This window comes from Quercus suber, unplaced genomic scaffold (genome assembly GCF_002906115.3).
Source record: "Quercus suber isolate HL8 unplaced genomic scaffold, Cork oak 2.0 scaffold_24, whole genome shotgun sequence".
NCBI classification, from domain to species: domain Eukaryota; kingdom Viridiplantae; phylum Streptophyta; class Magnoliopsida; order Fagales; family Fagaceae; genus Quercus; species Quercus suber.
The window spans coordinates 271597-332651 of NW_027069489.1; the positions used below are offsets into that span (position 1 = coordinate 271597).

Below are 61055 nucleotides of genomic sequence, written 5' to 3' on the forward strand. Positions count from 1 at the left end.
ACATATTCTGGAAAATTATGTGAAATTCATTTAAATGTTTGCAAACAATGTAGAGATACTAATGATAGTGTATTTTTTAAATGGTCATCAACGAAGAGATATAACTTTTAAAACTCTGTTAGAACAGTTACGGGCTGTTGGCAATTATCAATAACTATTTTGCCTGGTTTTTCTGCATAATTCTACAGAATTCAATTAATCTATTCCCAAGCAAATTGCGTTTTTAATGAACCAAACAGATAGTAACAGCTAGTAACAGAATTCAATTAATCTTAGATTACGGTAATATTAGAAAAAACTTAATGAACCAAACACCTTAATGTAACATTAAGATAATGTACATCACATCATGATGAACCAAACACGCCCTAAAATTTGCTTCCAATAATTTAGATTTTAGAAATACACTGGCACAACTGGAGTCACATTCAAGGACTAAGATTCCAAAATAATGCTTAATGACATTTCAAGAAATTATTGTTATTATTATCGTAATTGTTTTACTTTGCACAATATTATCATTATTTATTATTTTACTTTCCACAATAATATAACACTCAGATACGTTCTCCATTATCTCCAAGCTTGAGAGCATCCATCTCTTCTCTGAACTTGGCCATGGCAGCTCTGGGAAATGAAACAAATATCCTAACACCACCTTTCATTGAAGGATCCACATTGCAAGAAGGCAAGAACAAACAAATATCCACATATCCAAACATGTTCATTGGCAGGGGTATGATGTTAATTGGGTCCTTCCATCCAAAGTCTATTTCTTCCAACAGACCTAGTTGCCTCCAATCTGTTAAAACCATTGATGCACCACTAGCTTCATAATTTATATTTTGTTGTCCGAGTCTCTCCCAAACTCTTAGTGAGTGCAGGATGTAATCAGGGTTGGAAGCAAATTTTTTGCTGTCTTTTATAAGTTTCGCCACCTTTGAGAGTGGCACCTGATTAAGCTCCCCTCCCATTAACACTACATATGCAGACGAAATGGCATTCCCATAATACCCAATTGGCAAAGGTGGATTCAATAGATTCCTTATCCCCATAGTCAAAGAGAAGAGGGTTTTCCCATCTGAGTTCAATTTTAGAGCTCTAAACCTTGATCTCCAAACATAGGCGCCAAGAACCTCAATAGTGGTGAAACCTTCATTCAAATTTTCACTCCCACAGTCCTCAATCAAACTCAGTTTCAGTCTTTTTATTCTATCAGCACTTACGTAAAAGCATTCATGCAAGATGTCTGTAGTTGGCATATATGGTGAAGTTGCCAAAGAAGACTGATCCACAAGGGGCTGCAAAGGCTCCTCAGTAGGTGTTGCCACCAGTCTTTCCCTCTCCCACACAGGTTTCACCGAGGGCTCGCTCTTTCCGCTTGCAAGCTCAGCCAGGGCTCGAAAGAACTGTGCTGCACCGAACCCATCACATACGGAGTGTGACAAGCCCATCCCAATTGTGAAACCCCCACATGAAAATTTGGTCACCATCAAGACAAGAGGGTGGTAACCTGAGTCACCTTCAGATGGAAAGTCAAAGACAAACTGCTTGGCTACTTCAACATCAACCCCGTCTAAATAATGAAGAGAAGGGAGCTTGCAATTCGCAGTTGCCACTAAGAATGGTACTCCATCTGCGGTGCAATTGATTTGAAGTTTTCCATCACTGTTTTTCTTTAGCTTGCCAGCCAGAGGATAGTAATAAACCAAAGCCTTGGAGAGGGCTTCACTAATCACACAAGCTGGATCTGCTTTCCCCCTAATACTCGATGCGAAGTCATGATTATTATCATAAGAGGAATCAACATTTGATCGGTACACATAGACTGTTTGGCATAGAAGCGCAAGGCCAGGACCATTGTCAATGCTAGAAAGAGAAAGAACACCCAAAGACGTGGGTTTTGAGGGTTTAACAAGCACAACATCTTTTTTATCTAGTAAGAAGGTTGTACTATGGTGTTTTGTCATGGAAAAGGTTAATGCAGACCTTGGGCTTTAAGAAGAGGATAAATTGATAGTTGGAATCTTGGATGAGACTAAAATATGGTAATGTGTCTCATTTATATAGCATAGCATTGAAAGGCCATAACCATCGAATATGAAAACGTATTTGTCACAAATTCCCTATAGCTAGCCAAGCAATACAAGTTACCATCATTACAAGGTCCGTAGACTCCGTACCAACCGTGGCTAAATTTCAACAAAGTAATGAAAAAAAGATCAAGCAAAAGATTTGCCAGGATTTACATTTTTATTTTTCAAGGAAAGATTTCTTTACGACCCCAACTATTACATAAAGAAGCCCATTCGGTAAGATGATGGAGAAGCCATTTTGTTGGGTCACAATGTAGTCTTATAAGAATTAAAAAATTCAACCATATTTTAATCAATTCTTAAAAATATTATAACCAAAACTAGCTACCAAACCAAAAAGAAAATAGATCAATCACACACAACAACAACAGAATTTACTTAGAAACTTTGTTCCCTAAAAGGGAAAAATTACAAGATTAATTATAAATAAATTGACTATTATAAAACCAATTTCAATATCTTTTTTCTACGAATTTTATAAACACACAAGAGGTTGTAACTTTGGATATCACAGTTCTTTACAATTCTCCCTGTAGTTGCAATATCAAATAAAACTTTATTAGAGAAATCCCAAAAAAAAAAAAAAACAGCTCTCTTTATATTCTTTTCTCTCTCACATGCACATAGGATTCTTTTCTTTTCTCACTCTTTGCTATGTTAATCCAAGTCTTACAAATTCTTCTTGGTTTAAATGGTTTATGAAAAACCAAAACCTCTCTCTCAGTTTTATGCTCAATTCTATTATGTCTCCTTTTCATATGAGAGGACAGAGGACCCTTAGATTATAGTCATCAAATTCTTTACAACATCATCCATATATAGAGTTCCAATTTCTAATTATTAATGACCAAAAAATTACCAACTACTAATTTAATAAGAAAAATAATTTTCATCCATACCAAAAAATCTAAAAATAACTAAGTTAATTTTCCCTCTAAAAAACGAAAATAGCTCATTAAATCATAATATAGGAGTTCGGGGTAATTTGCCATGATTTACATGGGAGTTGTTGGCTAGATTTTAGAGTAAATAAAAACTTGTAACTTTTTAATCGGTACACTAGAAGCAACTTATGTATTTACATCGGAGTTGTTGGTTTTGTTCAAGTAATAATAAAATATTGTTGGTGGAAATTTTAAGATAAACATCAACTCTCTCTTGATGACTGGGAACCAGATAATATAGAATAATTACTAGATGCTCTGAGAATATGATGACATGGTGTTCATTTTTCTCATATTTATGATAGATTTTACTAATTAAATTCATGATGAAATTTATCATATATAAATGTGAAAAAAAAAAACATTATGTCACTATGTTCTGGAAACCCTTAATAATTTTTGAATAAAATATACTAGTAACTTAAACCTATTTTTGTGATTCAATCGCTATTGACAATAATAAAAGTACACAATTTTTAAGTGGCACTAAATATTGGATTACATTGCTCATGCATAAGACCACTATAAGTATTTGGTAGAAGATAGAATTATTGTGCATCAATCACAAATTGACACTTAAGGATATAGAAGTGAAATTGAGTGTGAATTAAACGTGTCCCTAGAGTTTTCATATGAAGACACATTGCTTGCATTGCACTCACAATAGCGTGTGATGAAGTTGCTTCAAAAGGTTTAAAGACATCTAATCTTACCTGGTGAATATGATAGCATCACAAAAATTTGTGTAATCATGTTGTTGATGACCTTTTTTTGTGTTAATGGCCTTGTGACGGCTACTCATTTATTCTATAATTTCTACTTGAATGCCATATCATTAATTACAATGTAAGGAATTAGTCTACAACATTTTCAATACCTAAGTTAAAGAACTCCAACTTCATAACGTATGTTTCTCTATATGAAATGGGCTTCTAACGAAGTCCAAATTACTTCACTTCTTTGATTATGTCGAATTAATTACTTCACTTCACATATTACTCTCGACTAACTTTCCTTCACAAAATAAAATTTCAAACCTATGGACTAAAGCTTATAGATCAGGCTTCATTACCCATGCTATGGCCTTTATGGCCCATCGAATTTCACCACACAGAATGGGCTCATAGAACATGCTCGTTTCATCTAACCATGGCCCAATATTCTATCTCTCCAAATTGGTTATTCTCATGGCCCAATTTCTCTCTCTGTCTCTCTCTCGGATTGGGTCCTACAATCAAGCACGGTTTTTAAACCCGTGAGGTTGAATCGCAGTTCGCACGGTTCACTGAGTTTTTCATATATGCCGGTTTTTGAAGTTAAAAGAACTATTTTGATGGACGGTTTCCGGTTATCCCGGTCGGACCGTACGGTCCGGTCCGAGTTTCAAAACCTTGCAATCAAGTGCCCTTATTCACACAAAATAGGCTATTAGTGGAAAATACCCAGCCCACATTATTTGCAAGATATATATATATATATATATAAAAATAAAAAAAATAAAAAAAAAAAGTTAATGGCCTATCTCTCAAGGCATGGCTTGTCCCCACATTATTCTCTTGTGTCTAACAAAAAAGCACTTAACCTTATCCTTACTCCAAAAAGAGTTGAGATATTTGGTCAAGGCTTTGGAATGTCATCATTGAGACTCTTTTACAATCTTAAAAAATGATGAGAAAGAAAAATCCTATGAAAACAGCAACAATTAGGGTTGGTATATTTACGGGGTTTTTTTTTTCCCCCTTTATTTTCCTTTCTCTTTTTTAATCTTTGGCATACAATTAGAATTGGCAATTAGGATACGACTAACTATATTTTTCCAAGAAATTGTAATTTGTGTGATCTTTTTGCTTTTTGGCTCCACACTAAGACCAGTTTCCGATAATTTAGATTTAAATATGCACAACCATAATTGAAGTTATGGAAAGTGTTAAAGCTACAAAAAATTTTATTTTATAAATTTAATGTGTAAATGAATGCAATTAGTGAATTTCAACTATTTAATAAATGAATGCTTGAATTGGTTTATTTTTAATTGGTGACACATAAATTTATAAATTCTATATAATAAAATTTGTATTATTTCTAGTATTACCTTTGAAGTTATAAGCTGAAAAATATTGCATAATTATTGTCGATTACACAACCAATAATTTATTTTTCACAAAATACAATACTTAAGTAGCAAAACCTTCAAAATTTAGTGGGTTCAAACTAATGAAAACCATCTATCCCACTTATTGTAACAAAAAGAAAAGAAAAAACAAAACAAAACTTAAGCACAAGCACTATCACCTCCAATCTTAAGAGCACACATCTCTTCTTTGAACTTGTCCGTGGCAGCCCTGGGAAGAGAAACAAATACCCTAACCCCATCTTTCATTGAAGGATCCACATTGCTAGGAGGCAAGAACATGCACAAGTCCACACACCCAAACATGTTCATTGGCACGGGTATAATGTTAATTGAACCCTTCCATCCAAAATCTACTTCTTCCAACAAACCCAGTTGCCTCCAATCTGTTAAAACCATTGATGCCCCTCCACCATTAAACTTTATATTGACTTCTCTGCATCTTTCCAAAACGCCTAGTGAGTGCATGATATAATCACTTTTGGAAGCAACTTTTTTTCTATCTTTTATGAGTTTCACCACCTTTGAGAGTGGTACTTCATTAAATTCCCCTCCCATTAACTCTACATTTGCCTCTGTAAAAGCATTCCCATAATACCCATCTGGCAAAGGTGGATTCAATAGCTTCCTTATCCCCACAATCAACCAGAACAGAATTTCCCATCTGAGTTCAACTTTAGAGCTCTAAACCTTGATCGCCAAACATATGCGCTAAGAGCCTCAATAGTGGTGAAACTATCATTCTTACGTAAAAGCATTCATGCAAGAGGTCTGTAGTTGGCAGATATGGTGAAGTTGCTAAAGAAGTCCTATCCACATGGAGTTGGAAAGGCTCCTCAGTAGGTGTTCCCACCAGTCTTTCTCTTTCCCACACAGGTTTCACCGTGGGCTCACTCTTTCCACAAGCAAGCTCAGCCAGGGCTCGGAAGAACTGTGCTGCACCAAACCCATCACATACGGAGTGTGACAAGCCCATCCAAATTGTGAAACCCCCACATGAAAATTTGGTCACTTGAAAAACAAGAGGGTGGTAACCAGAGTCACCTTCAGATGGAGTATCATAGACAAACTGTTTGGTTACTTCAGCATCAACCCCATCTAGATAGTGAAGAGAAGAGAGGTTGCAATTGGAAGTTGCCACTAAGAATGGCACTCCATCTGTGAAAATTTGATGAAGATTGTATTGTATTAACCAAATGAAAAACTGTACAAGCAAAGATATTTATACAAGCTTGAAGTGTAACTAACTTCCTAACTAACCCCCAAATTATACGTATCCATTCCCTCCAAAACTAACAATATGAAATACACCTATCTGTTACTTACACGTGTCTATAAATATCACTCTATTTACAACCAACACTAGACTACTAGTACCATAAGGAATAAAAGAACAGAACTACGAGTTGCTTATACAGGACCAATAACTAGTTCTTTGTGCTTGTCCTGCTCAAGTTGCAGCTTGCAGCTTGAAGCTTGAAGCTGATCCTTCTCAAGTAGTGGAAGAGTAGCATAAGCAACCAAACACTCTCAAATGGTCATATGAAGGTTTAATATGAAAAAGAAGTTCAAAAGAAGATTTGTTTTGGAGAATGGGAGAGGATAATCTGTTAATAATATGAGCTGCAGTGAGAATACAATCTCCCCAATAGTATAAAGGGACATTTGACTGAATTCTAAGTGCTCTAGCAATTGAGAAAAGATGCTGATGCTTTCTTTCCACAACAGAATTTTGTTGAGGAGTGTAAACACAGCTCTTTTGGTGTATTATGCCATGAGCAGAGTAAAAATCAATAAGGAAAACTCTTGTCCATTATCATATCTAATAGATTTAATGTTGGTACCAAATTGGGTTTGAATCAATTTATAAAAAGAAATAAGGTACCCTCTAGCCTCAAATTTAGCTTTTAAAAGATAAATCCAAGTACATCTAGTAGCATCATCAACAATGGACAAAAAGTATTTAAATCCTTCATGAGAAGGAATAGAGTAAGGTCCCCATATATCAACATGAACAAGATCAAATGCAGAAGCAGAAAAGTTATTATTAAAAGGAAATGGAAACCTTTTCTATTTTGCCTTAGGACAGATGTTACAAACATCATTACAAGATTCAAAGGAAACAAAAAAGCTATCTTGCAAAGATAGCAGCTTATTCATGGAAGAGTGACCTAACCTAAAATGCCACACTCTAGACATGCTATTTACAGAATTAACAGGAGAAAATGAATGACCAGACTTGTGCTTGAGAAGATGATCTACCAAGGAAAATGAACTGATGCAATCTAATCTTTGCAACAAGTAGAGGCCATTATGCACTTCACCTATTCCAATCGTTTTCCAAGATGAAAGGTCCTGGATAAAGCAAAATTGAGAAAGAAAAACAAGACAATATGACAATTTTTGAGTCAGTTTGCTAACAGACAACAAATTGAAAGAAAAGGGACACATTGAACATGATCAAGAATTAAGGTTGCAGAAAGCTTGATTATGCCAATGTGAGTCACTTGAGCACTTTCACCATTAGGCAACTCACCAACAACACATTGGGTTAAGTTGGTGATTGAGGTTAATAGGCTAATTAAACATATTATATGATCAGTGGCACTTGTTTCTAAGACCCAAGTATTGCAACTAAAAGCATTTCTATTCACTACCTTGGCAGTAAAAACAAAATGCTTTAAGTTGAAGGAAGTACCTACAGGTGGAGTAGGGGCTGTGACACTGTTGGCCATTGCAGTGGGAACAACTTTAGGTGCTGCCATATTACCTTGGCTACTGCTTGAACCCCTAATCATAGCCAAAATCCTTTGACACTGTTCTGCAATAAATGGGAAAGCTTGAGAAGGAAAGGATTGTTGCACAGGAACAAAATTTGACTCCATAACACCAAAGTTTGCTCCAAAATCAGATCTTGTAACTTGATTAGCATTTGCATTCTTGCATGTGGGTTTGTAACCAAGAGGATAGCCATGGAGTTTGTAACATTTCTCTATGGTGTAACCTGTGACCTCATCGTGGCTACACACTGGCCTCTCCTTTCCTTTGTTCTTGTTGCCTTTAGTACTTGAATTATTTCCATAAGTGTTTCCAAAACCAACAATTCTAGCAAATGACTTGGTTGCCAAAGTAGTGGATTCAATGTAGGTACCAGTGAAATGACCAACTGACCTTTGGCTCTCATCTTGAATCAGTAAAGAATACACCCTATTGATTGAAGGAAGAGGATCCATCAGCAAAATTTGCCCTCAGACTTGACTGTATGTCTCATTGAGTCCCATAAGAAACTGCATTACTAAATCTTGTAATTGATATTGTGTCAATTTCTCATTGATTAAACAAGTGCAAGAACCACAAGTACAGCATGGTAAAGCTCTGTAATTTTCAATTTCATCCCACAGAGCATTCAATTGAGTGAAATGATTTGTGACAAAAAGATCTCCTTGAGTAATCATTGCAAGCTCCTTTTGAAGTTGAAAGAGCTTTGGTCCATTCTTTTGAGATTAGTCCAAACCTCTAAAGCAATGTTCTTGTAAACAACACTTGCAAGAATCTTTGGAGAAACACAATTCAATATCCAAGATACAACCATGTTGTTGCACTTGGTCCAAGCTCAAACAAGTAATGGATTTTTTGCCATGGAAGGAGTAAGTGAAAGACTTCCATCAATAAACCCTAATTTGCTCTTAGCTCCCAAAGCTCTCTGCATTGATTTAGCCCAACTAGCATAGTTATCATTGACTAGAGGCTGAGCAACAAGAATTGCACCTGGATTCTCTCCATAGTGTAAAAAGAAAGGATGTGATTCATCAATTATGGCAACAGAAGCAGAATTTGCAGTGGTCGCCATTGAAGAAATTCAAGCTTGGAAGGAAAATCTGATGTAACTCTGAAGGAAAATCAAGATTAAAAGAGAAAATCTGAGGTGAATCTGCTTCAGAATGAAACCAAGATGAATTTGAAGCAAAATTCTAGAAGATCTCAGAAGAAAAGCTTGTGAGAAAATTCAAGCGTGAAAGAAAATTTGGAATGAGACTAAGAAGAATCTAAAAAAGCTCAGAGTGCTCTGATACCATGTGAAAATTTGATGAAGATTGTATTGTATTAACCAAATGAAAAACTATACAAGCAAAGAAATTTATCCAAGCTTGAAGTGTAACTGACTTCCTAACTAACCCCAAATTATACGGATCCATTCCCTCCAAAACTAACAATAAGAAATACACCCATCAGCTACTTACATGTGTCTATAAATATCACTACTATTTACAACCAACACTAGACTACCAATAGCATAAGGAATTAAAGAACAGAACTACAAGTCATATGTATAGGACCAATAACTGGTTCTTTGTGGTCGTCTTGCTCAGGTTGCAGCTTGTAGCTTGAAGCTTGAAGTTGATCCTTCTGATACCATCTTTAGTGCAATTGATTTGAAGTTTTCCAGCACTGTTTTTCTTAAGCTTGCCAGCCAAAGGATAGTAATAAACCAAAGCCTTAGAGAGAGCTTCTCTAATCACACTAGCTGGAACTGCTTGCCTGCAACAACTTGATGTGAAGTCATGATTATTATCATTAGAGGAATCAACATTTGATCGGTACACATAAATGGTGTGGGAAAGAAGTTGAAGGTTGGGATTTTTGTCAATGCTAGAAAGAGAAAAAACACATGAAGATGTGGGTTTTGCGGGTTTTACAAGCACAAAATCTTTCCTATCAAGTGAGAAGATTGTATTATGGTGGTTTGCCATGGAAAAGGTTAAGGCAAATATGGCTATTTAAGACTAAGGGTGTGTTTGGACATCGCTTATTGCTGAAAACTAAAAACACTATAACAAAATAATTTTTAAATGTGTAAATAGTACCGTGGGACTCATTTTTAATTTTTTTTTTTTCTTGAATAAAGTACTTGCAGGTCCCCTAAACAGTGCACGGGACCCACTGATAAAGCATAATTTTGCTGAAAACACTTTTCTCTTAGCCACATCTGAAAACGTGAAACGCAGGCTTACATATATTCATCGCAATCCAAACGGATACTAAGCTACAATATAATAGTGGCAACTACCAATTATTAGCTCTCTTCCCTTAATTATCTAGATGGGGTTGATGTTGAAGTATCCAAACAGATTGTCCTTGATTTTCCTTCTAAAGGTGACTTAGTTTACCACCCTCTTGTCTTGTAGGTGGCCAAATTTTCATGTGGGGGTTGCACAATTGGGATGGGCTTGTCACACTCCGTATGTGATGGATTTGGTGCAGCACAATTCTTTTGAGCTTCGGTTGAGCTTGCAAGCCTAAAGAGTGAGCTCTCAGTGAAACTTGTGTGGGAGAGGGAAAGACTAGTGGCAACACCTACTAATGAGCCTTTCCAATTAATGTTTCCGGATGGGCCTTCTTTAGCGAATTCACCATATATGCCAACAACAGACCTCTTGCACAAATGCTTTCATGTAAGTAGTGAAAGTATAAAAAGAATCAAAATGAGTTTGACAGAGGAATTCGGAACAGAAAATTTGTATAAAAGTTTCACCACTATTGAGGTCCTGGGTGCCTATATTTGGAGATCAAGGTTTAGAGCTTTAAAATTGAACTCAGATGGGAAAACAAATTTTAGGTTGGTTATGGGGATAAGGAACATGATAGGGTATGTAGATATGTGTGTGCTCTTGCCTCCCACCTCCCAGGTGGATGCTTCAATGAAAGGTGGGGTTAGGTTATTTCTTTCCTTTCCCAGCGCTACCATGGCCAAATTTAAAGAAGAAATGGACGCTCTCAAGCTCTTGTAAATGATGTTGTCTGCTCCCCAAAAAAATTTGGACGCTACTGTGCACACAATGAAGACATAAATATTTGAAGTGGCAGCGAAAACAATGCCAACAGACTTCGTGGTTGGACCTATGAAGCACAAGTGCGTTTCTGGGTGCGGGTGTGGGTGTGGGTGTAGGTGTAGGTGTAGGTGTGGGACTCAGCAATTTTTGAAAAGGTTGGGTTCGGGTATGGCGAAGTGTGGTGATTAAAAAATTTCTAAAAATATTTTTATTCATATTTTTAATATATTGCTAAGCATACTTTTTCACATTATATAAACATATACCAAATTTAAGAGCAATAGTAGATAATAATTAAAACATGATGTTCATAAATTAAATACAACCCATAAGTTTTTGAAACTAAAACATTCCATGATGTTCGGAAATTAGAATACAATTCACAAGTTTGAAACTAAAACAAAATAAAAGATAATCAACAAGACAATCAAATACAACCATCATCATCTTCAAGATTAATAGCTTCGCTTTAAACTTCACTTTCACTAGTACTAACACTAGTGCTAACATTCCCAATAACCATGGCCTCCAACTCTGGCTCATTAAGTGTAAGGGTAGCATTCTCAAGAATTCCAGCTCCTCCATGTATGTCGCTCTCATTCCAAGAATCTCCTACAATATCGCACATCTTTGTTGCTGTATTTACGTACTCGTCATTGCGCCTTGACAAGAGTCAAAGATTAGAATGCACATATACCAAATCCTCAGCGCGTGCAGGAGCTATTTTGTTTCTTTTTAAAGAATGAATGAATTTGTATGTGTTCCAATTCCTCTTAGCACATGAGGATGAACAAGGTTGTCCAAGAAGTTTAAGGGCAAGGGTTTGAAGAGTTGGAAATGAGGAGCCATGTTATTGCCACCAAACCAAAGGTTGTAAGGCCCACCTATCTGTCAAGGCATCTGGTGAAGGAAAGCTCCCTCTTGAAAATGCAGCAAACTCAACTTTCACCACCCTTAAGTTATTCTTATCTTCAAAGTATCGATCCAAACACTTGCTCCTTTCCATAGAAATTTCATGATCTCGATGTGGAGAGATGCATTTTGGATTCTCCGAAAGCCATTCATTGGAGTAATACCTAGTTAAAAATTAAAAAACAAATATAGATGAAACGTGTGTTTTACTAGAAGGGGGAACTAAGGAAAATAGAAAATAAATGTACTTACTTAGGATTTAAAGAATGAGCTAAGCAATGTAGTGGTGTACAATTTTTAGTCCATCGATCAATGAATATATCATACACCACACCCCAAAATGAGCTATACTCATCATCTTCCAAGCCTTCGTGCCGATATATTGCTGTCTTCACCTTCTCTATTATTGAATCCCACATCTCATACATAAGATGAAGACAAGACTTATCTGTGTCGGCTACTCATAGCATATCATAAATAGGTGCTATGAATTCAAGGATATAATCAATAGTATCCCACCAAAGATCACTTAGAATCATATCTTTCACCTTTTGAGCTTTTCAACATCATCCTCCCTATAAGAAGCCCATTGGTCACTAATAGCCATGGCTTGAAGGCAGCTTTTTATCAACTTCAACCTTTTCAGCATTACAACAACTGAAGCAAATCTAGTATTAGCAACTTGGAGCAATTTTAATGGACAAAATTCATTAAATATTGCCAACCTCATTGAATGGTTCATGATAAAAACACGTATGAAGGATGCATCATTAGCAATACGTGTAATCCAACTACATTCCTCATATGTAACTTCATTCTTTTCAATTTTTTTTTTTGCTGCACAAATATTCTTCGAATCTAAATTGAGAGTGTGGACAACACAGGGTGTCCAAAATATTTTAGGATACTCACCTTCAATAAGAGCTCCAGCAGATTTCATCACACTAGCATTATCAGTGATGACTTGGACAACTTTTTCATGTCCAATCTCTTTTATAGCATCCTTCAACACCCCAGCAATATAATGTTTGACTTTAAACTCACCTGACCCATCAATTGCCTTTATAAACACTGGATCCCCATCTGATGCAGCCATAATATTAATAAGAGGCCTCCTTGATGGATCTGACCATCCATCAGAAACTATACTTACACCATTTTCAAGCCAAAAGTCCTTAATTGGTTTCAAAGTCTTTCAACATGAGCTCTTTCTTTTTTGCAAAAGTGTTGTTCTCAAGGCATTGTATCTAGGAGGAACATAACCCTGAATGCTATGGGTAGCAGCATATGAATAGGAACTACAATAATATGGGTTCCTTGTAAAGTTAAACGGAAACCCACCGGTGTAAAACATCTTAGCAATTCTACTATCCAATTCATGTCTAGCATTATTCTGGAATGCTCTCTCAAAAGGAGAATTCACAGTCACCTTCCTCCCCTTACCATCAACCGGATTTGTACTATCACTCCCTTCCTGTCTCCGAAATGAGGGAATAGGTATAGGCCCACGCCTGGGGGAGGTGGGGGTAAAGGAATTTGACTTCTCCATTCTCCCTCTAATTTATCATTCTCAACTTGATCATGCATTTGCTGCATTTCTAGCCTATGGCTCAGTGTCACCTTAGGGCCTATTTTAATACCTTTATTAGGAATTTTTAATAAATGAGCCTTAACCCTAGAATAGGATCCCAAAAAAACTACACCACAATAGTTGCACTTAAAGTGTGTGTTTCCACCTGATTTAACAGTAGAACCAGGTGGTTTTTCTACTTTATTCACATACTGCCAAAGAGGAGCTTCATCATTTGGCACTTCTTGATTAGATGAAGGTGAAGTTTCTGTGCTAGTAACTTCATCCATTGCAAATTCAATAGATTCAATTTAACCTAAAAATAATAACTATTAACTATTAACTAAATAATAAATCAAACCCAGTCATAACATTACAGCCTATATAAAAAATAATAAAATAATAAAAAATCAGATCACAGATTCACAATGAGTAATAGTCAGAGGCTCAGAGCATGTGAGAGTATAATAAGCTTGAGATTGAAAGTTTTAATTAGTTTGATACCTGAGTTGAGAGTGGGTCAGTGAGGTGAGGTGAGCTTAAGACTTGAGACTTGAGGTGAGCTTGAGTGCGTCTGTGACTAAGTGTGTCTGTGAAAGAGGGGAGACGGAGAGCAAAGAGCCGAAAGGGGAGACGAAGCACAAACAGTGAGAGAGAGCTGAAGATTGAAGTGAAGAATGGACTGAATGGTGCGTTTTGAGAACTGAGATAGTTTAGGGTTTGTTATTAAGTTCAAACAGTGCATTTTGCACCTTTTTTTTTAATTTCAGCCTGAATCGGCCGGTTCAGCATCGATATCGGTGTATTTCAGCAGTTTTGCTTGATAATACGAACCAATTCGGAGCAAATTGGCCCAATTCTGCGTGAATCGGCCCAAGTCGAAAAAAAAATGGACGCAGCACCGACGTATAGGCAGCGTCGCCGCGTTGGACGCAGGTGTGGCAGCCGTTTTGCTGCGTCCATGCATCCTAGGGTTAGACATCATGAATTAGATTTGTGCTTAAGTATTGTATTGTTGTGAAAATTAATGTAATGCTTGAATGTCTATATGAAGTTTTTTTTTTTTTTTTATCCCACAATAAGTTGAAGAAAATGGTTCAAACTTCACTAGAAGTATCTTTTAGCAAGAGGTTCTTCATTTTTTTTTTTTTTTTGAGAACAAGGTTCTTCATACTTGAATAACCAAGTGTATGATGTTTAGTTTTTCAATTTTTTTTATTTTTGAGAAAGTTTCAACATATGGTGTTCGCTCCTTATGATAGCTATTTATTATCAGACCAAAACACTAATTAATTTTTGGTGTATGTGAGGATTGAACCCCAGATCTCTTATAAAACTATCAGAGACTTTACCAATTAAGCTAATTAGAACCTACTTTTTATTCAATTTTTGGTGCTTGAATATCTTCCAAATCAAATGTATGAAGAATCCTTGTGCAAAATGAATATACTTATATGGAAGGTCAATAATAAATTATTAAGCTAATTCACTACTATTCAATAAATATTTAGTACTAATTACACCACCATTTCTTGAGGTTTTACAAATTAATACTCCTCTACATACATTTCATGAAATGACACTCTTCCCTTTTTAAGGTTTGTAACTTCATATAAATGCAACATTTAAGGTGGAGTGTTATTTAAAAAAGGAATATTTCATTATTGGAACTTTTTCTAATTGAATTTTAGTTGAAGTAGAATTTTAAATTTCTTAAAACTTAGGTAGATTTTAACGTAAATTCTATTATTGGTAATAATTTTTAATGGCAAAAAGAAAGTAGTTACATAGCACAATCATGACTTCTGAGATACAAATTTTATTATACAGTATATGATATGATTTGAAAAAAATAAAATGAACATTAAATAAATTCTTTGTATTGCAATAACAAAATTGTGTTAAGAATTAAAATCTAATTATATAAATAGGTCAACAAATTACATTTCTTTTTTGTCTTGCTATCCATGATAAGCAATTTGCAAATTTGAAATGTTTCAATCAGATTGGCTGTAATCATTCACTTATAATATTATTTGCAAATATCTAATACGATTTAATTTCTAAAGATGATAAAAAAAAAATTAATCATTATTAGTAGTGGACAATTATATATTTATATTCACGTAAAGTGTACAAAATTGTACACATTTGTTTAGTCTACAATATAAAAGGTAAAAACCAATTCTTATCCCAATTGAGCCCACTTCATTATGCCAAAGATTGGCCAAAAAAAATTTTACTAACCCTTGGTAGTTTTTTTTTTTTTTTTTTTTTTTTTTTTTTTAGCCAAAAAAAATTTTACTAACCCTTTTTTTTTTTTTTTTTTTTTTTTTTTTTTGAGGAAAGACCCTTGATAAGTTGGTAGTACTTTCAGGATTTTTGTTTCTCATCAATCATCATTTTGTTAGATTAGAGATTGTTTGGGATGGACTGAAATTTTCAATTTATTTGTAATTTTATCTTTTTTTTGCTACTATTTATGAGTTTCACTACATTTTTTGATACTATTTATGGGTCTCATTGTACTACTTAGATTATTTTTTAACTTTTTTCTATACTTTCAACAAAAAAATTTCAGTTTTAACTATAAATGAATTTATTAGTAGCACAACTATTAATGACCACGCTTATCAATTTACAAAACTAAAAATTTAGGTCCCTCCTCAAACCACATTTCAATGCAAGATTTCAATTTGGGCCCTTTGGGCTAAAGCCCAAGCCATCATGTCATACGAGAATGGTATAAGAAAAACTAATAACATGCCTAAATCCTTTGGCTAAAAAATCTTTATATAATTGTATCATTCGATTCAAGCACAAGCCAAACTCTCCTTCTATTTCGACCATGAGATTGCTTCAAATCAATTTGTTTTTCTCTCTCTTTTACTATTTTGCCAATGAGATTGCCACAATTCAATTTTTTATCTCTCCTCTCTCTTCCTATTTCGGCAATGAGATTATCACAATTCAACTTTTTCCTCTCTCCTCTCCTCCTATTTTGGCACTTTAATTGCCACAATACAATTTTTTCTCTCTCTTTCCTCCTCCTATTTCGGCAATGAGATTGCCACAATTTAACTTTTTTTTCTCACTCCTCTCTCCTTATATTTTGGTTAGTGTTAGTCAACTGGGCAATCGAGCACAGGCCAAAACTTGGGCAGCAAATATTTTTGGGCAATGATATTGTCAAAATTACTTTTCTCTCTCCTCTCTTCAGTCACATCATTTTTCTTTCCTCTCTTGCTCTTTCTCACAATTTCGGTAACGCTATTGCCAAAATTCACCTCTCTCTTTACTCAGCTAAATAACTTTGAACAATACATAAATTACAAATAAACTCACATTTAGACAATATTTAGCCAAAAGACTCTGAACAAAGTTTCTCTCTAGAAACTTTTCACACTTCTCATATATCTCTTTTTTTGTATGAATTTTAAAAATCTAACAATTGAATTTCATATTCTTAACATGTATATCAAATTTCATTCAAATTGGATGTTATTTATTATTCAATTAATGAACTTATTTTTTATATACAATTTTAGATCATAAAAACTTGAAATTTTGACATTTATTTGATAACACAGTAATTGACTTTGATCTTCTTAAAATTTTGCAAGCATATAACATTTCAACAGTTAGATTTTTAATATTCACACTCAGAGTGTGTTTAGTATCAACTTTTAGTTTTTATGTACAACTTTTTAAAATCTCACTTTTTCCCCATTTTTTTTTACTTTTTCAAAAAATTTCAAGGTACAAGTATACTTTAACACAATTTTAGCAAAATATTTTCAACAAAAAACTAAATAAGTTACTCCTAAGACACTTTATATAAAAATATAAGAGGAATTTGAGAGAAACTTTGTTCAAAGTTTCCATTCTCCCCTCCTTTTCTCATCGTAATACAAATTTCATAGCCATCGTTACTTATGCAGAAACTGAGAAACGTGGATTAGTGGGAGATATGCTCTAGAAAAATTTATCATATTCTAAAATGATCAATTCTTTTATAACACAAGGAAAATTCATTAGGCCTTATTTACATTCCATCAATTTCAAAGAGTTGGGTTTAAAATCATAGAGATTCTTGTGTCAGCAATTGTAATGGGCTGTGGGTGTAAGAAAACAGAGAGTTAGGTAAGCTAGAGAGAAGACCAAGATTGAAGAAATTTTCTGTTAATTGCATTAATTAAGAATTGTGAATACAAGAGGTATTTATATACTTGAACAACCACCAGACTAGATAACCTACAACTAACTAATCCCACATTATACGGATCTACTTACGTACAACTAATCAGTACATTACACGTGTCTATATGTACATTACATTGTAAACTACAAGTTGTATTAGTCATGATTGTCGTATATCAAGTCCAAATGCTAATCTTCCATTATTCTAATGCTCTGCCTCTCTGCCTGATGCTCTACCTCTCTGCCTGAGCCAACTTCTCCAACTACACTTCATCTTCATTAGCTTAAGCCACGAATCTTCTTTCTTCTTCTTTTTGTGATCTTTGCAATCAACATTATTTCGATATTCCCCCTCAAGATGAGAAGCAGAACTATGGATGTCCACAACATTCATCTTGCCCAATAAGTATTTCAATTGTTGACTGTTGAGAGCTTTTGTAAGCAAATCTGCCAATTGTGAGACAGCCTTTTTATGTACTGCAGCACCTTATAAGCAACATCCAGATGAGGCTTCCTAGGTTTTGACATGAATTGGCTTAACTTGTGAACTAGATATGCAATGTCTGGCCTAGTGATAGTTAAATACAATAGTCTACCCACCAACATTCTGTACATGCCTGGATCAGATAGCAATTTTCCTTGAAGTTTGCTTAATTTCAAATTCTGTTCCATTGGCACCTTACTAGGCTTGCAAGCTGACATTCCAGCATCCTTCAAGACCTCTAATGCAAATTTTCGTTGACACAAAGTAATCCCTTTGTCTAATCTAGCTACCTCAAGACCAAGAAAGTATTTTAAACCTCCAAGGTCTTTAAGTTTAAAACGCTAATCTAAAGAAACCTTAAGTTCCTCAACTGCTTGAACATTGTTGCTTGCTATAAGAATGTCATCAACATAAACCACCAAAGCTATGAAAGAATCATTAAACCTCTTCGTAAACAGTAAGTAATAAGCATTAGATTGCTTAAAAACATGTTGCTTGATGATAGAACAAAACTTAGCATTTCATTGCCTTGATGCCTGTTTAAATCCATACAAAGACTTATTCAATTTGCAAGCAACATTCCCCCCTTTGCTGTGAAAGCCTTAAGGGAGTTGCATATACACCTCCTCATGAAAATCACCATTCAAGAATGCATTGTTGACATCTAATTGGACCAAATGCCATCCTTTCACAGCAGATATGGCAAGAAGAGTCTTAACAGTAGTGAGCTTGGCAACCAGAGAGAAAGTTTCAGTAAATCCAATCCTTCTTGCTGAGTAAAACCCTTAGCAACAAGTCTTGCTTTATACCTCTCTATAGAACCATCTGCCTTGTATTTCACCCTATAAACCCATTTACATCCAATAGTATTTTTGTTTGAAGGCAAAGGAGTAAGAGTCCAAGTATTATTAGAAACCAAGGCTGCAATCTTAGCATTCATGGCCTCTTGCCATTTAGGATCCTTAACAGCCTCATGATAGAATCTTGGTTCATGAATAGAGGTAATAAGAGAGCAAAAATTGGCATAAGAAGGAGAGAGATGTGAAGAATCAAGATAGTCAGAAAGAGAGTATTTTGTACCTAGATTGGCTAAGGAAGAACCTGACGTGTTGATAGGATGAGATTGAGTAGGCTTATTAGTAATAATAGTGTTGCACTTGTAGTCTTGCAAGTAGAAAGGGGTTTTGGTAGCCCTAGAAGACCTTCTTAAAGAAGAAAGGAAAGCATGTGGAACAACAGCATGCCCTTGATCAAGGGGCAAAGAGCTAGGTTCTGCAGTAGGTTCTACATAATCTGTAATGATAGAATCTGGTATAGCAGAATTTGGTAGTGCAGAATCTGAGATGACAGGAAGAGAAGAGTCTAAAAATAGACTAGAAACCTGATAGGACCAGAATCAGAAGATGGAAGACCTGGTGAAGGAATAACAGGTTCTAAAAACATGGAATCATGTGGAGTAGCCACATTAGGACAAATGTGAGGTAAAGTGGTAGAAGAAATGAATGGGAAAGTAGTTTTATGAAAAGAAACATCCCTTGAAATGAAAATCTGCCTTGTGACCAAGTTTAACAACATGTAACCCTTAACACCATAAGGGTACCCAAGAAAAACACAAAGAATAGATCTAGGAGCAAACTTAGACCTATTGTGAGCTAATGTCGAGGCAAAGCAAAGACATCCAAAAACTTTTAAATGATGATAAGAATGAATCTTGCTATAAAGCTTCTCAAAAGGAGTTTTATGGTCTAAAACAGTACTAGTCAGCCTATTTATGATGTAAATAGCTGTCAAAACACAATCTCCACAATAACAAAGTGGTATGTTAGATTGAAATTTCAATGCCCTTACAATGTTTAGTATATGTTGATGCTTTCTCTCCACAACTGAATTCTGTTGTGGAGTAGCAACACAGGAGTGTTGATGAATAATCCCATGTTGAGCATAAAACTCTTTGAGGAAAAACTCTTGAGAATTGTCAGTTCTAGTCATTTTGATGCTAGTTTGAAATTAAGTGAATATCATTTTGCAAAATGAAATTAGTAAAGGCCTAGTTATTGTTTTAAATTTCAAGAGGTAAACCCATGTGGACCTTGTAGCATCATCTACAATGGTAAGAAAGTATCTAAAGCCATCATAAGTTGCTTTAGCAATGGGTCCCCATATATCACAGTGGATTAAATCAAAAGCATGATCAGACAAGTGTTTAGAATTAGGAAAAGGCAATCTTTTATGCTTTGCAATAGGACAAACAACACATTCTTTATTGGAATGAAAGGAAGATACATCAGATATACAATGATGAAGTTTGTCATCTGAGACATGTCCTAATCTAAGATGCCACAAGTAAGGCTTGGTAACAAGAGGAATATGAGAAATAGAATGAACAACAAACTGTAAAACTGACTCTTGGACAGTAGTAGCTTCTGAGATAGACTTGCAATTTTCTAAAGTTTGCAGCAGGTACAGATTGCTATGAAGCTTACCTAATCCAATCATTTTCCAGCAAGTAAGGTCCTGTATGAAACAATAAGTGAAGAGGAAAACCAAGCAACTTGACAAAGACTTGGTTAATTTGCTTACTGAAATCAGATTGAAAGTAAAGGCTAGGACACAAATCACATCCTCAAGAATTAAGGTTGAAGTGACCTGAATTTTGCCTATGTGCGTGACAAGAACCTTTTCACCATTAGAAAAATGCCCAAAAGAAGAGATTGAACTAGTAATCTTAGTAAACAATGAAATGGAATGGATAATATGGTCAGTGGTCGAACCCAAGTTTCCTCATTGTAAGCTGTTTTGTTTGAAGGATTTTCAATAAAAACTGAATTCTTTAAATTAAGACAAACAGAATCCTGGAAAGAGGCACAAGAAATACCTGAGAGAGCTAAATTTGCTAAGTGAATAGCATTATTGGTGCCACAAGAATATGCATGAGAACTCAGCATTGACAACAGCTGCTAGCATTGTTCAGATGTGAAAGGGAAAGATCCTGACTGTGATGCAGCCTCAGATTGACCAGGTTCATTATTAAGAGTCACTTAATTAGCCATAGACACCTTGCCCTTTTGCTTGTACCCTAGTGGAAATCCAACTAGTTTGTAGCACTTCTCCATGAAATGACCAACTTTGCCAAAATGACTGCATACAGGTCTGCCCTTTCCTTTTGTGTTCTTCCAACTTGATTGAATCTTTGAGTCTTAACTGCAAGGACAATTGAATCAACTAAAGTTCCTCCATTGAAACCTAATGCCCTTTGTCTTTCCTCTTGTATCAACAAAGAGAAAGCCTTGTCAATTGAGGGACTTGGCTCCATCATTAGAATCTGAGTTTTGACTTGTGAATAGACTTCATTCAAGCCATTAAGGAATTGCATCAAAGAATCTTGATGATGAAAGGATGTGATCTTATCATTTACTCCACAGACACATTTACCACAAGAACAACATGGTAAAGGCCTGAGATTAAGCAATTGATCCCAAGAAGCTTAAAGATTAGTGAAGAAAGTAGTCACTATTGCATCTCCTTGCATAATTGTTGAAATCAATTTCTAAAGCTGTGAAATCTGTGGTACATTAGCTTGTGAGAAGCGATTCTTGAGTGAATTCCAAACCTCCATTGCAGTGTTTCTATAAATCACACTTGTAATGATGTTAGGACAGATTGAATTCAAGATCCATTAAGAAATCATGGAATTGTTCTTCAACCAGGCAATCTTTTCCAAATGAGTAATTGCAATGGAAGCTGTTATGGAACCATCCACAAAGCCTAGCTTGCTCTTCGCATCCAATGCCATACGCATAGCCCTAGCCCAATTAGGGTAATTGTCTTCTGTCAAGAGCTGAGTGACAATAATTGCACCTGGTGACTCTCCATGATGCAAGAAAAAAGAATTTCTCAGATCCTCCATTGGAGAAAGCTCACAATGAGCAGTGGATTGAGAAGAAGAAGATTGCGAAGCTTGATCTTGGTTCGCCATTGACAAAAGCACAAAGCTCTAATACCATATAAGAAAACAGAGAGCTAGGAAAGAGAGGAATTGATAACAAGCTAGAGAGAAGACCAAAATTGAAGAAATTTTCTGTTAATTGCATTAATTAAGAACTGTGAATACAAGAGGTATTTATATACCAGAACAACCACCGGACTAGATAACCTACAACTAACTAATCCCACATTATACGGATCTACTTACTTACAACCAATCAGTACATTACACGTATCTATATATACATTACATTGTAAACTACGAGTTGTATTAGTCATGACTGTCGTATATCAAGCCCAAATGCTAATCTTCCATTACTCTGTTCTGACGCTTTGCCTCTCTGCCTAATGCTCTGCCTCTCTGCCTGAGCCAACTTCTCCAACTACAATTCATCTTCATTAGCTTAAGCCACTCGAATCTTTTTTCTTCTTTTGTTTGTGATCTTTGCAGTCAACATTATTTTGATAGTGGGAGACATGGTACCATAGAAGATGGCAAGCAAGTTCATTGCATAGTATTCAAACATGGGTTTGACAAAGATATGATTTTGATGACTTCCCTTCTCGACATGTACTGTAAATGCATTGATATCAAAGAGGACGATGAAATGCCTCAAAGAGATGTTGTAAACAATAGCATGATTTTTGGGTTATGCCGGTTTCACTTGACATTGGATGCAATTACTTTATTTGATAACATGTCTGAACGCAACGTGGGATCTTGGAATTCACTGATTTCAGGGCTTGCTCAAAACTCAAAAGGAAGGAACGATTGTTTTTGTTCAAGAAAATGAGAGTGGAGAGAGCTGACGTTGATGTTATGACCATGTCCAATGTTCTTTCAGTTTGTGCTGGTCTTGCTGCTTTGGTTAATGGTAAATGAAAGGGACAAAATACCTTGGAATGCCTTAGGTGACTGAACGAACCAAATATGGTCCGCTTACGCCCGAATAAACGGATCCATCATTTGCACGGGCCTCCAATGGACGGACCTGACATGAACGGGCCGTATATAGACGGAGTGAAAGATGGTGGGCTAGTTGTCCATGGGCCTGTTGCGCCCCTGATGGGGGATATTTTGACCCACTCTCACAGGGGCCCAAATAGAGTCCTTGCGCTAGTAGGACTCCGGAAATCTTATATATTTGGTAAAGATCTTCCGCATAAGGGGGAGATTTATTTCATCACGTTTAGGATTCTACAAGGAGAGTCCTATAAGGAAAAGACTTCCGCGCCAAGAAAAGGATGTCAACCTCAAGCCACTATAAAAGCCCCAATACCCTCACAAACCAAGGTACGCATAATTAAACCCTCTTTAGCACTCTAGAGTTGTGAAAATACTTTCTGACTTAACCTTCGGAGGGTGTTTGGCCGGCACCACACCGGTGTCCTTCGAAAGGTTCTCTTTTGTTTCGTGCAGGTTAGTATACGAGCGAAAGGAGCATCGCGCAACTCATTGGTGAATTTTCTTGATTCATCAGTTGGCACCGTCTGTGGGAAGATCGAGTAATTAAGCCATACTATCGTTTCCCGGACTAAAAGGTTGCATGGTACTCACTCGCTCAATGGCAACTACTAATGATGTGCAAGGAGAAGAACCACCCACGACTGCCCTCGAGAGACAAGTTCGGACCCTTAGTACAGCCGTGGAGCGTCTCACCAAATAGAACCTCGACTTGGAAGAACAGCTGCGCCAGAAGAATACAGCACTAAATAACCGGCCAGAAGATCAGGAAGGGACTAGCGCTCCAAACAGGAATCAGGAGAGACCTGAGGGCAGCCACGCCCCGAGCAGGCCGGAGAGGCAGCACGTGAACATGCCATCCTTCACGGATGCGACTCCACCACATATTGCCGCCGAGATGCAGGCAATGAAGGAGCAAATGGAGGTCATGATGAACGCCCTCAAGGGGCGAGTCTCTAGTGACCTTGACGATCTGGTCAATCGTACCGACTCACCCTTCACCGCGGCCGTGAACTCCTTCCCCCTACCCCACAAGTTTCGCATGCCGAATATAGATAGCTATGACGGGGTGAAGGATCCACTGGATCACCTGGAAACATTCAAAACCCTGATGCATCTACAGGGGGTACCGGACGAAATCATGTGCAGGGCCTTCCCAACAACACTGAAGGGTTCCGCGAGGATCTGGTTCAGTCGGCTGACACCGAACTCCATCGGCACTTTCAAAGAGCTAAGTGCTCAGTTCACCTCACACTTCATAGGGGGACACAGGTACAAGAAGTCCACAGCGTGTTTGATGAGCATCAGGCAGAGAGAAGACGAGACGCTAAGATCTTACATAACCCGCTTCAATAGGGAGGCACTCTCAATTGATGAAGCCGACGACAAGATACTGGTGGCAGCTTTCACGAACGGATTGCGGAAGGGCAAGTTTTTGTTCTCACTATACAAAAACGACCCCAAAACCATGTCAGAGGTACTCTACAGGGCCACCAAGTACATGAACACGGAAGACGCGCTGCTTGCACGGGAAGAAAGGCCCAAGAAGAGGGAGCGCCAGGTGGACATGCGCCAGGACTAAGGGCAGAAAAGACCAAGGACAGGAGACAGAAGGGACGAAAGACGCCCTAAGCCCCCGAGCGGGAGGTTCACAAGTTTCACCCCCCTGAACGCCCCGATTGACCAAGTCTTGATGCAAATCAAAGACGAGGAGACGCTAACATTCCCGGGAAAACTAAAGAGCGACCCAAGCAAATGGTCGCGAGACAAATATTGTCGTTTCCACCGAGATCATGGCCACGACACGGCCGAATGCTACGACCTAAAGCAGCAGATTGAAGCCCTCATTAGACAAGGGAAGTTGCAGAAGTTCGTCAACAAAGAGAAAACGGATCATAATCGCCAAGAGACAGCCCCCCGATGGGATAACGAGCGTCCGAGACCCCCCATCGGAGACATAAGGATGATAGTGGGGGGAACCGCATCTACCGGTTCTTCCAAAAAGGCTCGAAAGACGTACCTCAGATCGGTCCTGAACGTCCACATGACGGGCTCAAGGCACAATACCACACGGACGGAGAACCCTATTATAGGATTCACCGAAGAAGACGCAAGGAGACTCTATCATCCGCATGACGATGCGCTGGTCGTCAGTATACGTGTGGGGGACTACAACGTCCACCGAGTGCTAATCGACAACGGCAGCTCAGCAGACATTCTATACAATCCAGCATTCCAGCAAATGGGGATAGACAAAGCACGACTGATGCCGGCGAGCGCTCCCCTTGTCGGCTTCGGAGGGACCAGGGTATTCCCAATAGGTTCCATCACACTCCCGGTAACGGTGGGTGATTACCCACAAGAACTCACTAGGAATGTAATGTTCCTCGTAGTAGACTGCTCCTCTGCTTACAATGGTATTCTCGGACGACCCACACTTAACTCATGGAAAGCAGCAACATCCACATACCACCTAATGATCAAATTCCCAACGGACTATGGGATTGGAGAATTACGGGGGAATCAGGCAACCGCCCGAGAGTGCTACATTGCCATGCTAGAAATGGAAGATCACCATCAGGCAATGAGCATAGAAGAACAGCAGACGGTCGCAGAACCAGCTGAAGAGCTGGAGGTAGTGGTACTCAACGAGTCCAAACTGGAGCGAACAACCAGAATTGGAACATTAGCCTGCCAACCCGTGCGCCAGGCCCTCATAACACTCCTCAGAAGGAACCAAGACATCTTTGCATGGAACCATGAAGACATGCCCGGGATCGATCCCTCTGTCATAGTCCACAAGCTGAACGTGAACCCTTCAACCCCCCCAGTCCGGCAGAAAAAGCGAGTGTTCGCTCCTGAACGGGACAGAGCAATAGCACAGGAAGTCGGAAAGCTACTCGAAGCGGGTTTTATAAGAGAACCCAGAATGGTTGGCGAACGTGGTCATGGTCAAGAAAGCTAGTAGGAAGTGGCGGATGTGCGTCGACTTCACGGACCTTAACAAAGCATGCCCAAAGGATAGTTACCCCCTCCCGCGGATAGATGCACTGGTCGACTCCACGGCCAGACACCAGCTCTTAAGTTTTATGGATGCCTTCTCGGGCTATAACCAAATCAAAATGGAGGAACCCGATCAGGAGAAAACGTCCTTTGTCACTAGCCAAGGCCTCTTTTGCTATAGGGTGATGCCGTTCGGACTCAAGAACGTCGGGGCAACATACCAAAGATTAATGGACAAGATGTTCGTACACCAGATTGGGAGAAACGTACAAGTCTACGTTGGCGACATGCTGGTCAAGAGCCAGTTCGAAAAAGATCATCTGAGTGACCTCCAGGAGACATTCGATACCCTACGGTCATACAACATGAAGCTGAATCCGGACAAGTGTGCATTCGGGGTGACGGCAGGAAAATTCTTGGGTTTTATGGTGTCCCAAAGAGGAATAGAGATCAATCCAGAGAAAGTACGTGCCATCATGGAGCTTGAACCACCAAGGACAACAAAGGAGGTGCAGAGCTTGAACGGCAGAGTTGCCGCCTTGAACAGGTTCGTCTCGAAGGCAACAGACAGGTGCTTACCGTTCTTCTGCGTCCTGAAGAAATCATTCGAATGGATGGAGGAGTGCCAGAAGGCATTTGAGGATCTAAAGAAATACCTTTCCTCGCCACCTTTGCTCAGCCCATCCAAGCCGGGGGAAGATCTCTACTTATACCTAGCCGCTTCGCAAGTGGCAGTAAGCGTGGCCCTAGTAAGGGAAGAAGAAGGGACGCAGCGGCCCGTCTATTTCGTAAGCAGGGGGTTCCGGAGGGGCTGAAGAAAGATACCCCCACATGGAGAAGCTAGCCTTCGCGCTGATAACCGTAGCTCGAAAACTGAAACCATACTTTCAAGCTCACAGCATCATCGTCCTAACAAATCAGCCCCTAAAAAGGGCAATGAGCAGCCCCGAAGCAGCCAGATGAATGGCCCTGTGGGCGATAGAGCTGAGCGAGTTTGACATACACTACCGTCCGCGAACCGCAATAAAGGGCCAAGCTGTAGCTGACTTCATCGCCGAATATACGCAAACGGGGCAGCAGGAGCCACAAGCTCTCAGACTCTGGAACATCCACACGGATGGATCATCAAACAGGCTAGCTGAGGGCGCCGGGGTGGTAATTCAAACCCCTGACGGAGACACGATCGAGTGCATGATCCGATTGGACTTCCCAACGACCAACAATGAGGCCGAGTATGAGGCATTGTTAGCAGGATTAGACCTGGCGAAAGCAGCAGGCGCCGAGGCCATAGTTGTACATTGCGACTCGCAGGTGGTGGTCAGTCAGATTGGTGGCACCTATGAATGCATGGGGGAAAAATGAAGAAATACTTGGAAGAAGTCAGAAGACGGACTGACTCCCTCCAGGTCACATTCGTCCAGATCCCAAGAGAGGAGAATGAATGTGCTGACCGGCTAGCAAAAGCCGCCTCCGCAGTGACCATGACGACCCCCGACCGGGTGTTGTCGTTCATCCAGAACTCCTCAATCATTAACAGTGAGACGAAAGTGCAGGAAGTAAATCCAGAATACGATTGGACCACACCCCTAATGGCCTACCTGAAGGAAGGCACGCTCCCGGACAACAAGGACACAGCCAGGAAGTTGAAAGTCCGGGCTTCACGGTTTATAATAATCAATGACGTCTTATACAAAAGAGGATTCTCACGACCATATCTGAGGTGTTTGGGTCACGAGGAAGCGGACTATGTAATGAGAGAGGTCCATGAAGGCATCTGCGGAAACCATTCGGGGGCGCGGTCTCTGGTACACAAACTGATCCGGGCGGGATACTATTGGCCCACAATGCAGAAGGACGCACAAACCTACGTCAAGATCTGCGACAAATGTCAAAGGTTTGGTAACCTAATCAGGCAACCAACCGAAGAGCTGACACCCATGACGGCCCCTTGGCCGTTCGCCCAATGGGGACTAGACATCATGGGCCCTCTCCCGACGGCCGCGCGACAGCTGAAATTCCTGGTGGTAGGGATCGACTACTTCACTAAGTGGGTCGAAGCGGAAGCTCTAGCAACTATCACGGAGAAAAACGTCAGAGGTTTTGTATGAAGGAATATCATATGCAGATTCGGGATACCAAGGGTCCTCATCTCTGACAATGGGAAACAGTTCGACAACAAGGCATTCCGATATTTTTGCTCGGAGTTAGGCATCAGGAATCACTACTCATCGCCCGCACATCCACAGGCGAATGGCCAAGTCGAAGTCACGAACCGGTCCCTGCTCAAAATCATCAAGACCCGGCTCGAGGGGGCAAAAGGTATATGGCCCGACGAGTTAGCAAGTGTCTTATGGGCATATCGCACAACGGCAAGAACGCCCACAGGAGAAACACCATTCAGGCTGACATACGGGAGCGAGGCTGTCATTCCAGCAGAAATAGGTCTTACAACCTATCGAGTGGAAAGCTACGAGGGAGGCAAGAACGAAGAGGCTTTGCGGCTACAGCTAGTCCTAGCCGACGAAGTTCGGACTACAGCTGAACAAAGGATAGCTCGATACAAAAACCTCATGGCAAAATACTACAACTCCAAAGTCAGACGCAGAGACTTCCAGATCGGAGACCTCGTGCTTCGGAAGGTAATGGGAGCAACTAAAGATCCCTCGCAAGGAAAACTCGGCCCCAACTGGGAAGGACCTTACAAGATCTCATCTTGGCAGAGGAAGGGAACCTACCACCTCGAAACCATGGACGGGCGGAAACTGCAACACCCGTGGAACACTGAGCACCTACGGAGGTACTACCAATAGATGCAACGTGAAGAGGCATCCACCCCTTGCAAACATTCCAGGTCATTTCTAAAGTTTTCAGTAGTTTTTGTTCTGAACAATTATTTTTACTTTTCTATGCTTTTACTTTGAACGAACCTCTCTACTAGTGCCTTTTTAAGCCCAAAGGGGCAGGCACCATTTTCCTATAAAGACTTCTTTCAGGCAACAAAATTTTTCCTGCCTAGTCTGTTTAACTCAATATCACAAGTCCCAAAGGCCGTCTACCAAATGGACGGATCATCCCAAGTGGATAAAAAACCAGTCCATATAACGGACGGACCAATAAGACTGTCCACAAAATGGACGGATCATCCCAAGAGGATGAAAACTTAAGTCCATATAATGGACGGACCAATAAGACTGTCCACAAAATGGGCGGATCATCCCAAGAGGATGAAAACTTAAGTCCATATAATGGACGGACCAATAAGACTGTCCACAAAATGGGCGGATCATCCCAAGAGGATGAAAACTTAAGTCCATATAATGGACGGACCAATAAGACTGCCCACAAAATGGATGGATCATCCCAAGAGGATGAAAACTTAAGTCCATATAATGGACGGACCAATAAGACTGTCCACAAAATGGACGGATCATCCCAAGAGGATGAAAACTTAAGTCCATATAATGGACGGACCAATAAGACTGTCCACAAAATGGACGGATCATCCAAAGAGGATGAAAACTTAAGTCCATATAATGGACGGACCAATAAGACTGTCCACAAAATGGACGGATCATCCAAAGAGGATGAAAACTTAAGTCCATATAATGGACGGACCAATTAGGCTGCCTACCAGGTGGACGGATCACCCTAAAAGGATGAGCGCCTAAGTCCAGATAATGGGCGAACTAATCAAATTATCCCCGAAATGAGCAGACCATCCCATGAGGATAAAAACCTTTAGGCCGAGTAGTGGACGGACCAGTAGCGTCGTCCATAAGCGGACAGGTCAACCCAAATAGGCGGATACTGTTAAGTCCGTGTAATGAGCGAACCCAGGATAACGTCCACTAGTTGGACGGACCTCACAAAGGAAACTAAGTAAGATACCCGACGGACTGGTACAAAAAACAGTCTACCTAACGGGTGGATTCAAATTATGCCTAACGAGCATGTTCAATAAACAATCTACCCAACGGATGGATTCAAATTATACATGACGGACATGTTCGAACCAGTTAAAAGCAAATAATATTTCCAAGTCACGCAAATCATCCAAAGGGATGACGGCCCATGGTTAAGCAAGTCATGAAAGGAGGTACCACGATAAGCAGGACGGAGCTCACTTAAGCATGAAAATGCGTTGAAAATAAAAACATGCATTCCACAAAGATAAAACAGAAGGTCAACGGACCCAGCGTAAAATAAACATGCTGAACGGTCAATGTATATACAAAACCCATAAACATAACGGGTGTTAAAAATTGTTCCACACTTGCAAAAAAAAAAATAAACAAGAAAAAAAAAAAAAAAAACTAAGTTATTACAAATTAAGATAATGCAGCTCCGTCTCCCTCTTCGGCTGGACGGTCCCCAACATCTTTAGCCTTGCTGTCCGCAGCAGTATGATCCATTGGAGCTTCGCAGACATCCTCATCAAAGAGAGCATCAGTATCCTCCGTCTGAGCGGGCTGGGCAGTGGACGGCTCGGGGGCAGAGACGGTGACGGTGGATAAGTCTAACTCCGGGTACAACCTCCTCACCTGACGGAGAGCATCGTCGAACCCGTCGTTATAAACTAGACTCAGCTCCGCAATAACGTCGTCGGAGTCACGGTACTCGCGTACGGCGTCCTCCTTGGCCTGACGGGCTTCATTGTCTTTGTCCACCAAGTCTTTTTTTCAGACTTTCCACCAGCTGAACGGCCTCATCCCGGGCCGTCTCGGCCATCCTCAGTTTCTTTTCCTGAGTGACCTTCCAGGCCTTCAGGTCAAGCAGCTCCCCCTCCGTCATCTTGACCTTCTCACGAAGTCGGCCAATGGTCGTCTCGTGGTTGAGACACCATCCTATGAGGCCTTTCATCATGATCATAGACTGAGGACGACAAAAATAAGTTAGCAAAATATAAGTCAAAAATTGATGAACGGATGGACTATGGACGACGGAACATTACCTGGGCAATGCTGAAGAGGCCCGTCTCCCCCATCGCCTCTGTCGAGTGATTCCCAAGATCCTCGTAGTCGTCGGTGGTAATGATTGACGACAACTTTTCCAAGGCATACTTGGAATCCTCGCGGAGTAAGACGGGTGGTTTTTTCTGCTCGCCTGGCTGACACGTCATTAGCCCCTTGCCCTTACCGTGCTTAGACGGGGTAACTGACTTACTCCCCTCAGCCATCAAGCCGAGGACCGGGTCCAAAGGGACTTTGGGCTGCTTGGGTGGACGGTCGCTTTTCACGGGCAGCTTCCGCTTTAGAGATGGTTTACTGGAGCCCGTCCCCATGGCGTCCGTCCCGGCCTGTTTGTTCTTCGCAGCTCGAAGTCTTATGGTTGCTCGTCTCTTTGCATCCTCCATCTCTGAAAAAGGATGACGGACTAAGGAACAACAAAAAAAAAGAAAAAAAAAGAAAAAAAAGGGCCATGAGGGTAGACGGACTTACGCAGACGGGTCTGTTTCTCGTACTTTAAAGCCACTGGGGTGGGCTCGGGACCGTCACAATACCAGTAAATAGTATTGAGGTTGACGAGCTTGGCCCACGTCCTCTCTTCTGGTGTAGTCTTTAAAAAAATTCTCTCGAGGAAACTGAATTCCTCAAGTGTAATTTGGGGACGCCGTCGAACTGCACCATAAAAGACGGAGATCAGAAACATTACAAATTACTAAAAATGTACAGAGTGATTTATGACGGACCGTAATAGATGAGTTTAAAATGCTCCAAACTGTGTCGACGGGCATGAAGTCCGTCTCCCCTGGATGACTCATCCAATCATCTCCTTCCATAAAGAAGTAACGACTCTTCCAATCCCTATTTGAGTCCGGGGTCTCATAAATAACTTTCAGAACGGGACTTCTAGGGACAAAGCTGTACATACCCCTCGACTTGTCTATCTCGTCCGGACGGTAGCAATGGAGGAACTCTCTTATTGTAAGCCTCCTTGCTCCGTCCGACATGGCTCCGTACAGGACCTCCATGGCGATAAAGACTCTCCAGGCGTTGGGGGACACCTGGCTGACGGATATGCCTAGGTAGCTTAAGAGTTCGCGGTGTAGCGAACTCAATGGGAACCTCAACCCAGCCTTAAGCACTTGCTCGTACACGCCCACTCCGTCCACTCCTTCGTAATAACATTTTTCTGACATATAAGGTAGACGGAGTGGGATGTGGTCAGGAATTTGGTAGCGGTCCCTTAGTGTATTGAAGTTACCCTCCTTGATGGTCGACGTAAAAGCATGAACCGTCCACTCTGGGGGCAAGATGAACTCCCTAAGTCCATCAATCCCCACGACAGACCTCACTAGTTGCTCTTCGTCGTCTGATACCTCTTGGACTTCGATCATCTCCAGGCCCTCATGTGTTGAGGACGAGGAAGATGATGACGAACTACTCTCGCTCGGGACGTCGTGGTCTTTGGGACCTGACGGGTATACCCCTTCGTAATCCGCCCCGTCGGGAACGACCGACTGGTTACTTGACGCACTAGACATGGCCTACATGTAATTACAAAACCTAAGACTCTGATGGGTTGGAAATAACGACGGACACATAGAGTACAAATAAGAGCAAAAGGAAAAAGAAAGGACGGATATAAAATAACTCACCAGAAGCTTGGAGTAAGATGCGACGAGCGACGGATGCGTGAGTGAACGGATTGTGCTCTGACAGACGTGACGGACTCGCTCTGACAATCTCTTCTAGCAGCAAGTAGGGAAATGAAGGGCGGATGACTGATATTTATATTGGGAGTGCACGGAAGACGAAGCGACGCCTCGTTCCAAAACAACAGCCATTGACAGGATGACACTTGGCACAACACATTAATGCATCAGCTCCTGATCCAGCAATGTACGAATGAAAATTTATGGACATAGGTGTCCTGTATGCCTGATCGAGTTTTAGATCCGTCACCCTATGGGTCCGTTCATTATTGCTGACGGACCCATCGGGTGAGGGGGCAACTGAAAGGGACGAAATACCTTGGAATGTCTTATGTGACTGAACGGACCGAATATGGTCCGCTTACGCCCAAATAAACGGATCCATCATTTGCACGGGCCTCCAATGGACGGACCTGATGTGAACGGGCCGGATATGGACGGAGTGAAGGATGGTGGGCTAGTTGTCCATGGGCCTGTTGAGCCCCTAATGGGGGATATTCTGACCCACTCTCATACGGGCCCAAATAGAGTCCTTGCGCCAGTAGGACTCTGAAAATCTTATATATTTGGTAAAGATCTTCCGCATAAGGAGGAGATTTGTTCATCACGTCTAGGATTCTACAAGGAGAATCCTATAAGGAAAAAACTTCCGCGCCAAGAAAGGAATGTCAACCTTAAGCCACTATAAAAGCCCCAACACCCTCACAAGTCAAGGTACGCATAATTAACCCCTCTCTAGCACTCTAGAGTTGTGAGAATACTTTCTGACTTAACCTTCGGAGGGTGTTTGGCCGGCACCACACCGGTGTCCTTCGATAGGTTTTCTCTTTTGTTTCGCGCAGGTTAGTATACGAAGCGAAAGGAGTATCGTGCGACTCATTGGTGAATTTTCTTGATTCATCAGTTTTTTTATTTTATTTGGTTTCTCAAAAAAAAAAAGTTTTTTATTTTATTTTATTTATTTATTTTATTTTTTATTTACGAAATCTAATAGCGTTTATTAATGAACCATTTTAGAAAATTTTTTATAGGAAAATAAAAAAAAATAATTAATTTTTTAACAACTTTTTCAATTTCTCATTAAAGTAGTATACATTTTTTCTAAAATAATTTATTAACAATTGTCATAAAGGCACCATTAATATAACCCTATTCTTTATTACCATGCTAATAAATTATTAATTGAATATTGATTTAAACTAAAACTTTACTAATAGAGCTAATATTGGAACCTTAGCTATTAAATCCTTAATATTAATCGCCAAGATAACCTCTGACTGTCTCTAATCTGCGACTCTTAAGAGGAGCAGGAGTTCCTCCCAACTAGAAACACTAGTGCATTTAAGGGAAAAAAAAAAAATACACCAAGTCCAAGAAATTAGGGGTATGTATGAGTAAATCCCAACCGTTCAATCATACAGAAATGGCAAACGTGGCATGCATCAAAATCACCAACAAAGGATAGTTATCCATTTTATCTCAAAGTGCACTCCACGCTCCATGGAGAGCGCGTGGCTGAAGTAAAAAGTGAAAAATATAAGGGCGGCTGAGTATATTTAAGAGACTGTTAGTGAATTTAATAAATAAATAAATTAATTAAAAAAATTATTTTTTTGATAAAAAATTATTATTAGGTTATTACCACACTAACCACAACACGACAAAAAACCAACCACAAAAACAAAAGAAAAACAATGTTAAAGATAAAAAGTATACAGTTTTAATTAAAAAATAAATAAATGAAAAAATTTTGATTTAAAAAAAAAAAAAAAGAATATAAAAGGATATGTAAAAGATAAAAACTTTGAAGAGTGGAAAGCTGGTAGTAGAGGTGGTGGTGGTGGTGGTGATGAGTTGAGATTGTTAAGTATGTGTTAAACTGTTAATGCAAGAATCCATTGTTTTAGGAAGAGATATGTGAGTAAGCCTAGGACTTGGTTCCAAAGCCAAAACCCAAGTGAAGAGAGAGAGAGTCTTTTGTGTGTGTTCTTTTGTGGGGTTAGAAGGATCAAGGAGGGCATGCACAAATCCATGCTAACAAAAACAAAAAAAGCAACAACAACAACAACAACAACAACAACAACAACAATCATTTCTTGTTTCCCTGCACTTTAACAAATCCCAAAGGTCTCTCCTTTTCACACACTCTCTCTCTTTACCTTCTTCTTGGCTTCTCTTTTTCTGGGGTTGGGTTTATTTCATCTGATTTTATTCTTGTTTTTATTTTATTTTTATTATTTGGTTGACATATTTATAGTTGTGAATCTTTGGTGGGACTTGGGAGTGGATTTTTAGTATTGTTGGGGTTTGAATTTTGAAATAATGGGGTTTCCTGGTTTGTATCTGATATTAGTTTGTGGGTTCTTTTTGTTTTGGGTAGTAAATTTCATTGCTTTCCTTTTTGCTCTCAAATTTAATTTCTGGGTGTTGAATATATGCAATGGTTTCTAATTTGAGGAAGTGCTTTTTTTGTTTATTAATGTAGATAGCTTCTGTAGAGGAACTTATTTTAAAAATTTTCACTTGGTTTTTTTTTTTTCTTTATTTTTTCATGTCCCAATTGGAATATGATACTATTTTTTCTTATTGATTCATATGCTTTTTTTTGGGTCCATGATGTTAATAATGAGAAGTTAATTCAGTTTTCTGTTCTTAAGCAGTATATCTGCTTGGCTCTGTTTCATTCAGGGCTATGCTTTGATTGCTCTATTTGGTCACTAGCTACTTGATGAATTCATATTTAACTTTCCTATTTCCGATTTTTTTTTTGTTTAGTTTGCATGCTTAATTTTATACATTGGCCGATCCTTTTGTTTGAATAATATCTCAATCTTTATGTTGACCAGTTAGAAATGCAGAATTTGAGTCCATATGAAATTAGTTTGTCCAATGAAATATGTTGAACTCTTTCCTTACTTACGTACTTTTACATGAATTGTGAGTTTTGAGGGAATGTGGGGTGCTTGGAAGTCGCATGTAATTTTATTTAATCTATCTTATGAAAAATCAAATTGGTGTTATAGTTTAACCTATCATCATGTTAAAGCAAAAAGAAACATAAATATCATCAAAGGTATTTGAGATGGTTCTCGTATCCAATTCAAATTGATGGCAAGATGTTTCCCAAGCTAAATGCAAAGATGAGATAAGTTAATCTATGAATAAAATTATGTTCTGAGATTTTGGAAACAAAAGTCATTGCTTGTGTCCAAAGCTCATCTAGTGTAAGAGATGTCATATATGAATTTTCTCATTCCCTACATGATTATTCTTTTCAATGATATTGAAAGTCCATTTCAGACTCTTACCGAAGCTTCTATAATCACTATTTAGTTGTCCTTTCTTGAGTGAGAAAGGGTTGTGGATAGGGTGATACAATATATTGGTGTAGTCTGTATTTTCAAATCACTGATGAGCTACTTATATCAACTGTTGTTGGTTGACCCTTTTGGGTGTGCTCAAAGGGGCATATACTTTATGAGTGAATCATGTTTAGTTGTTATAATACCATTCAAAAGATAATGTTCACTTCTGTGTTACGCAAGTTTCCTAACATAGTTATTCCTTCCTATCCGCATAGAGATTCCTTAGTTTCATTGTTATATATATACACAAACACGCATGTGTGTACATATATATAAAGCTGCAGTTCTTTTTTGGTGCTTTTGCCTAAATAATTGATGTAAAATAACATTGTTGCAGCTTACACTTAGTTGGCACGTGGTTTCTGATGGGTAGAGAAGCTAAATGCAGGTACATATTTCCTCTATTACTTATATATTTTTTAAATCTTGTAAATTTATGATCTTAATTTTTAAATGCTCTGAGCAGTAATTAAGACAATGCGGAACTTAAAGAAACATTTTAGTACAAGTTCTGCCGATTCAGCATCTTCATGGTTTGTTTATTGTCCCTCATTCAGGAATTCTACTGAATTACAAGTCCAGCAATCATCTATGTCCAGAAATTTAAGCTTGAAGATGGGAAACCCCCCACAACATTTTCATAACACTGAGCAATTGAATTTTCAATTCCAAGACCAGGATTCCCCCTCGACTCAATCAACTGGTCAATCTTACCCTGAAGTGGTTAGTATGCAAGAAAGCAACCCTTGTGGACAAGGCATAGTTTCGCCAAAATCAGGTATGATATGAACTATGAAGTCCCTTTGTTCTTGATCCTTTTTAAAAAATAAAAAATCTTTGTGCATAGTAAGTGCCTGATGGTTTTGGGGGTCTTTTAATCCTTCTATGTGTACAGTTTCTGTGTTCATATCAGTTATCTTATCAATTATCATTAGATATTAGTTTAGCATATAGACTATTATCATGCTGTTTGTTGGAGCTGTTATAAATGTCGTTTAAGTTGACTTATATATGAGAGGACTTCCCTTAATAAAATAAGAGGTTCTTCACCTATAATTAATGGGTTTAGTGCACCTTCTTGTTACTAGGCCAGATACAAATCTCATTTTGTTGTTCTTGTGCTTCTTCAGTATTTATTGAAACTAAGGGGAAGGCTATTGGAGGCATCACAAGACAATTCTCGTTGATGGGAACTCAGGATTTAGTCTTCTCTTCATCAAAGCTTGATCATAGCCAATCAATTGTAGGTTGATGCTGCCTGTGTTTGGATGGTTGCGAGGAAAGATTTGGAATCTTATATTTCTTACATTTCCTGTTTCAGGCTTGCCTTCAATTTCCCTATTCTGATCCATATTACAGTCTGTTTGCTGCTACGTTTGGACATCAGGCTATTGTAAGTACCTTGCGAAAATGTAATAATCATCCCCTGATGGGTGGGGGGGGGTGTTTCTCTTTTTCCTCCCTTCTTTCTATAATCTTGTTTCCAGTTTGTGGATCCCCAGGGCTAATCTGTTTACCAGAAATTTGTGATTCTTCAAAATTTAGACTGTTTACCATTTTTTTAGAAATTAGAACCTTCTTAGGCATCAATCTGTGCTTAATTATTTAAGTGGAAGTGCAATAAACATCTTGCTGGCCTTACAGATTATTTAATGTTTGAAAAGTAGGTCTATGAAGTATTTCACCATTTTATTTCGTTTTTCACCCCATTTTTTTTAGCTTTGCATCTCCTTTGCTTTTATTCTTTTTACTTTCCTTGTCTTTATGATACTTTTGGTAGGAAAGGTTCTCCCCTTTTATCTATCAGATGCTATTTTCTTTATGATATCTGAACTTTCAAGGCATAAATGCAAAAGAATCATATCAAACTGAGGTTATTTTAAATAACCTGCTATTCTTTTTTTTAATAGGTTGATGATAAAAAATTAAAGTTTTGCTGGATGTCATATAAGATTGCTTGTGTGGTTTCAACCATACAGTGGATTTCATGAGTTGTTTTCTACTTGTGGATTCTACCATGAAGTGGTTTTCATTAAATACTCCATTTGCCTTTAATTAATATATGGCCTCAAAATTTATACAAAAACAACACCACTTCCAGTCTGTTGCTGCATGAGGATATGTTTTCCCTGTTACCATTCAGTGAAGTTTTTGTCATTGAAATGTATGCAGATGCATCCATCCCAAATAATAGGGATGGCCACTGCTCGAGTGCCCCTTCCCCTTGGTTTTCCAGACGATGAACCCATTTATGTCAATAAAAAGCAGTACCATGCAATTCTCAGACGGAGGCAGTTTCGTGCCAAGCTTGAAGCTCAGAACAAACTCATCAAAAGTCGTAAGGTATGAGTGTTTTGAGTTTTCCCTGTCCTTTTACAGTTCCCTATATTATGCATGGAAATTTGGTTGACAGGCAATATTCTCTAAGAAATGCCATTATGAAACATGTGCAGCCATATCTTCATGAATCTCGGCATCTCCATGCATTAAATAGGGCTAGAGGATCTGGTGGACGCTTTCTCAACAAGAAGAAGCTCGAAGAATCCAATCATACTCCTACAAGCCATGGACTGGATGATTCAGGCTCCCCAAAGCTACATTTGTTTGCAAATATGTCAGAATCTGAAGTTCATCAGCCTGAAAACTATAGGGATAGAGCTTCCACCACCTCTTGCTCTGATGTCACAAGTGTCTCCAACAGTGACGACATCTTCCAGCAGCCAGAATTCAGGTTCTCTGGCTATCCTCCTCACATCGGCGGGACAATGCATGGTCACTCAGTTGATATGCTGCGCGTTGCTAGTAAGCAACACCGTCTCACTGTCCTTCGTTCCCCCAGCAGTTCAAGTATCTTTTGTGGAGAAGATGGCTGCTGCAATTTGAATTCCTAAAGGGAAGTCATCCTTGGCTCTTTTTCCTGCTCGGTTGCTTTTCATGTTGGCTTGCTAAAAGCAAAGTGTAGACCTCTACTTCTTGTGCACATTTTGTGTTTGGGGCATATACAAATATGTTTTAAGACTAAGTTTGTGATTGGGGACATGACCATAATTGCTTTTCTTTGCTGTTAACTTGTGCCTCTGTGACTGCCTAGACAGTTGACTCTGATAATAAAGTTTTTTTATTCAGGGGCATACAATTTCTGATCTAATTTAGTTATTGGTTTGGTGAAAGATGAAAGTGCATAATCTTTTGTTGCTGATAAGCTTAGGCACAAATAAAAAATGGGAGTGTGCAATTTATTAATAGTTTTGCTGTTGCACGGATTCCGTACAATAGCATAGTTGAAAATCACAAATTTTAGATTCTTTTCCTCCTATACTTTTTGCCAATGGGACCAGGCTTGAGTCTGTTGCCCGTTATTGAAATAAACAATTACAACAATCTAGGCATGGTCCTAAAATTTTGGGTCTAACAATGGATCCAAAATAATTGTTTCTCCTACTACTGCCTTTGGATTTTGGTTGGGGATGCATCGGTTGTTACTTTTAATATGCTTGTTATGTGGAGCACACTTGGCTTCCTATTGTACAATCTTCCAGGTAATGAGGCCGCGAAAGATATGGCACCACTGTGCATGATGTACCCTGCAGGGCCAGCACTCTAGCTTTAACTTTTTTACTTCTTAATTTCAGTGAATTGATGTGATTGTGATAAGAGTTCATGTTGCCATAACAAAATATGCATCTTTTTATCTTCAAAAAAAAAAATTGTAGGAGCACACCATTTCCAACAAAATTTAAATTTTATGTGAGTAATGGGAACCAAAGCTACATTTGTTTGCAAATATGTCAGAATCTGAAGTTCATCAGCCTGAAAACTATAGGGATAGAGCTTCCACCACCTCTTGCTCTGATGTCACAAGTGTCTCCAACAGTGACGACATCTTCCAGCAGCCAGAATTCAGGTTCTCTGGCTATCCTCCTCACATCGGCGGGACAATGCATGGTCACTCAGTTGATATGCTGCGCGTTGCTAGTAAGCAACACCGTCTCACTGTCCTTCGTTCCCCCAGCAGTTCAAGTATCTTTTGTGGAGAAGATGGCTGCTGCAATTTGAATTCCTAAAGGGAAGTCATCCTTGGCTCTTTTTCCTGCTCGGTTGCTTTTCATGTTGGCTTGCTAAAAGCAAAGTGTAGACCTCTACTTCTTGTGCACATTTTGTGTTTGGGGCATATACAAATATGTTTTAAGACTAAGTTTGTGATTGGGGACATGACCATAATTGCTTTTCTTTGCTGTTAACTTGTGCCTCTATGACTGCCTAGACAGTTGACTCTGATAATAAAGTTTTTTTATTCAGGGGCATACAATTTCTGATCTAATTTAGTTATTGGTTTGGTGAAAGATGAAAGTGCATAATCTTTTGTTGCTGATAAGCCTAGGCACAAATAAAAAATGGGAGTGTGCAATTTATTAATAGTTTTGCTGTTGCACGGATTCCGTACAATAGCATAGTTGAAAATCACAAATTTTAGATTCTTTTCCTCCTATACTTTTTGCCAATGGGACCAGGCTTGAGTCTGTTGCCCGTTATTGAAATAAACAATTACAACAATCTAGGCATGGTCCTAAAATTTTGGGTCTAACAATGGATCCAAAATAATTGTTTCTCCTACTACTGCCTTTGGATTTTGGTTGGGGATGCATCGGTTGTTACTTTTAATATGCTTGTTATGTGGAGCACACTTGGCTTCCTATTGTACAATCTTCCAGGTAATGAGGCCGCGAAAGATATGGCACCACTGTGCATGATGTACCCTGCAGGGCCAGCTCTCTAGCTTTAACTTTTTTACTTCTTAATTTCAGTGAATTGATGTGATTGTGTTAAGAGTTCATGTTGCCATAACAAAATATGCATCTTTTTATCTTCAAAAAAAAAAATTGTAGGAGCACACCATTTCCAACAAAATTTAAATTTTATGTGAGTAATGGGAAAAAAAAGTGGTGAGTTTATGTAAAAGTGACAGACAGTTAGTTAGAATAAGTCATATAAATAGAAATTTTATGTGAGCTATAGAAAAATAAAGTGGTGAGTTTATGTAAAAATGACAGATAAATAGTTAGTTACAATCAATCACATGATAAAAATTTTATGTAAGCGGTGAAAAAAAAAAGTGGTGGGTCTATATGAAAGTGAAAGAAAGATTAATTATAATCAGTCACATAGAATAGTTGTGAAAAATAGTATAATAAAGGTTGTGAACTTAAAATAACTCTTTTGTATAAATAAAATAAAATAAAAAAACCATGTGGTCATCTATGCAAGCTTAGATTTTAATACATAAATTGTTGGTAAAAGAAGTATAGGTCCTTACGTATGCTACTGTTAGATAATCAAGTAAAAATCAAATCATACGCAGGAAGGAGGATTATCTGATTGGGGAATATATCCCTAGAATTAGAAAGGGTAAAGATCTAATAAAAGATGCCAAATGCTGAGTTGGTTAGCAGCATTGAAGGTTTTGGCACAAACTTTGGCTCAAGTTTTTTGAAGTATTTGCATCAATTCCATCATTGGATCCTACCCTCAATAGAAATAGCAATGATCTTAAATGGTTCATTATCTTTATCAATTCTAAAATAAAATTCATTAATTTCTTAAATTCCATTTTTGAATTTACTATTTTATAGTTTTGATGGTGCATCTCTCTCTTCTTAAATAGATGTAAGTGGTCCCATGAAGAGAAGAACGATTTTTTTTGTGTGTGTGTGTGGTGAAAGTAGGAGAAAGAGTTGAATGCCATTTTAAAAAAAATGGAATTTGAATAGAGATCCAAATTGCTCAATTTGATGCCAAAGAGATCCGTTTTAGAGTCAAAACACAGTATGTGGGACTGGGCTATTGAAAACAGAAAATCTAAGCCCGAATCCAACAAAGTTCTCAGGCTCCTCCCAATTCCTGAAGGTCCTATCCTATCTCATGTTATACCATCTTGTACATATGAGAGTATATATCCTCTTCATAAAGATAAAGATAGATTCTCTATATAGATCTTGCACTTATATATTACAGATAGAGGTGGTATTTTATGTAACATTCCTATCATATATGTACTTTTTATCCCAAAAAAAAAAGTCTGAAGTGTACTACTATATGAGTAGTTATCACACACACCAGTGATATAAAATTCTTTTTGTTTCTATGAATAACAGAATAAACTTAAACCAATATTACAATTATCATATCAAACTAATCATAATGTAAAAACTACTTCCGCCTACATTATCAATAACAAAATCCTATTGCCAACCTCACTCACTGTAAGTCTGTAACCATAACTCCAACAAATCCCAAATATTTGTGACCAACTATTTATCTTTACAACAATTGTATTCAATATTCTTCTTACATATAAGAATCATGTACAACACATCTCTTGTTTATATAAATTTGATTGAATCACAAATTGCATTATCTAATTTTATCTAAAATTCAATTTAGCCTTATAACTTTTTATTTATTCACTTAAGTTATATTATTTTTACTATTATTCAATGTTGTCCTTTTTGTCTAATTTTGTCATGTTGTGGCGTTAGGTGTCTTAAAAATCACGTCATTTTGACATGTCAATTTAGGACATCTAACGGATCCTTTTAACAGAGATGGATAGAAGGGATATGTTAAAAATAAATGGAAGTTATAGTATTGAAATAAATAGATCAAAAGTAAAGATTTTATGTGGTTTGCTATGTTTATGAACGATGTCAAGGAATTTTTTTTAAGTGGCAAAAAACACTCTTACAAAACCAAACTCCAAAACATACCCAAAGAATGCTCTATTTCAATGTACAAAAGCTAAATCTCCAATGATTTCAAGAGAACTTAAGCTTACCCAAAGTCAACTTGTAATAGGAAAATAAATTGAAATTCTAAACCAAGCTGAGTATGTAGTACTTAATTAAAATACCAAACCACAAACGAACAGGACACCTAACCAACTTTGGGGAAACAAAAGTCCAAATCTTAATAGGATGTTGTCAAGTGTCCTTGTGCACTCCTTACGGTGAATAGAAATGGGCTATATATGCATTTGGATTTGGAAATGGTTTGATTAGCAAGTGTTAAAATGTATTTGTTAAGGTTGAGATTTTTGTTGCAATCAATTAACTTATTTTAGAGAGTTGTACAATATTCAGTTAAATAAATATTTGTTTACTTGCTTACTTTTCAATATAGTGGAACCTACTAGATTCGTCCTTAACAAGTGCAATCGAGCACCTATTAACATATTCTATAAAAAAATATTCTTTAAATTGAAAGTGATTCAACTCCTTATAAAAAGTAAATTGACTCCATTATAAAATTCAACCTAGACCCTAAATTCACTTGTTAACTTCTTCTTTTTTTTTAAGAAAAAAACAAATTATAATATTCAAGCCATATGCTATACTATTCATTTTGTAAGATAATGATAGCAAAATTTCATTAAAAAAGTAAAAGAAAAAAAAAATTAAGATATCAAAGAGGAGTGAGAGTGAACCACTTCCTATACTCACAATACCAAAAACTCAAGGCCTGTCTGGTTAGGGTGTTTGAACGACAATTTTCAATACTTAAACACTGAAAACTATGGGGGGAAAAAAGGCATTTGGTAAGAGTGTTTTTATTGGAGTGTTTGATTTACATTGTTCATTTTAAGGTGTTTAAACACTGTATTTAGAAAACTCATTTTACTAGTTTTCAGTTATCAAATTACGTTATTCAATGACACTTTTGTAAATATGTTGAAAACCATGAGGCCCACTTGATTAGAAAAAACAGAAATTGACTTCTCTCCTCAAATAAAAAATATATATTAAATGGTATTGTGCTTGTCAGCTTTTTAAAAATAATACACACATACCAAACACATATTAATGTTTTTTACACACTAAAACATGTTTGAAACATGGTACCAAACACATTTTTTGCCTTATAAATACTGTATACACATGTTTTAACAACACTTATTAAACCACAATTTTCATATCATTTTAATCAAGGATGCTAGAAATCTCCAACCAAACAAGTCTTCAAACACACAAGGGGTGTGGTTCAATGGTAGAAACCACTCGGTACCCCATCACATGTACTTTGTATGAGTTGTGATATTCAAATAGTAGCACCCCATTATTACTCAAGTGATGCTTGTGGTATATGTTGGGTAAACACATGAAAATTTCAGTTTTGTATTTCATACAAAAATACGTAACGAAAACAAACGGATTTATTTCATCCATGTGAGATAACACGCAATCAAAATTTTAGAAGCAAAGAACAAAAATGCATACCTTGATGCGGCGAAATTCAAAACAAATGAAGATTGAACTTGGGAAGACTTTCAATCTTCACTCAAATTCCAAAATATGCCCAAGATATGTGGTCTCTCAATCAGTTCTATATATATTTGTTCAAGAGAATAACTAAGAGTCTTGAGAAAAAACTTTGATAAATTCTATTTTTAATTATATGTATATATATTTTTCTACACTTACCAATTACTTTATTTAATAATTTTTATTAAATAAATAACTAATTATCTAATTGGGCCAGCCCAATTGGGTTTTAGTGTGTGACTTGGAGTGGAACCAAAAGGGACAAATAAAGCTCTGGCTCTAATGGGCTTTCGACTTATCTATCAACTCTTGACAAGCTCAAAGTTACCATTAATTATATTTAATGTCGCTATATAAATATAATTGCACTATAGACCTTATTAATAAATTATATCCCAAGACTATTAAAATTTAACCCTTTCATGAAAATATTCGTAGAATACAAAACCATAATATATAACTGTCACTTTAAAGATTATTACATCTTGATCCTTAAGTACCTGGTTTAATCATTTAAGTTATTCATATATATTTTATGAAATTTAATTTCATAAAATATAAACTTTAGTAACTCTTTACTAAAGTGGTTAGGCCTAACACTCTGAATAATCAAACCCATTAAACTTATCTCAAGGAAATATATTATATCTCTATAAAGAGACTATAAATTCTATCTTGAGAATATGTGTTCCTTCAACATTACGTGTGGTAGCCCAACATACTGAGATTTTTACGCTTTGTTTAGATCTCACTCCTGATATATTAAAGCAACTTACATTTCATGAACGGTTCATTATTCCCTCAAGATTGAGAGTTCATGTAAATGAAAGTCGTGAGATTTATTATTCATTTGATAGTCGTTAATAAAATAATAAATCTCACAGCGGTCCAGTTCTGTATGTCTTATACACTTAAAATATATTAAATCATCTTAATTGACATGTTATAGTTTTCGCAAATGAAATGCCCAATTTCATTACCGACTACGAAGTAAAATTTTGAGTTACAAAGAACTTGTGATTTATATCTTATATGACTAAATCTCATAAATCATATACTATGCATCTTAAAGACTATATGATAGTATGATACCCCAATTTGGTTGATTCTGTGATGTGTGTGTGTGTGTGTGTAATGAGTCCTACGTCGGATATTTGCTGGGTAAATCTGGACTGTATTAACAACTATAAAGAGCCTCAATTGTAACTAGTCCTTTTGAGGTATAGAGCAGATGTGACTAGCGCTTTTCCTTAGGTCATTACAGATAGTATCCAAATATTCATGTTACCATTATTTTAAATAATAATAAAACAACTTTATTACAAATAACATAATGTTATACATAATATCATAAATAGCATACAATAGGACTTTAAGACACTAATCCTAACAGTATAACCCATTACCTTCACAAGAAATAAGGTCAATAAATCCACAAAGAAAACTTTTTATTTATTTATTTATTCAACCATAAAAAATTAAAAAAAAAAAAAAAACACTCGCGGGGCTGCGACACACTTTTTAAGCACAGAGTAATGTTAAAAGCTCAAATTATTTTACAATCATAAATAATTACTAGCTACATCAATCCTCTGTTAAAAAAAAAAAAAAAAAATTATGGTAATAGCATTTTTGTATTCATTTTTTCAATAATTCTGTCTAACTCATTATCGCTCTATCAAATCCAATTAACCCGCCAAATCCACCAATATTCAAATCCTCACCATCTCTCTCATTTCCAATTATACCCCACAAAAACCACTATAATCCCCATCCCTATCCTACCCCGTATATATGCAAATATCATACACATACACATACACATTATTTATTCATTTCATAATTTGTTTTAACCACAATTTGATTTGACTTTAATTGGTTCACAGAGAGAGAGAGAGAGAGAGAGATAGATCACAGTGGAAGATGTTTTTGGTGATATCAAAGGCCGTAGAGATGGCTTGCTCAAAGCTTTCACTGCAGGTTTGTATCTCTCTCTCTCTCTCTAACTTTTATGTGTTTCTTTTCTGTTGAAATGTCGTTTTGAGCGTTATGGCATTGTCATTTTCGCCTTTACAACAAGAATTTGGCTTCTTTCTTTTCTTTCGTTGTGTATTTATTATTTAGCTTTGAATTGAGAATCAATTACTTCTCTCTATAACTTTTATGTGTTTCTTGATTTTTCTCGCTTCTTTCAATTCTTATTTCGTTTTTTTTTTTTTTAAACTTATTTTATTGTTTTGAATTTAGGAATAGGAAACGGTTTTTCTTTGTTTGATTTTTTTTTTCGTATTAGTACCAAAAAAAAAAAAAAAAAGGGATAACTGTTCGTTTTTGTTTAGTTTCCAGAGATTAATTGAACAACAATGAACGTTATATACATATAAATTAATTTTTTAATAATTCAATTTGGTTGTTTTTGGCATTGTGAAAAATGATTATATGAATTAAGATTTGAATAGTCTATGGTATTTTGCAAGAGTTTCTCTTTGTTGAATTTTGTGTGTTTTTTTTTTTTTTTAATTTAAAAAAAAATTTATTGGCTGTGGTTTAATGCATTGTTTGTTTCTGGAGAAATTAAGGGAATGAAGACAAAAGAAAAAAGAATTTAACTGTGCGATTGTTAGTTCTAGTTTTAATTTATAGAAGAAAATTGAAGAACAATATACGTGAGAAGTAAATTTTTTATAAGTTGGTTGTTTCGTCATTGGGAAAATTGCGTTTAGGATTTTGACCAATGAGTAAGCTGTGTTTGGTTATTGAGAGTGCTAACCAAAATGAAAATTGTGTGTGTGTGTGTGTGTGTTTTTTTTTTTTTTTTGGTGTTGCTGTGTAAGTTTTGATATTAAATAAAAGAGCAGTCTACATAACTGTGCATGGATTTTGAGTTTCTTTGCAAAAAGATAAGAATTATAGGACGGAATTAAATTTTAAGTAAAGTTAGATAGTGCATTTTATAATTTAGCCAAACAATTATATATTTTAATACGAGAATCTCATGATTATGAGATTTACATGCTTATGAGATGTCCGTTTGATGGACGAACGTTTTGATTTTTGATTTTTGATTTTTTATATATATATTTACTTATACACAATAAAAGTGGATTTATGTGAAATAGAAATAGAAAAGTTTCAGAGAAGTCAATATTGAGGATGACAATTTTGTCCCGCCCCTTTCCTCTTTGCCCCATGCAAGTTTTCTTCGCCTTGCAAAGGTGGTGGGTTGGGAATGGAAAGAGATTTAGTCCTGCATCACAGGGCAAGGCGATGATGGGTTTAGACTTTTTGGACCCAACCCACTTGGCCTCGCCCCGCATTGATAAAGGTTAGATTGTAAATTTTTTATACCCTAAAACCCAACTATTTAAACAAACATATCATCAACTTATTTTATTTTACCTAGCAAAGATTTATGACTTTTTTTCCCCCCTAGCAAGGTTATAAATAACGTATCAATTTTAACATTTTCTTTTGTCTTTATTAAAAACAAATTTATATACTATTGAATCATTGATTTTGTATTATAAGATTTTTGTTTTTGATATGATATTGTCTTATTAAACACTTTAATAATAATATTCAATTTTTGCTAAAAATTAGTTTAATTTGATGAGATAAATTTATTTTTGATTTCTAATATATTTTTATTAACAAAACAAGTTTTTTTAAAAATAATTGCAACGATTGTGAGCAAATTAACAAGAAATAGAGTTTTATAGGGCAAGGCAGGGCTTCGCTAGACTGCAAGGGGCAAGGATGGGGCAAGAAATTTTGCTTGTCATGCAGGGTCGAGCGAGACGAGGATGGGGTAAGTCAAAATCATGCGGAGTGGGGGCAAAGACCCCATCCTTCAGACCCGCTTCGCTCCTTTGCCATCCCTAGCCAATATATGTGCAAATAGTTTAGCAAAAATTGGGTCCTTGTAATTTATAGACTTTGTTATTTTTTATAAACCACTACATGCGGTGGAACTTTTGCTGGCTTTTGATAAAGTCAAACTGTTTTGTAATAAATTTATTTGTTGTTAATGTTATCTATCCAGTTTAACAAAAAATAAAAAAGAAAAGAAAAGAAAAAACAATCACTCAATAAAGATTTCGAGTGATTTTGGTTATAGTTTTTGAGAAATGTTAATAGATGTCCTAAGGAGTATTCATTTAGAAACTATTTTTAGAAACATTTTATAGTAAAATGATAAATCAATTAATTTTTCTAATAGTTTTTTATATTTTTCATGATAGTGTTAAAACTTTCTTAATATGATTTATTAACAATTTCCATAAAGACACCGATTAATATGATCCATAATTTGCATTTTGTCTAAACTTTATTTCAAATAATCTAATTTTTAACTTTTTGATAATAAGTTTAATTTTTAATTATTTGTTTTATAATATACAAATAAGCTATTGAAAATAAATTATTTTCAAACAACACTTAGGTAGGCCTTTACATTTACGCGCGACATCAAGGAGAGGTTTTTTTAAAATGTCAAAAAAAAAAAAAAAAAAAATCTTATAAGCCAATCCCAAATAAACGCTAAGAATTCTCTCTCAATTTACAAAAAGCTAGAGCTCCAAATATTTCACCCAGAGCTTACCCAAAGTCAACCTGTAATAGGTAAATGATTCAAAATCCTACAACAAGTAGAGTATGTGGTACTTAAATTAAAATACGAAAACGATTCTCAAAAAAAAAAAAAAAAATTAATTAATTAAATAAATTAAAATTAAAATTAAAATACGAAAACTAAAATGGAACAGAACACCTAACAAACTTTGGGAAATGAAGCAAATTCAAATAGGATACTGCACTAGTGAGGAGAATAGAAATGGGTCCAATTTGTATAGCAAAAAACTAATAAACGAGTGGTTCGGTAAACAAGTAACGAAATGCGGTTAAGGTTGGTTGCAAAATATATATATATATATATATTATTGGTGATAATTTACTAATTATAAGGGAGGAGTGATATTTGAAATCCTAGTTTTTTTGAAAATATTGGAAGTTGTAAACCAATTACACAATATCAAGTTTAGGAGATATTTGTCCATTGAAATTAAATTCTATAAGGATGCGGTATAAAACTGAAGCTTTATATCCTCTAATTCAGTATGTCAATTCATCTATCACATATTATCACATATTAAGGAGTATGCATAATCATAATCAACTTGATTCCAGTCCTATGGAGCAAAAGGAGAAAAGATTTCCCAAAAAAAGAAATTTTTTTTTTTATTAAGTTACTGCACCAACGATTATTCATATATATTGCTTGAAGAAGGCTGCACTACTGACAAGACAAAAGAGAACAAGATTTCCATAATCTAAGTGGACTCCAAAGCCAATTTGTATGCTTTTTCAGTTAGAGGAAGCAAGGTTCTTATTTCAAGGCAGGCAAGAGAAACTACAATGACATAAAATTCGGAAACAAACCTCCAAGGACCACCTTCCATAGGGTTCAAAACCAAAAGGTAAGGTGTAAAATCAGAAAAAGCGTGAATCATACCAAGATCTCAAGCATGCAAGATGAAAAAGATGTTTGCAGTGTAGCCTTTTAGACTTGGCCATAGGTTCCTGTAATTAGCCGAGTTCAACATTGAGGCATGAATAATACTAACTAAAAGGTAAACAGTAAAAGACCAAATCACACCCGACAGATGGCACATTGATCATCATAAGCTTTTCTCAATTTGATGAATCCTTTAATACGCTTGAACATAGCCTGCTGGTCAAACACCTGTCTACAACTTTCTTGAAAACTCATTGAATACTATAATGCCTACGATTCTGCACCTAGCTAGCGACCTCTAAGAAATCCCTTATGAAATTGCCTTGCAGATGTCACTATTAGAAGCTAAAAAAGTCAAAAACTTTATATCTGAATCTCTGAATTTTTTTGATTTAATTGTGGAGTAAATAAACGAAAATTTGAGAATGAATAAGCAAATGAACGGACCTGATTCGATCTATGATCATATTGCTTTTTCTTCGGTGGGGGTTTCTGCAATTTTCACCAGCATCACTTTTTTGTGCGAGAGAGAGAGAGAGAGTGTTTTTTTTTTGGGTAAACGAAAAGAGAGAGAGAGAGAGAGAGGGACTTATTGATAATTCAAAAAACTGAAATTTACACAATTTCGCAATCAATAACTGAATTCCAAAAAAAAAAAGTTCACTGTATTCTTCTAGAATTCCAAAAAAGAGTTTTATGATTTTATCTTGAAGACCTGGTTGATTTTGGCAAAACGGAGTCGGGTCGGGTCGGATCCTAGCCGTCGTCGTCGTCGTAGTGGGCCTTGGTTTTGGGCTTCCGGTACTTCTCTTCGACGAGCTTGGCCTTGTAGAGGGCATCGTGGGCGAGCTTCCTGATGTTCGGAACGTCGTAGTTTTGAGCTATGTATATTCCACACACCGTCCCTACTATGAACGAAAAGCTACTCTTTATGATACCCATCTTCCCAAAATCAAAAACAAAATCTGGGTTTTTTCGATTTTGATTAAAAAAAAAAAAAGAAGAAGGGATTTTTGTGTTGTGGAGGTTGAAGAAGAAAGAAGAAGTAAGAAAGACTCTGGAAACATGAGCTGAGCGGAATGGGTGCTATAGTGTGGTGAACTGGACTAGAATATTATAGTATATAGGGCCCATGGGCGCAGGCCCAGCCCAGATTTTTTTTTCTTCTAAAAACTTTGTAATTTGTTTTTTTAATTAAAATTTATTACTAAATATGTATTTCATGTATAATTTATTACCACTGTGCATGATGTACCCAGCAGGGCCAGCACTCTAGCTTTGACTATGTTTACTTTTTAATTTCAGTGAATTGATGTGACTGTGATAAGAGTTCATGTTGCCGTAACAAAATATGCACCTTTTTTTTTTCTTCAAAAAAGGTAGGCCCACACAGATACGAAAATAGGATTCATACCTGAAGGGGGCTAAAGCTTAAAACTAAAAAAAAACTTATGAAAATAAAAACTAATATCTATTTCATATTCAACAAAATACTACATACAAAATAAATATTTTTTAAACATTTCATATTATAAAACACATCAATAAAGTATAACATACAAATAAGTGTTTTTTATTTTGTCCGCGATTTTGTTCAGTCATATTTATTTTTTAATTTTTTTTTTATAGTTAAAGGGCATGAATTTTATTTATTTATTTATTTTCTTGTAGGTCAATATCTAAATATTTTAAATGAGGAGAGACAAAAATATATATATATATATAAAAAGAGCAAATCTTAATTTTTTTTTACTATTTTTTTTTAATTTATAATTTTTGTTGGGGGGGGGGGGGCAATGGCCCCCTCTGCCCCAACGTGGGTCCGCCCCTGGCCCACACCATTTCTTACAAAATTTTATGTTCACGGTTGAAGAGAAAAAATTGAGAATTTATGTAAAAGTATCAGACATAGCTAGTTACAATTAGTCAATATGATAAAAATTTTATGTGAACGATAAAAAAAAATGATGAATTTATATAAAAGTGATATACAATCAGCTACTTATAATTAGTCACATAGGATAATTATAAAAAATAGTGTAATAAAATTTGTGATATTAAAATAACTGTTTGTATGAATAAAAATAAAATAAAAATCCATGTGGTATCTATGCAAGCTTGGATTTTAATAATGAAATTTGTTGGTAAAAGAAGTATAGGTCCTTAGGTATGCTACTGTGAGATAATCAAGTAAAAATCAAATCATACACAGGAAGGAGGATTATTTGATTGGGGAATATATCCCTAGAATTAGAAAGGGTAAGATCTAATAAAAGATGCCAAATGCTGAGTTGGTTAGCAGCATTGAAGGTTTTGGCACAAACTTTGGCTCAAGTTTTTTGAAGTATTTGAATCAATTCCATCACTGGATCCTACCCTCAAGAGAAATAGCAATGATCTTAAATGGTTCATTATCTTTATCAATTCTAAAATAAAATTCATTAATTTCTTAAATTCCATTTTTGAATTTACTATTTTACAGTTTTGATGGTGCATCTCTCTGTTCTTAAATAGATGCAAGCGGTCCCATGAAAAAGAGAAAGAGTTTTTTTTTTTTTTTTTTTTGAGAAAGTAGGAGAAAGATTTGAATGCCATTTAAAAATAAAAATTAAATAGAGATCCAAATTGCTCAATTTGATGCCAAAGAGATCCATTTTAGAATCAAAACACAATATGTGGGACCGAGCTCTTGAAAACCGAAACTCTAAGCCCAAATCTAAGTCCGAATCCAATAAAGTTCCCAGGCTCCTCCCAATTCCTGAAGGTTCGATTCTATCTCATGTTATGCCTCTTGTACATATGAGAGCATATATCCTCTTCATAAAGATAAAGATAAATTCTATATAGATCTTGTACTTATATATATTACATATGGAGGTGGTATTTTAAAGTGTACTTTTTATCCCAAAAACTGTACTACTATATGAGTAGATACATACATGATACATAGTGATCTTATATAATTTATCGTAATGCATAAACTACTTCTGCCTACATCACCAATCGCAAAATCCTATTGCCAACCTCACTCACTGTAAGTCTGTAACCCCAACTCCAACAAATCCCAAATATTTGTGACCAACTATGTATCTTATACAGCAATTGTATTCAATATTCCTCTTATATATAAGAATCATATATAAGAGCCTTTGTTGGGAGAAGCCAAAGCAGCTTCGTTAGCTATCAAAAAAAGCGGCTGATGAAGGATTCAAGAAAATTATCCTTGAAAGAGATGCATTGAATGTCATTGAGCCATTAAGAAACAAAGTAGATGTCTCTCACTGGAGAATTAAAGCAGTCCTGGAGGATATTTTGTTTCTAACCAAATCTTTTGATAATGTATCATTTTCTTTTATATGTAGAGAGGGCAATGTTGCTGCCCACCTTCTAGCCCAATGGGTTGATCTTTTGAACTGGAGTGGGCCAGTTCCCATCTCTAACTTGTCGTCGCTGTTAGCTAAGGCTTTAGATAGAGATGGTTATAGGCCCTCCCTTGCTTGTATATTTTTTGTTTCTTCATATAAATAAAGTATTTGTTCAGCCAAAAAAAAAAAAAAAAAAGACTTGAATTACCAATTGCATCATCTAATTCTATCTAAAATTCAATTTAGTCTTATAACTTCTTATTTATTCACTTAAGTTATATTCTTTTTACTATTATTCAATGTTGTCATTTTGTCTAATTCCGTCACGTTGTGGCAATAGGTGTCTTAAAAATCATGTCATTTTGAATTGTCATTTTGGGACACCTAATAGCAATCCTTCTAACAGAAATGGATGGAAGGGATACATTGAAAACAAATGGAAGTTATAGCATTGAAATAAATAGATCAAAAGTTATAAAACTTAATCAAATTTTGGCCAAAGTAAGTTGGTGCAATTTGTAATTTAGCTTAAGATTTATATGTAACCCTCTTCTTATGAGTTATGATATGAGAACCCCATGTTTATGAGATGCCCACTAAGATATTGTGTTGAATCAATGGAAGCTTTGAGACTTTTGGTTGTATGTATCGCCAATAATAGTAGATTTATGTGAAAAAGAAAGAAAAAAAAAAAGTAAAGATTTATGTGGTTTGCTGTGTTCATGAATGATGTTAAGGAATTTTTTTTTAAGTGGCAAAAAACACTCTTACAAAACCAAACCCCAAAATATAGCCAAAGAATGCTCTATTTCAATATACAAAAGCCAAAGCTCCAATGATTTCATAAAGAACTTCAGCTTACCCAAAGTCAACTTGTAATATGAAAATAATTTGAAATCCTAAACCAAGTTGAGTACGTAGTACTTAATTAAAATACCAAACCACAAATGAACAGAACACCTCCTCCTCCCAAAAAAAAAAAAAAACTTTGGGAAACAAAGTCCAAATCCTAATAGGATGTTATCGAAAGTCTCGGTGCAATCCTTAAAGCATTCACATCAAAAGTCTCAAAAAATTTAGCATTTAGCATCTTAAAAAGCCACTTTATTTATTTTAACAACTTATTTTACAAAACACCTAAAATCAAAAGTTCTATATTGTTTACCACTTCATTTAAATATATTATTATTATTATTATTTCTTTTATTCTTCAATATATTTTTTTTTTTCTCTCTTCCTCTCTATCTCTCTTAATCCAGCAAACTCACATAGACCTGTTCAACCTAGCAAACCCATATCCCTGCCATCTTTTTTTTTTTTTTTTTTCACCAACCACCCATACGCACCTATCTATCCAACAAACTTATACTTTTCCATCTCAACCCAGCAAATCACACCCACACCCGCACCTACACCCACTGCCACCAGCCACCACCAGCCACAGCTACAACAATCACTACCACCGTCACCATCACCCACAATCACCAGACTTTAAAAATCAAATTAAATCCACAATCACCACCCACTGTAAAATTGAAAATTTGAAACCCAAGCCACCACCCAAAACCCACCACAAAACCCAACCCAGCCTCTCCGATGACCACCACCAATCACTAAATTTGACCCACAAAACCCATTGAATCAGATCTCCAAAAAGAATTTAGAATTTAGACATGGCAGCTCATCGGTGCTGATCTCCATGCCGACTAGGATCTACATGCTAATCTCCACATCGATGCTGATTTGGAGCAAAAAAAGAAGAAGAAGAAGAAGAAGAAGAAGAAGAAGAAGAAGAAGAAGCTTGATGTGAGAAAGAGGGAGATGGAGAGGCAGAGAAAAAGAGAGAAAAGGTAGAGAAATCAAAAAGAAAGAGAAACAGAGAAAGGGTAGAGAGAATGAGAGATCAAAGGAAAGAGAGAAAAAAAAAAGCATCTTGCTACAGTGGGTTGCTAGATATGGCAGCTCACTGTAGCTTGGTGTAAAAAATTATAGCATTTGACATGTTTGATGTAGTGTATTTTTTGTGTGTTGAATGTTATTAATAGCATTTTTAGCATTATAGCATGCTTAATGGGAATGCTCTTAAGAAGAATAGAAATGAGTTATTTATGCATTGGGATTTGGGAATTGGCAAAAATTAATAAATAAATGGTTTGATTAGTGAGTGTTAAAATACATTTGTTAAGTTTGAGTTTTTTTGTTGCAATCAATTAACTTATTTTAGAGAGTTGTACAACATTCAGTTAAATAGATATTTGTTTACTTGCTTACTTTTCAATGTAGTGGAACCTACTAGATTCGTCCTTAACGAGCACAATTGAGCACCCATTAACATATTCTACAAACAAATATTCTTTAAATTGAAAGTGACTTAACTCCTTATAAAAAGTAAATTGACTCTATTATAAAATTCAACCTAGACCCTAAATCCACTTGTTAACTACTTTTTATTTTAAGAAAAAAAAAATTCAAGCCATATACTATAATATTCATTATGTAAGATAATGATAGAAAACTTTTATTAAAAAAGAAAAAGAAAAAAAAATTAAGATAGCAAAGAGGAGTGAGAATAAACCACTTCCTATATTAACAATACCAAACACCCAAGGTCTATTTGGTTAGGATATTTGAACAATAATTTTTAGTGTTTAACCACTAAAACCGTAGGCCAAAAAAAAAACACACACACACACATTTGGCTAACATCATCTTTTTTTTTTTTTTTGGCTTTCTAATAATTACCCACTACATTAATTCTTTATAAAAACAATTCGTTGTATTAGCATTTTTCTATTTACTTTTTTAGTAATTCTGTCCGACCCATTATCTTTCTATCAAATCCAATTAACCCGCCAAATCCACCAAGATTCAAATCCACACCATCTCTCTCATTTCCCAAATTCTCAATTATACCCCTCAAAAACCACTATAATCCCCATCCCTATCCTCTCCCGCATATATATACATCATTCATTCATTTCATGAGAGAGAGAGAGAGAGAGAGAGAGAGAGAGAGATGGGCTGGAAAAATGAAAGTGTGAAAGATGTTTTTAGTGATATCAAAGGCCGTAGAGATGGCTTGCTCAAAGCTTTCACTGCTGGTTTGTATCTCTCTCTCTCTCTCTCTCTCTCTCTCTCACTTTTCTGTGTTTTCTTTTTTGTTCAAATGTTGTTTTGAGCGTTATGGCATTGTCATTTTCGCCTCTTCAACGAGAATATGGCGCTTCGTTCTTTCTTTCTTTCAATAGGTTTTCTTTCGTCGTGTATTTACTATTTAGCTTTGAATTGCGAATCAATTACTTCTCTCTCTAACTTTTTTGTGTTTCTTGATTTTTCCCGCTTCTTTCATTTCTTAATTTATTTTTTTAATAGTTTTTATTTTATTGTTGTGAATTTAGGAATAGGAAACAGTTTTTCTTTGTTTTTTTATTTTTTATTTTTTATTTTTTATAATTGTTCGTTTTTGTTTAGTTTCCAGATATTAATTGAACAGCAATGGAAGATTTTATATATATATATATATATATTAATTGAACAGCAATGGAAGATTATATATATATATAAATTAATTTTTTAATAATTAAATTTGGTTGTTTTTGCATTGTGAAAAATGATTATATGAATTGAGATTTGAATATTCTGTTGTATTTTGCAAGAGTTTCTCTTTTTTGAATTTTGTGTGTTTTTTTATTATAAAAAAAAATATGTTTTTCTTGGCTGGGGTTTAATGCTTTGTTTGTTTCTGGAGAAATAGAGATAATGAAGACGAAAGAAAAAAGAATTTAACAGTGTGATTGTTAGTTATAGTTTTAATTTGTAGAAGAAAAATTGAAGAACAATATACGTGAGAAGTAAACTTTTTATAAGTTGATTGTTTTGGCATTGGGAAAATTGTGTATAGGTTTTGACCATTGAGTAAGCTGTGTTTGGTTGTTGAGAAAGCTAACGAAAATGAAAATTTTGTGTCTTGTTTGGTGTTGCTGTGTAAGTTTTGATAATAAAGAAAAGAGCGGTCTCATAACTGTGCATGGATTTTGATTTTCTTTGCGAAAATATAAGAATTAAAGGAGGAATTAAATTTTAAGTAAAGTTAGATAGTGCATTTTATAATTTAGCCTAACGATTATATAACAACCCTCTTCTTATAATATGAGAGCTTCATGATTATGAGATTTACATGCCTATGAGATGCCCATTTGATAGTGACATTGGGTTGAGTTGACAAAAGTTTGATTTTTTTTTTTTGGTTATATTTATTGGCAATAATAGTGGATTTATGTGAAATAGAAATAAATTTTTTTTTAGTGAAGTCAATATGTGTATGGATAGTTTAGCAAAAATTGGGTCCTTACAATCTATAGACTTTGTTATTTTTAATAAGCCACTGCATGTGGTGGAACTTTTACTGGCTTTTGATAAAGTCGAACTGTGAATTTTATCTATCTAGTTTAACCAAAAAAAGAAAAGAAAAAACAATCAATAAAGATTTAAAACAATTTTGGTTATAGTTTTTGAGAATGTTAATGGATGCTCTAAGGAGTATTGATTTATGAATTATTTTTAGAAATTTTTTTTGGGAAAATGATAAAACAATTAATTTTTCTTACAATTTTTTATATTTTCCATGAAAGTTGTGTTAAAATTTTTCTAATGTGGTTTATTAATAATTGCCGTAAAGACACCTGTTAGTATGATTCATAATTTTTTGTATTTTGTCTAAACTTTATTTCAAATAATTTAATTTTAAACTTTTTAAAAATAAGCTAATTTTTAATTATTTGTTTTATATTATGCAAATAAGCCATTGGAAATTATTTCCAAACAACACTTAGATGGGTTTTTACATTTACGAGAGACGTCAAGGAGAGATTTTTTTTAAAGTTAAAAAAATAAAGAAGAAAATCTTACAAGCCAATCCCAAATAAACACTAAGAACTCTCTCTCAATTTACAAAAAGCTAGAGCTCCAAATATTTCACTGAGAGCTTGCACAAAGTCAACCTGTAATAGGTAAATGATTCAAAATCCTAGAACAAGTAGAGTATGTGGTACTTAATTAAAATAGGAAAACTGAAATGGAACAGAACACCTAATAACAAACTTTGGGAAATGAAGCAAATTCAAATAGGATACTACACTAGTGAGGGAGAATAGAAACGGGTCCAATTTGTATTGCAAAAAACTAATAAACAAGTGGTTCGGTAAACAAGTGACGAAATTGGTAACAGAAAGGACCAGCGAGTTTGTGAAGGATCGTCGGCCATAGTTTTGATTGAATCTGCGAGAGGAGAAAGAGAATCTGCGAGAAAAAAAAAAGGGAAGCAGAGAGAGCCTTATAAAAATAAAAAATGCACACTCTCTCTCTCTCTCTGTGGGAAATACGAATTCTTTTATCTTCAAAAAATTGTAGGAGCACACCATTTTCAAAAAAAATTTATGTGAGTAGTAAAAAAAAAAAGTAGTGGGTTTATGTGAAAGTGACAGACAGAACTAGTTATAATTAGTCACATGGGATATAAATTTTATATGAGCGGTGGAAAAAAAAAGTTGTGAGTCTATGTGAAAGTCACAGACAGTTGGCTAGTTACAACCAATCATATATGATAGATATTTTATGTGAGTGCTGGAAAAAGAAGTAGTGGGTCTATGTGAAATAGATAGACAGGTAACTAGTTACAATCAGTCACATAGGTTAGAAATTTTATGTGAGCGGTGAAAAAAAAAAGTAGTGAGTTGATGTGAAAGTGACAGATAGACAACTATGTGGTGGAAAAAAGGGTGATGGGTCTATGTAAAAGTGACAAACAGACAACTATGCAGTGGAAAAAAAAGTGGTGAGTCGATGTGAAAGTGACAGATAGACAACTATGCGGTGAAAAAAATGGTGGTGGGTCTATGTAAAAGTGACAGACAAACAACTATGGGCGGTGGAAAATAAAAGTGGTGGGTCTATGTGAAAGTGACAGACAGACAACTAGGTACAATCAGTCACATAGGATAGAAATTTTATGTGAGTGGTGAAGAAAAATGTGGTGGGTCATACTGACAGCTAGTTACAATCAATTACATAGGATAGTTGTGAAAAATAGTATAGTAAAGGTTATGATCTTAAAATAACTCTTTTGTATAAATAAAATATAATTAAAAACCATGTTCACATGGGATAGAAATTTTATGTGAGCGGTGAACAAAAATGTGGTGGGTCTATATGAAAGTGACATACCGACAGCTAGTTACAATCAATTACATAAGATAGTTGTGAAAAATAGTATAGTAAAGGTTATGATCTTAAAATAACTCTTTTGTATAAATAAAATATAATTAAAAACCATGTGGTCATAGCTTGAATTTTAATACTGAAATTGTTCGTAAAAGAAGTATAGGTCCTTATGTATGCTACTGTGAGATAATCATGTAAAAATCAAATCATACACAGGAAGGAGGATTATCCAATTGGGGAATACATCCCCAGAATTAGAAAGGGTAAGATCTAATAAAAGATGCCAAATGCTGAGTTGGTAAGGAGCATTGAAGGTTTTGGCACAAACTTTGGCTCAAGTTTTTTGAAGTACTCGCATCAATTCCATCATTGGATCCTACCCTTAATAGAAATAGCAACGATCTTAAATGGTTCATTATCTTTATCAATTCTAAAATAAAATTCATTAATTTCTTAAATTCTATTTTTGAATTTACTATTTTATAGTTTTGATAGTTCATCTCTCTCTTCTTAAATAGATGTAAGTGGTCCCATGAAGAGGAGAAAGTTTTTTTTTTTTTATTTTGGGGGGTGGGGGTGGGGGGGGGTGTGGGGAAGTAGGAGAAAGAGTTGAATGCCATTTAAAAGAAAAAAAAGGAATTTGAATAGAGATCTAAATTGCTCAATTTGATGCCAAAGAGATCCATTTTAGAGTCAAAACACAATATGTGGGACCAGGCTATTGAAAACAGAAAATCTAAGCCCAAATCTAAGTCCGAATCCAACAAAGTTCCCAGGCTCCTCCCAATTCCTGAAGGTCCTACCCTATCTCATGTTATACCATCTCGTACACATGAGAGTATATATCCTCTTCATAAAGATAAAGATTTTTTTTTTTTTTTTTTGATAAACTTCAAATTTCATTCAAGATAATGGAACGCGGAGGCAATCATCCATATAAGCAGAGTAAACCACTATGGGAAGATTGTTCTTATGACAACAAAGAGACATTTTACATGCTACTGAGTGCTTTGCTTTGCTGCAGCATTACACTCTTTATTGACCCAAGGGAAACAAACACTACAATTTTTTTTTAAACTTAAAGATACTACTAATAATATTACTGATAGACCAATCAAGTGGGACGTCTTCAGCTGAAAGAGAGTCAAAACATCGCTTTGCATCTCCTTCGATATGAACATGACTCCACTGTTCATGGTTAGCAAGATGCATTGTCAAGAGTAGGGACGGAGTCAAGACTTGTAATTGGGGGGCAACTTTACTACTAGTTGTTTACGGTGGCTTAGCTCCTGAGGTTTTTTTTTTTTTTTTCCCTTGACTTTGATGCATGATGTTGGGTAAGGACAATTATTTTGTTTGAAATTTTTTAGAAGGCCACATTGTTTTTTATGGGTAAAATTTTTTTATTAGACTTAATTTTTTTTTTTAAATTTTACTATTGGTAATTTTTGTCGTTGGGCTAATTTTTTTGGGCTTGTATATTTTGTTATAAATTTTAAATTTAT

At 36.2% G+C, this 61055-nt stretch overlaps 4 protein-coding genes and 2 pseudogenes across 5 annotated transcripts; 3 read left to right on the forward strand and 3 right to left on the reverse strand.

Moving 5' to 3' along the window:
* Positions 1-342: 342 nt before the first annotated feature.
* On the reverse strand, positions 343-2034 carry LOC112000426 (tetrahydroanabasine acetyltransferase). The gene has a single exon (XM_024032544.2). The coding sequence runs from the start codon at positions 1968-1970 to the stop codon at positions 558-560; it is 1413 nt and encodes a 470-aa protein (XP_023888312.1). The 5' UTR covers positions 1971-2034; the 3' UTR covers positions 343-557.
* A 3278-nt stretch (positions 2035-5312) lies between these two features.
* LOC112000462 (tetrahydroanabasine acetyltransferase-like) lies at positions 5313-9922 on the reverse strand (annotated as a pseudogene).
* On the forward strand, positions 9921-10960 carry LOC112000461 (inactive tetrahydroanabasine acetyltransferase pauper allele-like; annotated as a pseudogene).
* Positions 10961-27477: 16517 nt separating this feature from the next.
* LOC136064648 (uncharacterized) lies at positions 27478-28929 on the forward strand. The gene is made up of 2 exons (XM_065766621.1): positions 27478-28013; positions 28245-28929. Exons 1-2 carry the CDS (start codon positions 27478-27480, stop codon positions 28927-28929), a joined length of 1221 nt encoding a protein of 406 aa, XP_065622693.1.
* Positions 28930-34566: 5637 nt separating this feature from the next.
* LOC112012892 (nuclear transcription factor Y subunit A-3) lies at positions 34567-39275 on the forward strand. Of its 2 annotated transcripts, XM_024045263.2 has the most exons (7): positions 34567-34901; positions 36477-36527; positions 36697-36917; positions 37270-37382; positions 37461-37532; positions 38312-38482; positions 38593-39275. In XM_024045263.2, exons 2-7 carry the CDS (start codon positions 36505-36507, stop codon positions 39028-39030), a joined length of 1038 nt encoding a protein of 345 aa, XP_023901031.2. In that variant the 5' UTR covers positions 34567-34901; positions 36477-36504; the 3' UTR covers positions 39031-39275. The 2 variants fall into 2 exon arrangements, with proteins under 2 accessions (XP_023901031.2, XP_065622139.1); XM_065766067.1 differs by lacking the exons at positions 34567-34901; positions 36477-36527 and having other exon boundaries at positions 36602-36917.
* Positions 39276-50537: 11262 nt separating this feature from the next.
* Positions 50538-51050, reverse strand: LOC112020052 (uncharacterized). The gene has a single exon (XM_024052640.2). It carries the CDS (start codon positions 50906-50908, stop codon positions 50723-50725), a length of 186 nt encoding a protein of 61 aa, XP_023908408.1. The 5' UTR covers positions 50909-51050; the 3' UTR covers positions 50538-50722.
* Between the last annotated feature and the right edge of the window lie 10005 nt (positions 51051-61055).

Excerpts from the sequence above, each read along its gene's own strand:
- LOC112020052 (XM_024052640.2), bottom strand. The coding sequence starts at position 50,908 with ATGGGTATCATAAAGAGTAGCTTTTCGTTCATAGTAGGGACGGTGTGT.
- LOC112012892 (XM_065766067.1), top strand. The coding sequence starts at position 36,617 with ATGCGGAACTTAAAGAAACATTTTAGTACAAGTTCTGCCGATTCAGCA. Across the intron at positions 36,918-37,269 it reads CATAGTTTCGCCAAAATCAG|TATTTATTGAAACTAAGGGG; the intron begins GTATGATATGAA and ends GTGCTTCTTCAG. Across the intron at positions 37,533-38,311 it reads CGTTTGGACATCAGGCTATT|ATGCATCCATCCCAAATAAT; the intron begins GTAAGTACCTTG and ends AAATGTATGCAG.
- LOC136064648 (XM_065766621.1), top strand. The coding sequence starts at position 27,478 with ATGAAGAAATACTTGGAAGAAGTCAGAAGACGGACTGACTCCCTCCAG. Across the intron at positions 28,014-28,244 it reads ATCTGCGACAAATGTCAAAG|ATTCGGGATACCAAGGGTCC; the intron begins GTTTGGTAACCT and ends TATCATATGCAG.
- LOC112000426 (XM_024032544.2), bottom strand. The coding sequence starts at position 1,970 with ATGACAAAACACCATAGTACAACCTTCTTACTAGATAAAAAAGATGTT.